Raw genomic sequence first — 71,063 nt, 5'->3', positions numbered from 1 at the left:
GGCCCAGCCGGACACTGTATAGTCTGGTCCCTCTCTGAACAACAAGCAGGAGTCAGGGGAGCCCTAAGACCCAGCTGTGGGGAGAGGCGATTTCAGACTCGCCCTGGAAGCAGAGTTGTGCTCTCCCCCAGACTAGGAGTCAAAATAAAGAGTGAGCAGCATCCCCCAAAAGCATGGGCTTGTCACGGACCTCAGCCATCAGACACTAGAAAGTAAAGCCTCTCCTCAAAGCAGCGCCCGAGCCACTTCATCTCTTTCGGCCCCTTGGCCTCCCGCAAGGTTCCTGGGTCTATTTCTCTTTCTCTCCAGTTACTTCCTCCTCTGTTGAATTGTTTGATTCACAGTAACATGAAAAGAAGAAAACATTTCGCCTCCTTACTTCTCTCCTCCAAAGTGATACCAAAAGCAGTCCGGCGTGGAAATACACAAGAAATAAACAGGATGTACCCTGAATTACAAATGAAGACTGACTGCTCACCAGTTTTGGGGGGCTCTCTCACCCAGGGTCCCAGCAGTGAAACCAGAGAACAGAACCAGTAGACTATATCCAGAGGCGAGAGGGAGAGGAGGGCGAGAGATTTAAAGGAATCGGCCTCTGCAGTTGTGGGGGCTGACAAGTCTGAAATCCTTAGGGCAGGCCAGCAGAAACAGCAAGCTGGAAACTGTCAGGCAAGAGCAAATGCTGCCATCTGGGGTAGAATCTCTTCTTCTTCAGGGAAACTTAAGTTTTGCACTAAAGGTCTTCAACTGATTGGACGAGGCCCACCCACATCATCAACCTCCTTGACTCAACCTCCTTGACTTAACCTGCCAACAATACCTAGGCTTGGCTATGACAGCTTAGCCAAGTTGACCAACAAAACTGACCATCACAAACACGGTAGAATTCACCTTTCCAGTGGAGTGCATGTTATTCTCACCTTCGTGAGCTGCCTGGCCTCAGAAGTGCTGGTGCGTGAGTTGCTCCCAGACTATAGGACACACACAAAGGCCCTCGGCCACCCTCTGAATGTGCATGGTCAAGAGTACAAAACCAGGAGACCTCAGTCCTCCCAACCTCCCACCCAGGGCGAGAGACCACAGGGGGGCACCCAGAGAGGTTTCGGCTCCTCTAGTTCCCTGTGCAGCCCCCACTGTTACAGCTGAGAAGCCGAGGTCCCGAGGGAGCCGAGTGACCATCCAGAGGAGTACAGACCCGGGACCAGACTTCAGGACTACAGAATGAGTCAGGAGTGCGTGACTTTACACGCAACGTGCCGTCAGTTCCTCTTCATTCTGGATGAGTCAGAAGGGACGAGGCTTCTCCCAGTGGCTCCCCATTTCCCCACCTCAAAACCCTTCTACACCCAGATGTAAGAAATGTAAGAAAAAGGACTGACGAAGCATTTGCCCTTTTCTATAGCCAGGATACAGATTTTAGACATGCAGGGATGTGCCATCCTCAGGACGGACGTTTCCACGTGTGGGATGCACAGCTTTGTGGCACATGGGACCCCCACACTTGATCTCTGCATGCCTTTGCTCAGAAGCTGGTGCCACGTGGAACTGCTCTGCATCTGCAGGAGACCTGTGTGTCTCGGGGCCGCCCTGCCATCCCCAGCTCTGTGACTTTGGACAAATGCCTTCTCTGTCCAGAATGTCACTTCCTCATCTGCATATGGGGAGGGAGCGCTAAGTGGGCTCTGAGATCTGTGCCATGGTGGATAATGACAATCTCGTCTGTGATTACAGAAGTTTATAGTTGTCATATTTTTGTTTTTATGCTTCTTTTTGGTTTTAGCTGTGATTTATTTGATGCCAGGTCCTTGGTACGACAGATGACTTCCAATCATTTTATACCATCTATTATTCCCATTGCTGCTTTGGGAAAACGCTGCCAGCCTTCCAAAGCAGTTTCTAGAAACGCACTACAGCAAAACGCCTGCAGTGTTTGCACGTCGTCTCTCCTGGTCCCCTGGGAAAGAGCTTTGCCATGGCCAGGAAGGCCGGTCTGAGAGTTCTCGGCCTTCCGTGACTCCCCACAGCGGTGGTTGCAGGGGTTCCCAAGGCACAGAGGAATGGAGGGACTGGGAGGAGAGAGGCCCGGGTTACACGGCCTTCCGAGTCTCCATGCTGCCTCAGACGCCGTGACGGGGAGGTGAGGGCACTGCGGGGACTTGCTCTGATTAAAGTGTTCTGAAAGTCTGCAGTCCTTATCAAAACCACCACACTTGCCGCCATTGAGATCAACCCTCGTGGGGCGATCACGTGGGTCTGGGAAGCTACTGGAATGTCCGCATGTATTCATCCTTAGAAGACGACAAGATCCTTCCACAAAACAGAGGAGGATCTCCCCAAGCCACAGTGCCCGCCAGTCCTGGCACAAGGTACAGTCCTTGCACAAGAGCTGGTGTCCACTGGCAAAGGGGGGTTAAAGGGCATCACGGATTTAGGCTGAAACAGAGATGATGTGGTGGGTCAGGCAGTGAGGGTGGGACCGCGGCTCAGGGACCCTGCAGTTCTGATGGCTCTTCAATGGCTTCCATCCGTACTTTTTTTGCGTCACTTCGGGCAGTCTCAGTCTGCAGTCTCGGTGGGCAGTGGCCACAGAGGGGCCTGATGCCTGTGGTTATCCAGGCAGCCCGCCCCAGGCCAGGCCCGGGCAGCCAGGATGTTGGTGAGGCACAGGACAGCATGAAACACACACCTGCACAAACTGGCCATGTACGTTCAACGTCCCTCCACAGGCAAAGATCAGCAGGGCACACAGCAACGCCGGTGCTGGGACTCGCGAGCCGGCGCCCAGCATGCACATGGCACTGGAAGCCAGAATGGGCCTCAGGTCCCACGTGGGCATCAAACCACCTGGGAGGTTATTCTAGAGCCTGAGAGGTGTCTTCCTAACCCCAAGCCTCTCCTTCATCTGAGGCTCAACACTGGAAGGAGCAATCTGTTCCCACACGGGGGGTGGGGAGGGTTCTGTCCCTCTCCTCGCTGGCACCTTCCCTCTCATGCGTCATCTTGATCGCGTGACGCGGTTCGTCATAGGAGCTCACTTTCGTCTTAGTCTGCTCGGGCTGCGGTCACAGGATACCCCAGACTGGGCGACCTAAACAGCAGACATTCACTCCTCACAGTTCTGGAGGCTGGAGCAGGTGCCAGAGAGGTCAGGCTCTGGTGAGAGGCCCCTTCTGACTTGCAGACGACCACCTTCTTGCAGTATTCTCACGGGACGGGGAGCCGAGAGGAAGCAAGCTCTCCCGTGTCTCTTTACATAAGGGCACCAATCCCATCACGGGGGCTCCACGCTCATGACCTCCTCACCTCCCCAAAGCCCTACCTCCTAATGCCAACACCTTGGGTATTAGAGCTTCAACCTACGAATTCTGGGAGGTCACAAACATTCAGTCCAAAGCAACATTAACATTTTTAAGTGTTCTATTTATTTTTAGCACAGAACAAAATTTAAAAGTATACAGCTCATTCCCCTCCAATACCGGTCCCCCCAACACTCAGCCTCTGCTCTGGAGACATCCAGAGACGTCCCTGTGGAAAGTGTCGATGCTGGCAGGCTGTGTGGCCAGTCTGCACCCTGCCGTTTTGCCCTTCCCTGTATCTACTGGAGATACACGGCCATCAACACAGAGCTGCCTGTTCCTTTAGCAACTGTGTAGTGTTGGTCCACTATGGACACAGGACAACTGACTTCATCCATTCCCTGTTAGCCAGTGGTGTCCAGCCCCTTGTTCGTACCATGCTGAGATGATTATCCTTGGACACACATCCTTCGCACTCACCAAAATATTTGTTGGACAAGTTCCTGGGGGTATAATTCCCAAGTGAAAGGGTATGAGAGTTTACAGTGGACCAGGGCTGTCCAACCGAATCCAGAAAGCTTTAATCAATGTGCATCCCCACCAGCAATGCGCGAGGGGGCCTTGCCGATGCAGGGTGACAGGGAAGAGACAAATTGTATCTCTTTGCTTAAATTTGCATTTTCTTATGAGATTGAGCAAATTTCACGTTTATTGGCTATTAGCACCTAAATCTTTTGCCTCTTTCTCTGTTTGTTTCTTGTCTTTTTCTTTTCAACTTGGAGGCAATCTATTTATTAGAGAAATTACCCCTTTGGTTTGGCAGGCCTTTCAACTTGTCTTGGCTATTTTAGAGGGTTTGCTTTTCCATACAGGAGATTTTTATGTAGTTGCACTTATGAATCTTGTCTTTTGTGTTTCTGGGTTTGGGGTCATATTTGAGAAATCCTTCCCCACTTCACGATTGTGAAAATCAGCTGCCTTTACATCCTCCCTCCACACAGGCACACACTGCAGGAAACGGAGCTCCCCAGAGTTATACTGCTTCACACCCACCCACAGAACCCGGATCTCTAGGCCGGAAGCGAGATCAAAGATCAGCAGGTCCTGCCCCCTTGTTCGAGCAGCAAGAGAACTGAGACCCCTTGGGGTGACTCTCATCCCCTGAAGCCACATAGCTAGCTAGCTTTGTGGCTGTGTGAGCACAGGACTCAGGGAACCCATCCTCAGTCTCTCCCAAATTCTGCCCAGCCCCACATCACCTCCACACCTGGCCTCTGGGGGGATGCCCTGAGAAGAGTGGAAGAGTGGCTTCCACTTTATAATCTTCACATTCAGTTTCTGGTTGAAATCCAATTGATTCCAAAATGACGCAATGCCTTAGATTATCGGTTTTGGCAAGAATTTCGAGATACAGATAAAATTCCAGGGAGCAAAGAGGAGAAATGCTTTTCCTGCCAATCCTTTTTCAGGGGAATAGAAAAACATATTCTTGAGAAAGCTCATCCTGGCTGTGTGTTCCCTGGGAGAAAGACATATAACAACCCAGGATTAAGAGCTCAGAAAGGAGGGGCCCCCTCCCCTTCGCTACTCCCCCCCCCCCACTCCATGCCCACTCACACGTGGCCCTTGGGGAGAACCCAGCGGAAGATGCCTGGGCACCTGACCAGCCACGGGTGGGGAGTGAGCGGGGCAGAAGGGAGGGACAGAGCTGTTAAATTAATTATAGCTCTCCGCAGCTCAGTGGAGCCCAGCCCACCAGTCACCCAGCTTTAGTCTAAGAGAAGCCCGCTGACTGGGGTTGGAAGGTGGCTGATCTGCTGGCACGCTTTTCTTTGCTCGTCTGTAAAATGGAGTCATCCATTACCCACCCTATATGAGCGTTCCTAATCCTCTAAATCAAAGAGCAGTGCTCTCTAACCTTCTGTCTGGTACAGTCTCAAATAGATCCATGTGACCTTCTGCTCCACACCCTAACTCCTGCTGCCGGGACTCAGAGTGGGGCTCACGCCCCAACTCCAGTAAAGGGATGGCAAAGCCACCTCCCACATGAGGAGCCGTGGTCAGGGGAGTTCTGGCCCGGGAAGGAAGCATCTTCAGGGAGTCTCCCTGGCTCTGCTCCCACGGGGCAAAGATAAAAATGGGTTGGCAGGCTGGAACCCCGGGGGGAGGACAGAGCAGGGTACTGGGGAAGGGGAGGGTAGTTCACAGGGCACCGTCTATCCCCTGTTGGTCTGATCATATTATTCCCGGTATATTAGGGTATCATGTGGTCTGTGGCTGGTCCCCGCAGGAGTTAGCCCGCTGCAAGAACATGTCCGCGGACCTGCGCGGCCCCCTAGATTAAGGCTGAGCCTCTGCCCACCACCCCTGCGGATCCCACCCTCCAGGCGCTGATGGCTCACCCTGGTCATCACCGAAGAAGCCGCGGAATGCATCCGCGCCCCCGTGCCCCTGCCCCATGCAAAGGGAACCAACCGCTCCTGACTCACCCCTCTCTCCCCGAGGGGCAGCCGAGGGACCTGGGCGCACCGGTCCTTCGTCCAGTCCCGCCCACCTAGCCGCGACTCCGAGCTGCCGCCTGCTGCCCCCTGCTGTCCCCTGGCTGATGAGCCTGAGAGCAGCGCGAGCCGACCCGCGGAAAGCCAAGCCCGCCGTTGTGGGACCTGCGGGGACAGATCCGGCGGGCGGGGCGTCCGCGGGCTGGGCTGGTCCACCTGCTTGCTCTGCGCATCCTTCTGCAGCTCCTGCGGTTGGTGCGCCGTTTGTTCCCAGAGATTCAGGTTTGGAAGACGCACCAGTTACAACCGCACATGCGCGCTGCCTGGCGAGGAAAAGACAGCGGGACTTTGCATGTCGATCACAGGTAAAAACCCCAGCAGGCGGAGTCCCCATTTCGCAGAAACTGGGAGGCGTTTACCCTCCATCCCCTGCCCCTCCACAAAGCAAGAGAGGCGGTCATCTGTCCTCGGGCTCGGAGCGGGCTGAGACCCACCTAGCCTGCGTGCTTGCAAAACCCAGCCCAGCCTTCTGGTTCTATGGCTCCGGGTGTTTCTGGACCTTTTAAAACCCTCTCGATGAAACCGAGCATCTGTCCCCCACGCTCCCCTCCTGAGATTTGGTTCACTCTCCACGGGGCGGGTCGGGGGGGGGGGGTGCGTTAGGCCTGGGAGGGGGTTCTTTTATACAGCTCCACCCGCCAAGAGGATTATAATGAACTTAATGTTCTGCAATTACTGGGGGGGTTTTTTAACGTTTTTAGTGTCACCTTCCAAATGTAAAATTCATCGTCATAATGCTGAATAAGTAGACCTTTTAAACTATGTCCCCACAAAACTCCAAAAGGAGGCGCTCTCCCTCCTCGTGCGGTCCTTGCGAGGCAGGGGAGAAACCTCAGCTCTGTCCCTGAACAGCCCTCTGAGAGCTCCTCCTGCTTCCTCATCCTAAAACCTGCCCGCCAGGATGCCCACCTGTGGCAGGTCTCCATGCTGAAGCAGGGTGATGGGCAGCCACAGATGTCTGCTAAGAGGAGTCGGGGAGTGGCCGGCCAGGTAGCTGTTTAACAAGCAACGCCTGAGTCAGATCCAACTGCACAAGGCGGGGACAGAGAACTCAGTGTCCCCCTCGAGAGGCTGTCATCACACGAGATGCCTGGTGCTGGCAATTCCTTCACCAACATTCATTCAACCAACGCTCGCTGAGTGCCCACTGGGCACCAGGTACTGGCATAGGCGCTGGGGACAAAGACAAACCTGCGTGTCCACATGGAGTTTGCCTTCTAAAGGGAGGGGCACAGACAGTCAGCAAAACAAACTTGTTGATACAGAAGATGCTGAAGAAAAGGTACGAATGTTGCCCTCACCAGTTACAATGAGCAGGCGGAGCCCCCAGAACCTCAGCTGGTGGAAGAGCCGGGGAAACGTCTTAGCTCTCAGACCTTTCGGTGACACTTGAGGACACCATGGTGGCTTTTGATTCTTTGTGCATCTCACAGTAGGTGACCTGGATTGTCACCTGTGGAGGTGTCACAGCCGGCGGGGCAGAGACTAAACACCCCCCGCCCCCCCGCAAAGACGCTTGGCCTCTGTTCATCCCCGTGAGAGGACAAGGCTGCTGAGGGGGAAGTTCCTCATCCTCCCGACTCCCGGCTTTTTGCAGCTACTGGGAGCCGAGTCCGAGAGCAACCTGGATGCAGGGAGCCCCCTGGGCTGAACTCAGACCTTCGCTTAACCTGAGCTCACGTCCCTGGTGCCAGCAGCAGCGCCGCTCCTGGAGCCAGCAGAAGCTCGGGGAAAGCCCAGGTTCCAGAAAGACGGCGCTAGCCTGAAAGTACCCCCTGCCCCACACCGTCGTCGCCACTGGATATCATTACTCCTGAGACCTTTGTCACTTTGGATGAGTGAAAAATTGAAATCCGTTGATACTACCACTTTTCCTTTTTTAGTCTAGGTAGGGCTACTGGTCACCTGTGTGTCTTTTTCTGCAAGTTACCTATTTATAGCCTTTGGCTACTTTTCTCTCAAATTGTTCATCTTTTTCTTATTGATTTATAGAAGCTACTGACCTATTATCAATGTGATGTGTCGTCTAACATATATATACATATGTATAGCAAATATTTTCTCCTAAAGTGTCATTTTAAAAATCTATATTTATGATGTCTTTCATCTTTATCAAATTACTAAACTATTATGAGTTTTTATACCTTTCCAGTTTATTCTTTTAGATTTTCATACATAGATACTTATCTGACGTGCAAACAATGGCAGCGTTGGTCTCATCTTTCCCATTGCTACACCTCATTTCTCCTCTTGGTCTTACTGCACTGACGAGGATTTCCATTGTGGACTAATTGAGATGAAAGTGAGCAATATCTTTTTACCCGGTTCCTCTTTCTAATATTTTACCATTAAGTATGATGTTTGATATAGGATTTCTCATAAATATCCATCAAGTTAAATGTTTCCTTCCATTCTTAGCGTATTGTTTTTTTAAAGTAAGGCATGAGTCTTGAATTTTATTAAATCAATATTTTAATTTTTCACCTTTAACCTCTTAATATTCTTATAATTCTTTATGTAGTTATATTAAATATATTCATATTTTTAATAATATAAATCTAATAAATATATAACATATATAAATATGTAATTATATAAGAATATAATTCCTTGTGTTCGATGAACACATGCTGTGTTTCTTTGTTAAGTTCCTGCTTGTTTCACTAATGTTTTACTTGGGTCTTTTTACATCAGCGGGAATGCTGGTGTCAGAGTAGTGTGTCCTTTTTTGTGTCCTTGCCCATTTCTGGCCTTCTAGGTACACCAGTCTCATAGAAAGATTGGGGAAACACTCCAATAACTTTTTCTATAAAATGAATTTAACACAGGAAATAGGCATTTCCTGAAAATTTGACAAAATGTGCCTGAAAACCCCCCTGGGCCTAGTGGCTGTTCTGGGGGGGGTATGGAAGTGGGTGGATCCCCAAGGCCTTTTCCTTTTTTCTGTGGTTATTATTCCTACTGAGGCTTTTCTCCTCTTCTTGGAACAGTGCTGGTAACTCGCACTTTCCTGGATATTCCTATTTCATCCGTGTCTTCGGTCCACTGGTGTGGAAGGAGGTGAATGTGCTCTTGCAAGCTTAGGAGCCTCCCCAGTAGGGTAACAGTCTTTTCTCTTTGTCTTTTTCTTCCTTGAGAGTTACCAAAGATATGTCTATTTTATTGGTCTTTTCAAAAGCTTTTTAGTTATTGATACCCCCTCCTCAGTATGTGTTCTATTTTCTTACTCTGTGTTTACTCAGGCTTGTTAATTGATACTCAAATCCCTATATTCTACTTCACTCGTCAATTTCTGGTAGACGCTGTCATTAAAATTTCTCAATATAACTTTCGATTTGTCCATTTCTTCTATTGGTAATATTTTTCACTTTTTTCAATATTTTGTTGTTAAGGTTAAAGGCTGTTACATGTACTTGGTAGATTATTTCTTTTATAATATGAAATATGTAAAGTGCCCTGTTTTTCCCATTTAATGTGTCTGGCCATGAATGCCACTTCATCTGCTATTAATATTAACACATCTAATATCTACCATAATTTCAAATGCCCATACTCCTTGACCCAGAAGTATTACTTCAAGGAATTTATTCTAATCCATGTGCATGTGCAATATTTGAAATGAAAGGTCCTCCGTTACTCATTGCAGGCTTTTTGGGTCAAACAACCCCAGTGCCTGTTCCCAGGGTCTGGCTGAATGGGATGTCCTCGGCGCCTTAACCAAGTGGAAGGCTATTGAGGTGCCGAATGAAATGATCTCCAGGCTGTAACAAAAACAAATGCTGGGAGCAGAACAGTCTGTGTAGATGTCAACATTGGCGTGACAGGGGAGGATACCCGCCCGTTTCTGTGTCTGCACGGAAGCTCTCCGCAAGGAGGACGGGAAGTGTTAAGGCTGGCGGCCTCCATGGAAGAGCCTGCGGGCAGGCAGGAGGGAGGCAGCCCACTGATCTGAAACCTCTCAAATGTTGAACTCTGCAAAATATAATTAAAATTAAAACCCACGCCTGCTTCTTTCATTAGCATTTGCCTGTGTCAGTCTCATTTCCACTTTTTTGAGCTGTTTTGCATTTTCTGTTTACTGTGTTTCCTCATTTCTATCCTTTTTTCCCTTTCCTCTCTTTCCTTAGACTGATACAATTTTGTTACCTTTTTCCTCTAGTGGGGAGGAAGTCATAGTTCCTGTTTCTGTTTTTCTACCACGTCGACAACTGTGTTTCAGCGGCATGGTGGACGAGCAGCGCTCAGGCAGGAAGCCTTCCTCTCCCAGCAGCCGAGAGCCGGCCGCTGAACTCCTCGTCTTGCTGGACACAGCCCAGCCTGCTTCCTTCCTGCAGCCTCAGGGTTCTGATCCGAACTTCCTGCATGCAAATCTCCAGCCTGGGTCTGTTTTCCAGGGAAGCTGACTAAAACAAACATTGCTTCATCAGCCTTAGAGTTAATCACAACTATTGCCTAGAGGCCGGCCTGGTGGTGCAGTGGTTAAGTTCACATGCTCTGCTTCAGTGCCCCGGGTTCCCTGGTTTGGATCCTGGGCGCAGATCTACACACCGCTTGTCAAGCCATGCTGTGGCATGCGTCCCACGTATAAAGTAAAGAAAGATGGGCACAGATGTTAGCTGAGGGCCAGCCTTCCTCAGCAAAAAGAGGAGAACTAGTGGCAGACATTAGCTCAGGGCTAATCTTCCTCAAAAAAAAAAAAAAAACCACCACTATCGCCTCCCTCCCAAGCAGGACAGTCAACCTTCCCTCTCCTACGCAGAGTCGATTGAAATCACTGAGGAGTAGAGACCTACATGCTATAGATTTATATTTACTTTGTCTTTTCTTGTCCAAAGATTGGTTTGTCTAACAAGTTCTAACACTCTCTAACATGCAGATAGGTCCAATGCTAACAGCGAAAGACGATCTGTTATTCGCAGTCGTAGCTGTACGCTGACGCTGGTTAGACCGTGTTAGTGCATGCTCTGCACCATTCCTTTAGGTCCTTTGTAGTTGTCATTGTTTAAAACTGGTTTCAATATTTAGAAATTTTGCTATTGGGAAATGCTATTTGTTGCAAACAAAACCACCTGGAAAAACAAACCACAGATATTTATTTTTATTTTTAAAAGTGCAGCTGTCCTTCTGACTCCAACAGCCATTTCACAAATAATCTGATTGGAACACGAATTTGCATCATTTCCCAGGTGCTTGATACTTTTGATGTGAGGCCAATGTTTTCCAGTTTTTGTTAGTTTTCCATCATTCACTAGTTTAAAATAATCGTGAACACTAAAGTCGACTTTGAGGACGGGGGTGCAGGTGGTAGAACCTGGCATTTGAAATCAAAGAGTGGGGTCTGTTATGCAATTCCGTATTACCTGCTGCAACAGCTCCCGGGCTGTCCATCCCCTACAGCTTAGGAGAAGCCTCAGGAAATGACCCTCCTGGAACGGAAGAAAAGAAATTTGAACAGGAGCACATGCAGTGCCACCTGGCCCTAAGGGCTGTGCTTCTGTGATGACTGCGCTAGTCACCCCAGAGACCAAGGACTGCCACAGCGGCAGGATGTGTGGGCATACACTTCGCCCACCTGATGACTGTCAATCATCAAATCAAAAGGTTTTATCCAATAGCAAAAAGAAACAAGAGCTTACCAGTGACTGTCTTGTCTTAGCAGCCTGAAAAGATCAGCCTTCATGTGGAAACCATTGCTGCCAGATGCCATTCTCAGTGTGTCCCACTAATTGAGTCTTCACACATCCTAGCAGGTGGGTGCTATCACTATGCCCATTTCACAGATGAGGAAACGGAGGCCCAGAGATGTTAAGAAACATGCCCTGGGTCACACAGCCTGGGTCAAAGTTATGTCTATTTGTCATTCTTTCTTAGAAAATATATCATTCATCTTCTCAACAGGTATTTCAAAGTTCAAAGGGAACAGAGGGCTTTGAGTGAAAATTTGTCTCCCTTATACCCAACCTGCAACAAGGCAACTGTTGGCTCCCATCCGAGCCGCCCCAGGCACACACAGGCACGTCTGCGAACGGGCGAGAAGCCCTTCTTCGGCCAGACCTGTCTCTTCTCCTGCACTCTGCAATGCCCTCTTTCTGAAGCGGAAGCTAATCGCCAAAATGTTAACCAAGATGGGAGAAAAAAGCTTCAGTGTAACCACTGGTGCCCGGGGCGCCCTTTGTTTTTAAACAGTCTCCTCAGGCTTAGCCATACAGCGTCGTCACCCAGCTTATTTTTCAGTAAAAGGGATTTTGTAAAGTCGTTTTCTCCCAGTGTCACCTGTGCTGCTGCCTGTTGCTCTGGTCCTGTTTTCAGGGCCAGAGGCTGCCTTCCGATGTCGCGCAATCCTCGGTGGTCGGCTCCTGATGAAGCGAGCACCACAAGGCACACTGGCAGCCCCGCTGGAGTGGCTCGTCATCACCGCGGCGTGCGCATGGGCCATTTCTTGGAAGCCCAAGGCCACTGTCTTCAGGTCTCTTCTCTGGAGCTGGACAGGTTTCTTCCAATAATCTCCAGCCGGGAGCCCGAGGTCTGGCCGCCCCAGACTCTCTGGGAGCTGAGGGAAGGGCAGCAGCGAAGGTTGCTAAGCCCCCTTAGACAAGTCAACCCCCACAGGCCCCCAGCCCTCCGCCAGACCTGGCCCCCAGTCTGGCAGCACAGACGAGGGACAGCTAGAATCCAGCTGCTCCTCCAACCGCCAGCCCCGAGTTAGCCAGAACTGAGCCTTCTGTGAATCCGGGGAGCACGACAGCCGGCCGGCTTCCCCACTGCTCTCGCCACTCGCTCGGGGTTTCCTCTTGGTTCCGTTATTACCATCCGGCCACTGCTTGCCAGCTTGCAAAATGGTGCTGCTCCAGTAATCCCCTTCTCTCTGCTTTGTTTGCTGTAGGGTCTGGGTCTGGGAGGCAGTGAAATTAGCTGCATGGGTTCAATCCATATCTCAACCCAGACAGACCCTCCTCATCATCACTGGCTCTGAGAAAACTTCCTAAGTTCACATCTGAGAAAAAAGCTCTGAGGTTTCGGATAGCCTTGATTTCAAAAGAAGGAAACGCACACTCAAACATCACATTTGCGCCTCTGGAGGTCCACTGATTTCTGGCAGTTTCGAAGGGCTGCTAAAATCATGAAAATGTGATCACTAAAGAGCAGCTGTTGCAATGCAACGGTCCATTAAAAGGGAGGAACGCCAGGACAGAGACCCCCACTCACAGCCAGACTCCTGGCTCTGCTCCTGTTGGTCAAGACATTTTTTTATTTGGAATTCTGGCTTTGTCACTTATTCGATGTGATGTCTGGTTATTTATTTAATTTTTACTTCAATCTTCTTATCTGTAAGTAGGGACACTGGTAACCTTCCCTCCATTAGGGTGTCAGATTAAACGAGTCACACGTCAGTTACCAACGGACTCTCTCATAGCTCCAAACTCACCCCTCATTGCTCTCTGTCAAAACAGATCTGGGCCCTTGAATTATTTTTGGCACAATGCCATGCTTTGTCACTAGTGGGCACTAGAGACACATGGAAGGAAGAAGGGGTTTTGCTTCTTGGTTCTGGCGCCCTCGACCCCCAGGCTACTCCATGGCACGCAGCTTCCTGGTGCCAGCTCCTGCAGGGCACTGGCCAGCGGCACCCTGGGGCCAGCAGCCTTCCCCAGCTCTGCCTTCATGCTTCTGCAGCAGAGCACCTCTGCTGAGATACCCCTCCATAAAAAGATGTCACCAGCATCCTAGGGGGCAGGTTTCCAGCAAGTTCCGCCAAGGCAGAACCACAGCAACTTCCCCGCCATTCAGTGAGTCGTGGTCACACCCTTTCCAACAAATCTCTGGGTGTGGAGTCGGGGTGGAGGTTCCCCGGAGGTGCTCTATCTCAGCCCTAGGGGTAACAGCTGCCCCTCTGCCTGCCTATATTTTCAGCATTCCTACTTTTTACAAGCCAATCCCTCATTACCCCAACCACATTAGAGTTAGTCATCCTATGAAATTTCCTGTTAAACTACTGTGTGGTTTCTCCTGATCAGACCCTGACTGATACAAGTCAAGTAAATCACTTAAACATCATCTGCCGTGGCCAGGCATTGTCCTGTTCGACGTCTGTGATTATCCAGGCCTTGGTTTCCTTCCATGTCAAATTGGGAAGAGATCCACTTAAATACCTAGGGGTGTTTTGAGGTCCAAATGAGCCCATGGTAACTAGGATGCAGTGGGGACATCCCTGCGCTCGGATCCTGGCTCTGCCACACAATGTTTGGTCTCGACAAGCTGACCGTGCCTACAGTTAGATCCTAACTACACAAGATAATGCTTGTAAAGCACCTCAACAAAACAAGCATTAGCTGTCTTTACTGCAAAAGAACAAACAGCCAGGGTTATAATTTGTCGTTACGGTATGACAATGCTGGATGGGCTAAGGTTATTTAAACCCGTGGTCCCCCAACCTGGCCGCACATCAGCACCACACGCGGTTTAGACTCCCCGCCAGCCATCCGAAATTGCGTCCCCAGGAAGCAGGGCCAGAGACCCCCGTGTTAACGGCGCTCTGGGGGGGAAGCTTGGGAGAACTAAGAGCTGCTTCTTCCTTTCGGTTGGTGCTGAAGTTTGTGCTGGCGGGTCGGCAAGCATGTTCAGGGAAGGAGTGGAAGGAAGGATGGGGAAGTTTGGCCCCGGCACAGCCAGTGGGGTTCCGGAGGGCCAGGGCCTGAGGTTTCACAGCCAGCAAAATGGGGAGGTTAGAATGTGCCAAGGTTCAACAACAAGTAAATATAGTGAGGAAATCAGGGCCATGCTGCTACTGTCAGGGAAGGGAGCGACAAATATGGAAGGGAGAGGGTACACAGAACCCAGAGCGTGGGGCCGAATCAGACGTATTGGTGTGACATGGTTTTAAACAACTATGGTAACACACATACATACGTATGTATGGATGCACGTGTGCACACACACAGACACACTTACTTCCTCATTCTGTCTGCTGAGAGGGTCTCCAAGAAATGACACCCCAGTGCAGGGAGCAAACCTAATACGAGTTCTTGGTTTCTAACAACGATGCTGTACAAAAAGGAGCTGGGGCTCCTGGGGTGGCTCCAGGGCCAGAGCATCTCGTTGCGGCAGAAAGTAGAATGATGGGGACATGTGGCAGGACATTAGAACTAGAAGCAGCTCCCACTGGCCAATTCTGGGACAATGTGGGCAACAAAATAATGACGGTAACATATAACTTACTGAGTAAAATAGGAATCCTTGAATCCATATGATATAAATAAATGAATAAAGAAGTAAGCAGAAGAGAGGGAAGAGCACCTAATATAGAATGCAAACTAATAATGTAGAAGAATGATAAAACTGGAAATTATCGTTTTGCAGTTATCATCGCAAAACTTGGTTGAGGCAAAAATGACCAAGAGATGCTGAAGCTGGTAGTTGGTTTGATCAGGAACAGCCATCCACACGATCTTGAAGCTCTCCCTACAAAATACTTCCTAACTTTTCCGTGGAGAAACGTGGCAGGCAGAGGCCATCTTAATCCAGTAAAACTTTAACATCACTAGGAAGGAGACGCATCCACATCACGAGCCTGCTGATTCGTTCCGGTGAAAGAAACAGAGCACCGCCTTTGTAGGACTCGTCAAAAAGGCGTCAATCACAAGGACGCGTTCGACAAACCGAAACTGAAGAACATTCTGCAGAGTAATTTACCTATCCTCCTCCAAAATGTCACAGCCAAAAAAGACTAAGAACCATTCCAGGCCGGAGTGAACTCAAAAGATACGACAACTGAACACATGTTGCTGACCTGTGAAGAGCACTACGGGGCCACAGACGGAAGCAGGTGTGAGAGGGCGGTGGTTGTCTGGCACCCAGGTTACTGTCTGTGCTGCCATTACACAAGAGGGGCCTTTGTTTTTAGAAAAGAGATGCTGAAGTATTAAGGGGTACTGGAATACGTTTGCAACTTAACTCAAATGGTTCAGAAAATAGTTACACACAGACACACACAGGAATTCAGGTGAAGGGTAAATAGGAGCTCTTTACGTGAGAGTTTGAACGTATTTCAAATAAAGAGACTGAGATAAACCAACCAAACGCAATGTGTGGTATTTGTCCAAACCAATTAAAATAAGTGAGATAAACAAGTGAACATTAACTAAGCTATCTGTGTGGGGCTTTTTTGTTCTTTATTTTTTCCCTATTTCCCCCACCCCGCAGCCCCTGGCAACAACTTTTCTCCTCTGTTTCTGTGAGTTTGACTTTTTTTTAGATTCCACATATAAATGATACCAGGCAGTACTTGTCTTTCTCCGTCTGGCTTATTTCACTTAGCGTGATGCTCTCGAGGTCCATCCATGTTGTCACAAACAGGACTTTCTTCTTTTTTATGGTTGAGTAATATTCCATTGTGTATATATACACCACATTTTCTTCATCCACTCATCTGCTGATGGACACTAAAGGTTGGTTCCAGACCTTGGCTACTGTGAATAATGCTCGGTAAACACGACAGTGCAGACGCCTCTTGGGGATAATGGTTCCGTTTCCTTTGTATATATACCCAGAAGTTCCATTTTCACTTTCTTGAGGAAACCCCATACTGTTTTCCACAGTGGTTGCATCAATTTACATTCCCACCAACAGTGCACAAGGGTTCCCTTTTCTCCACATCCTCCACTTCTCTCTCGTCTTTGTGATAATAGCTGTATTAACAGGCATGAGGTGCTATCTCATTGTGGTTTTGATTTGCATTTCCCCAGTGACTAGTGATGTTGAGCACCTTTCCATGTATCTGTTGGCCATCTGTACGTCGTCTTTGGAAAAATGTCTATTCAGGTCCCTGCCCAATTTTAATTGGGTAAGAGTAGACCCACATTTTTGCTATTCAGTTGTATGAGTTCCTGGTATATTTTGGATATCAGATATATGGTTTGCAAATATTTTCTCCTATCCCATAGGTTGCCTTTTCATTTTGTTGACGGTTTCCTTTCCTGAGCAGATGCTTTTTAGTTTGATGTCATCCCACTTGTTTATTTTTGCTTTTGTCGTTTTTGTTTATACGTCAAATGCAAAACATCATTGCCAAGACTGATGTCAAGAAGCTTACTGCCTGTCTTCTTCTAGTTTTATAACCGGTTTCAAGTCTTACCATCGTCTTTAATTCATATTCAGTTGATTTTTGTGTATGGTCTAAGATAGGGGTCCAGTTTTCCCAACACTATTTATTGAAGAGGCTATCCTTTCCTCATTATATATTCTTGACTCTTTCGTTATAAATTAATTGACCACATATGCATGGGTTTATTTCTGGGCTAATCTGTTCCATTGATCTGTGTTTTCGTGCCAATACCTTACTGTTTGGATTACTACAGCTTTCTAACATAGTTTGAAATCAGGAAATTTGATGCCTCCAGCTTTCTTCTTTTCTCAAGATTGCTTTGGCTATTCAGGGTCTCTTATGGTTCCATACAAACTTTAGGATATTTTTTTTCTCTATGAAAAATGCTATTGGAATTCTTACAGGAATTGCACTGAATCTATAGACTGCTTTGGGTAGTAGGGACAGTTAACAATATTAATTCTTCCAATCCATGAACACAGGGTCTCTCTCCATCTGTGTGTCTTCGATTTCTTTCATCGATGTCTTAGAGTTTTCAGAGTATAGATCAATTGTTCACATAAGCTATTTGATATTAAGGAACTGTAACTGGTTTTGGTAGGAAGTTACTGAGATTATTTTTAAAAAGAAAAAGGGTCCATGTTTTGAAATGTTGTTGGGATGAGATTTGCTTCAAAATAATACAAAGAGGTGGGGTATTGATAAAATGAGACTGTTAATGATTGTGAAGGCTAGGTGACAAGGACACGGAGGTTCACCATAATATACTTTTTTGAAAATTGGAAATTGTCTTGATAAATTGTGTCACCAGCCTGAAGAACCCTGCCTGGCACACAGCAGGAACCTACTAAGTGACTAGCTGAAACAGTCACGCAGCTCCTGCCTGATCAGCATCACCCCCAGGTCCCTTAACAGCAGTGCCCCAGGGCCCCGTTCAGCACTGGAGTCTGTTCTCAAACTGCTCCGAGAACCCTCATCCACCCAAAGCCGTCTCCTTGTAGCTGCAGCATTAACACCGCCCTCTAGAGGGTAAGGGTAAACCCACAGGAAGTCCTCGGATGCCAGCACGGCACACCCCCACTTTACCCTGAGCAGCCTGCACCAGCAGAGGCACGACACTTCAATTCTAACACTTCCATTTCCCCAAAAGTAAGTTTGCTCCCTCTGCCTCATGAAGAGTAAACCAAGAGTCACACACATACACATTATCATTAATAACTCTTTATTTAAATGCTTCAAGGAGCCCAAAACCTGTTTAAAAATGAAAATTGCAAAACACTCCATTCAATAAAAAAGCACATAAAACCCTCACAATTCACAATATGACTCTTGCTCTGAGAAAGTCTATTTTACCCTTTATTACAAAGGCACAGAAGTCATCTGAGACCTCAGATGTTGACCCCACTGCATATTAATGTCACACTGCTAATGTGCAACTTAATTATTTAAGCTTAGAGCACAGTTCTCCAACACTTCATAAGGAGTTATAGACTCTTTCTATAAATAATAATTAAAAGAAATACTGGACCTTTAGACCAATATAGGCATACAAAAAGGACCTGGAATCTTCCACAAGGGCAGCCGCACTTCCTGATAGGAGACTTAAACAGCAACAGTTTACTGCCTGCAGCAGGCACCCTGGACCCAGCTTTGCCGAGGGCACCACAATGGGAGCAACTTCTGCCGAGCACCAGGAGCGCCTTCCGCAGGCCCCTCGTGAGCGCAGCGCGGAGCCCCTTCATCCGGCGCCCCATCGTCCCGCAAGCGTCCAGTCTTTAAAAATCTGTACTTTGCAGTTGAGCAGAAGTTCTGGATTTGGTTTTCGACACCAAGATGTAGGCCCCTGCAGTGCTGCTGACTCAGGGGTCTCCCTGGGTCTCCTCACCGGGGCAGGGCAGCCCCTGCGGGGTCACTGCTGGGGGCGGCATCAGGGCCGGCAGACGGCTCTGCTCGCTGTTCCGCACTCATCTCATCCTCTGGCGGCCCAGAGCTGGCTGTGCTCTCTTCTGTCAGGACGGCCCCTTCTTTCTTCTTTTCTGTCAACACCTCCAGCCCCATCATTCTGAGATAATGAAGCCGTTCATTCTTGGGCACGAAAGTTCGAATTGAGGCCTTTCCCCGCCATCCACATAACACAATGGGACACTGGAGGGTATCTGGTTTCCTATTAACAAAATGGCTTTGTATAAGTATTATAAGTCCTCATAACTGCATCTGAAGAGGGATTAATACACAACCTCTCCAAAAAAATACCCCAAAACCACTGGGAAGGCATTTTAGTCTGTGATCCCATGGCGGGTTTGCTCAAAGGAAGATCAGCTTCCTCCTCCACGTCCTGAGTATTACCAACATCCTCAGCTTGGCAAGTGTTTCCTTCTAAGAGCTCACAGTGCAATAACCCCAAATCTGCTCTACTATGCCAGCCGGCAGGCAGTTCTGCCCCATGGCTTCACTGCTCCTCACAGCTCACTGCCCGTTTTCACAGATGAACAAACTGAGGCTCCTGAGGCTGGATAACGTGGCCCAGGGTAACAAGGCCACCAGGCTGGAGCACCAGGATGGGACCCAGGACTGCCCACTCTTCTGACACTCAGTGCTTCAATAATTTGGTCTGAGTGACCCCAACCTCTTCATCACCCACTCCCATAACAACATGAGCCCCCCCGGGCACACTGCCCACTGGTTTCCAGCATGCAGCACTATCTGGGTCCAGAACACCCCTGCCTCCCCCAGTCTGCACGACTCCACCTTATAGATGCGCCTACCTGCTGGCCAGGCGCATCAACTCCCCTTTCCTCAACGGGGAGGATGGGTACTGTCTGTGTTACTCATGTGCCTTTCCCCTTATCAGGTGCTTCTGCACATCGTTGTTTACTATACACACCACTAATGTCTTTCAAATGGGACTTTGGCCGAGTTTTGGGTCCTTAAAGGCCCCATTTAATTAAATGTCGCAAACCTACTTTTGTAGGCATCAGTGACACAGGCTGAGAAAGGAACAAATGCAGAAGGGTTCAATTATATTTTTAAAAATCAAACAGTAAAAGAGAAGAGAAGGGCCCGAACCAAGAAGAGAGAAACAAACCACTAAAAACAGAGAGGGAAACACATCAGTACCTTTCCATTTTTCCTAGGGTAAAGCATGGACAACAAGTTGATAAGAAATGATGAGAGGAAAACACAAGAAAGCCCCAGATTCCCACTATCTTTCTCGTTTCTTTTTCTCAATCTAGTAATTCCTGAAACTGTCCTTCCACCTGTGTACTTCAACCAGCAGAAACTAGTGTTTGTATGGGGGAAAGCAGATCCACGTCTTAAATCATCCTGAACTTTGTTACCTGAGCCACAGAGCAGTCATTTTAGAAAGCTGTTTCGAGGTCTTCGTCCAAACATTCTGCGCCACCACCCACACGCCCAACACACGGCAGGCCCTCGTTTTCCAGGTTCTCCCAAAAGTGGAGAAGCATCGGCAACACCTCCCAGCTCAGACCTTCTCTCCACCTGACCACCCACCCTAGAAAGGCCTGTTCGCTGTTTTCCACGGCAAACGTCTGGAAAGCGGCATCTGTGCCAGCTCTCCACCGCTCTGCCCCACCCAAATGCTGTGTCCAGTTACACGTCCACCACGCCCACTGCGACCTCGGCCGCCGGGCTACTGCCCAGGTCCTCCCCAACTCTGCAGGGGACGTCATCTCTTCTCTCAACTGGGTCCCCAGCTTCTGCAGCACTCTCCCTTCCGCTCTGTCTCCCCAGTCCCATTGCTCCCGTTTCCCTGACTTCTCCTCCTCTAAAGCTGGCACATCCCAGAGCAAAACCCTTCTCTTCACCATTGGCAGCATCTTCCTCAGTTTTCTCATCCAGCCCCACGGTTTTAAACAGGATTGATGTGCTCATGAGTCCCCAGGGTCTCTATCTGGACCTTCCTCTTCCCTCAATTCCCAAAACTTCTATCTAGCTGTCTACCCAGGTCCACTGGAGGTCTCTCCCAGCAGTTCACATTTATATGTTAGTTCTTCCCTCTTGTTTCCCATTTTAGGGGAGAGTTGCATAACACAAAAGCCCAGAAGCCATCACTGAGTGCCCCTGTCCCTTCACTGCCCACCATCCATCTCGTCAGCTCTGCCTCCAAAACACATCCCAAAGTGGCCCACGGGCACCACTCCCATCGGGGCCTCGGGCACCTGCACCTGGCTCCCAGCCCCCTGCTGTCTTACCCCGCGTGCCCCCAGGGGAGCACTGCGCACACGCCGCTCTCCCACCGCCCCGCAGACCTTCAGGGTGCTCGGGCCTGCCCTCCTCGGCGGTGCCCCCCAGACTGCTCCGCGGCTTGTTCCCACCCCAGGGCATGAGCTTCTCAGCTTCCTTCTCACCCCTCAAATTCGGGCAAATTCTACCTTCCCAGAGAAACCGCCACAGCTCTACCTAAGCTCTGCCCCAGGCCCCGCTCGAGCCCTGCACGCTGCTTCATGTCCTCCTGTGGGGAACGGTATTTTATGTTTCACTAGCTGAGGCACCCTGGGCCCACCACTGAGCTCTCTGTCCCATTTCTGGCAAGTGCTGACCATCCAGGACCACTCCTCTGAGGTTCCTGAGGGGCTGGAGACACACGGCTAAGCACCACAGGGCAGGGGTCACGTGGTGGCCGCCAGTGTGAGCTACAGGGGGCTGGACCTGTGCGTCTTCTCCAGCGAATCCCCACACCCTGCCCTAGAGCAACCCTGCCTGAAGCTAACAGGGAGTGCACAAACACTGCCCGAACCAGGAGAGATGGAGCAACCCAGCCTCTCTTGACTGTTCCATCTTTACGTTACTTCTGTTTAAGACAGAAATGAGAATTAGATTTCTAAGGCATAGAGAACAAATACTATGTATTTTATTCTCTAAACAAAAATACATTTGGCCTGAGCTAATGTTCTACGAAACATCACCCTCGATATGATGCACAAGAACAGCACTTCTGTTCTACACTCCTCAAATCCTACCTTTAGGGGAACATTCATAAAAGGCATCTCAGACCACCCGCGCCCCCACTGATGAGACGGCCAAGGCCCGATCGCAGAGCATCCTCACTTACGTGGGGTCCGGCTCGTACTTCAGGACGACGCTCCCCTTGGCTGGAAGAGAAACACACGTGCATTGGCCAGGCACTCCAGTAGGTGGACACCTCTGTTGAGCATAGTCACGTGCCCAGCATTGTAGAAAGAGCAACAAACCATCTCTACTCTTGGTCTCAAGGCTCTCAGTGGAGGAGGGAGGCCTTTCTTTCTAAAAACATGAAGCCATCAGCAAGCCACGTGCCAAGTGGGGCAGTAAAGACCATGTGGCAGAGGATCAGGCAAAGGCCTTTGGGGATGGAGTGGGGCTCCACAGCAAGCCTCTCAGAAGCAGCGAGGTGGGGACTCAACACTGGTTAATTCTCAAAATTCAAGATTAAATAAATAATTGCTCCAAAGCCCGGAAACAGCAAGAAACAACACTCAAAAACTGCCAAAAATTTGGGGCCAGCCCAGTGGCACAGCACTTAAGTTCGCAGGTTCCGCTTTGGCGGCCCAGGGTTCACCACTTCAGATCCCGGGTGTGGACCTGTGCACCGCCTGTCAATCCATGCTGTGGCAGGCGTCCCATATATAGAAAAATGGAGGAAGATGGGCACAGATGTTAGCTCAGGGCCAGTCTTCCTCAGCAAAACGAGGAGGATTGGCAGCAGATGTTCGCTGATAATCTTCCCCCCAAAAAAAGGAAATAAAATTGTCAAAAATTATATGGCAATCATGTAAATGTAGGATCAAAAGGAAAACAAACAGTTCCTTTATCCTGTACAAGAATCTCCACTGTAACGGTGGTTCTCATCTGACATGGAACGTTTCATCCTCTTCAGGCCATCACTTTAAACATGAGTAAGAAAGACCCTCACGTAACTGCAATAATTGATTTGTGCAGTTCTCAGCAAATTGAGCCAGAAACACTGACCAGTAAGTCATAAAAAATAAACAAGAATAAAAAGAAAAACAAACTCAGAATCCTCAGTGGAATTAATAGTGATTTGAAGTGGAAGTTAATGAATTCTAAGAGCAACAATGTGACGATAATCTACTTTGGCTGCCAGCAAAGCAGTGGGAATGCTGACAGGACTGCATGCTCCCTTAGGACGGGGTTGGCCAAATGCCAAACGGGCTCGATGGCCTATGTGACTTGGCCTCGTGCACCTCGTGATGCTGACACACCCACGCACCAGACACACCCTGGGCTTCCACACGGGGCCCCTCCCTGGGGCCTGCTCAACGGTGTAACTCGGAGTTCTGCCTGGTGGGCCGGCCAGGCCCCAGTACCTGCACAGATGCCCCGCTGGTGGCTGGCAGCCCACGGCTCCACTAGGGCCTGAGGAAGTAGATGAACCCCAGGGTGACCCTTGACCTTCAAGACACCAAGATGTCAATTATGTTTCCAGAAAGCACTCTGGAATTTGACACAGTCAATAAAAAGAAAGCCTCTGGGAAAGACCCAACGAGCGGGAACAGCTGCATCTTTGCAGCCTTTATAAGAACAAGGTATGCCTCAGTGCAAGTCAAATAGCTTACCCAGGTCCTTAGCTTGGCTGTATGTCTCACTGCTAAGTTTCCTAAAAAATGGATTTTCCTGGGTTAATAGAATTTTAACATCTTCCATCGACACCGTGATGATTCTTGAATTAATAAATGGATACAATGTATATATTCCCTGTGGGAACAAAGAGAAAGAGGGATCACCATTACAAATGGTACAACCACTTGCCGTCCAGTGTAAAGTGAGCGTCAGGCGTCTTCAGGGGTTTTCTGGGGTCCCTGTCCAGCCTTCACGCCACCAACAGCTCCAGGCAGGTGTGGCCCCCTGCCTAGAATCTGTCCTATGTGAGCAGCATGCCCCTGGGGCAGGAGCAGGAGCAGGAAACCTGCCCTTGCAGAGCTCAGTGCCCGCAGGGCGGTGAAGAGCCGCCACGCGCCAGCCAAGCTGTAGGCATCCGGGCCCATCGGGCTGGGCTTGGAAACACCTTCCTACGCCCGACAGCTTCACATTTACGAGGAGCTACTGCTATCCAGGCCTATTTCCCAAATTACCTCCTGGGCTAACCGGAAAGCACAGTCAAACTCTTCACCGCTGTTATTTCGACACCAGACTTTTATCCCGGTGTTAATAACCTGCACGTGAGAAAATGAGATGAAACACACAAATCAAAGTCACAGGATAATCAATTAAAATAATCCCTTCAAACACGAGGAGGCAGAGCAGTAAGCAGCTGCTGACGTGGAGAAGCGAGAAGAAACCCTGAGAGGCGTCTGACTAAGCGTTCTCAGGGCCCGCCTCACACTCTCAGACGGCAAGGGCTTATGTGGCTTATAGGGACTGAGAGTTACCACGACAGAGGAAACCGGGAAACTCTGAAAAGACAAGAATATGTAAGCACACATTCCATAGGCCATAGGGAGCAAGGATGCTGTCACCCTGAAAGCCACAGAGGACCCCACGAAAGGAGATACAAAAAGGCACCTAATACCCGAGCGCTGTTACGCAAACACTCCTGAACCCACGGACTCCAGACCACACTTGGAGAGGTGTTGCATGACACAGGCAAAGGGAAAAAGGAGTCGGGAAAACAGTAAAGGCAATGAAAATGGGGGCCTAAAAATGAAAATGTCTAAGAAAATGAGGAGAACAAACACTCCCAGAGGCCCACGGGGCAGCAGTAGTCTGACCCTCCCAACCCTCTGTCCCTGCCCTGTGAAACACATGGTGGGAACACCACTGACACTCGGCCCTGGTGAATACAGTGGGGCAGGAAGCACATGGCTGTGCCTCCCGTGCTTGCTAAGGGCTCTGAAACCAGGCAGCAGGCTCGGGTGCCCGCAGCCCACAACGGAGAGCAGATACCAGGACTCGCTCCCCCCAAGTGAAAGCCAAGCAGATGGGGAGCAACACCCACGTCCCTGGCGGTGCACCGTCACCTGTCCCTGAGAGGCGTACCTTCATCCTCTCACTGTTATTCAGCAGCACATTTCTCAGCTCCTTAGAAACCATGTAGAGCTGCCTTTTCTTCCCTTCTGTAGTCCGAGTTAACAAGTTCATCTTTGGGAATGAAGGATCCAAAGCATAAAATTTCCTATAAACAAGATCGTGCTGTTTACAAGAGTTTAGTTCAAAACTTAACAGACTGTCTCTAGGAATCTCCCTCTCCCCGACAGAAGCCCACCTCTAAAACTCAATGTGATTCAAGGGTGCTCGAGCTGTGCCATGGACTCCCATCCTCTAAACTTAATCTATTTCGCCTGGAACCTCCAAGCAATTTTTATTTGAGGCACAACTACATCAAGGACCTACGTTAACCTCTCTCCCTCAATTGCTAGCCCAAGGACAATGAGCTAAGAACACCTATACTACTTTTGAGGGATTTTTACAAACATATGCAAAGAATCATTACCCAGAGGACAACATAAGTGATCAAGTGATCACTCTGGTAAATATATACTAAAAGTTAATGAATAAAGAAGAGATAAACCCAAGAGTGTTTATCCTACGCACCTTACGTCTCTGTTCTGCCTGGGAAATTCCTAATCAGGGTCCCCCACCTCCCACCTGGACCCTCTAGTCTTCATTTCCCAGGCAAGAGACAAGGCGGGCAGCCTTGGCCACTGAGCTCTAAACTCAACCAGCTGATTACATCCGCGATGACAGTCCAGGGCTCTCCATCTCTGTATCAGCTCCCCTCTGGGCAGTTTACTTTCTCTGATTACTGCTCACTTCAAATTGAAAGGTTCAGTCAACCTCTCAAGTTTCATCCAGCTCTAACATGCAGTTAAAGGAAAAACAAATGCTATACACAGCTAAATAAAAGACTACAATTAAACGTGACCAGTTGTGATTTTAAAACTCTACAGTAAACTTCTTTAAATGAAGAATTAAAAAGGTTGAATTAACCCTTACTGGATAGGTGGAAACAATGGGTCATCTTCAGGGATAAATACAAACGGATCTTCTTTAAATCCAAATAACTTCATCTTCTTAGATGGAGGAGGACTAAGAAAGGAATGGGGATGAGAGAATCCATCTGTAACGTGAGTAACAACGTCAAATGCCAGAAGCACACCCTTCCTTTCCTCCCAAGCCCCCTCGCCGGCTCCACGAGGGGGGTGTCTCACACCCGCAGGCTCTGCGGAGGCGGGTGTTCCTCCGCGCCTCCAGATGGCAGACCACAGCACTCACGCCACAAGTTCATCAGCACTCACGCCACAAGTTCATCAGCACTGAGCCCCGACCCACGCCAGTGAGGACGCCCCACACCCACCCTCTGCAAAACCACCACAGAACAGCTCTGGGATCCCATTTAATCTACGAGGGCTGGGAAGACACTGGAACGTCAGGATCAAGACATAACCCTTTTTCTTACCCACACACGCCATCTTTCCTATTTCCATTATTCTCTACATTCTCAGTTCTTTCAATTATTTCTGTGTCGCCAATTCCTGCTACGGGTTTGCTTTCCAGCTCGGAGGGGTCTGCAGCTCCTCCTGCTGTGGGGTCTGCAGGGTTTGCCTGCATAGGCTGCCTTGACTGCGCAGAGTTGCCCTGCAGCTGTAACAGGCAACAAGTTTGTCCACACTCAGAGAGCAACCCACTTTACACTGCCACAAGAAAATTAAGAACACCAAGCTCACGATATCAATCTTAACTATTTTTCTATAGTATTTTATATACAAAAGACAACAACCCTTTAAAAAGTATTTTAAACCTATTTGCGATCATAAACAGAATTCATGGGCACTGCTTCTTCGAAGTTAAATTCGATTCTACCTTCACCCCATGAGGAGCAGAGCTGGCCCGTTTCCTAGCAGAGGCCGACAACGCAGCCAGCTTGTCTTCGCTTACAGAGCTCCTGTCCATCTGCTCTGTGTAAGGCTCGCTGAGGGACACAAAGGAGCCGAACACCGCCCCTAAACAGCAGGCAGGGCCGAAAAGACAAGTACGTGAATGACTGATGTGAGAAGGACGGTGAAAGCCATCCAAGGCACCAGGATAAACTGCTGTGGAAATGAGGAGGAGGACACAGTGTACCTCCCGGGACCAAGGAAACACCTGTTGAATAATGAATGATCTTCTGAACTGTGCAACAGTACAAACTGGCTTTGAGAACAGCAAAATGTTCTACTTAAAATTTTTATATGTATTTTATATAAAATCTCATATAAAAATTATTTAAAACTATGTCCTTTCTACAAGTCACAAGATTGGTAAAAGTAATAATTCCCAATTCTAATGAAGGAAGCTTACAAATTAGGATACTCACGCACAGAAAAGTTAAACATGTTCCCCAAGGTCACAAAGCCACAAGGCAGACGGGCTGGGGAGACTGTAAAGCGACTAATGCTATGCAACACTGCCTCCCAGAAAACTCTTTTATTTAAATGTTAAAAAAAAAGGCAAAAAACAAAACCACCACCCCAAACCTCTTGACAAGGCGAGTGACAGTACATTCCCTTTCTAGCCCCATCTCTGCTTCTGGAAATGCTGCCTTCTTTTTCAGGGCCCATCAATGCCCGATTCTCCAGGAAGCTTTTCCTGCTCCACGTCAGGGATCTAACCTTGCCTCTGTCAATACACCAACAGCATTTCATCAGTATGGCTTTCCCTGGCTTGAACTCTAGCTCTGTCTACATGCCTCATCACTTCAACTAGACCAGGGCATCCTGAAGGCGAAGAGTCCATCTGAGTTACCCGTGTGGCCCCAGCAGCGCCAAGCTGTGCTAGCTCGCAGAGCAGGCCACCAAAATATATTTACTCAGCAAAATGAATGAAGAACTGACATAACAACAGAAAAGGGGAGAAGTAATAATATTTAAACCAGCAAATAACACCAAGTTGTTTTAAAAAGTACGACACCACATCAGAGGAGACAGACTGAAGGAAAAGTTCAAAGCCCACTTACATAGGAGGTTACCTGACAAAAAAGTCTATGCAGCCCCAAATGCAAGTAAATCTAAAGTACACGTATGTATAACAGGCTCTACACCGGTGCTGTGCAGGACAGAGGCCGCCAGACACATGCGCACCCTAACCACTTCAAAGGTGAGGGTGCTAAGTCAGATGCATCTTAGCGTGTAAAACCCACACCTTGTTAAAAACTTAGCATGAAAGCATGTAAAATGCCTCATTAATAACTTCTTAGTTTGATCACATGGAAATAACATTTTAAATATACTTGGATAAGTAAAACATTATTACAAGTAATTTCACTTTTTTTCCTGTTTACTTTTTTAAATGTGACTGCAAGAAAATGTGAACTGCATCTGTGGCTGGGTTCCACTTTTATCAGAGAGCACTGCTCTCAGCTCCCCAGTGCTACTCCTGACCAGGAAGTCCAGGACTCAGCAGAGCCAAGAATACCACGCAAGTAGACGTCCAGTCTCCAAGGGAAATGCTCTCTAGCCCAACACGAATAGCAGGGGGGCTGCCCGAGAAGTGCCCATTTCACTCCTGCGCCAGCCTGAGGCTGTACCTTCCATGTGAATCTGGATTAGCCATATCCCAGAGAACTGTTTCCTTTCTGTCTCTCTAAAGGCGAAGCACCATTTGTCCTAATTTTAAAGCACAGACATGGAAGAAACAGACCTCCAGACTGATGCCGGGCCATGTTCTATGACTATGGAAGGCTGACATATGAACTAACACCACCAGTGGCGTTGATAAAGAGGACGCACATACTGATAAAGACAGCACATGGTAAACGGCCACTTCGTTTCAAGGCTGGGAAGGCTGCCCTCTTTCTCAATCACTTGCCTTCACCGCCTCCCTTACATCCACCCAGGAGGCAGCTGAGATTCACGGCAATAGTCAGGCTCTCTCTACTCCTTTTCAACCAGGGTGGCCAAAGCCTGTCACTGTCCCTCACAGACGGTGAGGACGGCGGGCCTGAGGTTAGCAGAGCTGCTGACCTGCAGCAGGTTCAAGTGAACCAACCCACGAGCACAGACACCAGCCCGGGGGGCTCTGATTCAGAGCCACAGAGCAGTCTTTACATCTTTTCAATTTTTACTAAAGAATTAGACTTAAGATTTAGAAGGAACATATTCCACAAACACCACCTTTCCCACTTCGCTCTCCATTATAAGAAATTGCCTCTTTTTGGAAAACTTAAAATTTAAATGCATTTTCCCCCACCACACATTCAGGGTCAGCCCCAGTCTATCCTCCAAAACTCTTTCCACTGGCCTCTGTCAGTTTCTGCCTGAAATGTACAAAAAGATCACATGGTATGCTACGTTATTTTGAAGTCATTTACCTTTGGTGGACGTTTATTCCATGGCATTGAACATTTTTTCACTAATACTGCCACAAAGAACCCTCCAGTATTTTGATGATGTGGTAATATTCTAAGGCTAAAAAAAAAAACACAATTCATACTTTTTAATTGATCCAAAATACATTCGTTTAGTATCTTACCACAACGATGATTTGTGATAGGAAAGTCACATCTTACTATAATATACACACAACCGTCGCTCACAGAATGGCCACTGTGTATTGTGTCTAAAGTTAATGAAGGATCCAGTCTTATCAATTCAGTCCTAACCACCTTCATTATTCACAAATGCCCGATGCCAGCAGCTAGCAGGTAGTGGAAAGTTCTTACTTGCTGGAAAGTTCACACACCTGAGGTCGGCCGCAGGAGCAGCCCAGGCCTCACAGGAATGCCACAGGGCCCGACCTCTCCACCTTCCCTCAACGCTGAGCACCCCACCAACTCACCACCGCTCTAGATGCATCGCCTGCAGCTTTTCCGGATCCTTTGGCGGGAACATGGTAGGACGAATCTGGGTATGTCTGTTGTGAGGAACATCGTCCCACTCTGCAAACCACTGTCCATCTTTCGTCATCACCTGCAAAATGAAAGGGTAGGATTCTCAATCACCAGCACCATATAATAGAAAGAAAGTCACAGGGGGTAGTGTAAATGCTCTCAAAGGTGGTGATCGGTGATTCTCATTTCTCTCCAAAACCAGGACTATTTGCAAAGATAAAAATGAGATCATCTTTTATTCCATAAAACAGAGCAATCATTGTACAAAAGGCATTTTCTACGTAGTTTTTTTTTTAAACAAGCCTCAGATTCTTTCAGGCTTAAAACTGAAAAGTGAACTGTTTCATACTGGAAAGGAAGCTTGAATCCTCAGACAATAAAAAATAAAGCAAAGCTATACTTGTGGGGATGAGAACAAACAAAGCTGATTTCTAACTACAGAACAAAGGCAGAAAAATTCCTCTATGGCCAGAGAAAAACATATAATCATACCACTTGTCATTAAATACCATTTAGAAATTGATTCTAAAATGTATAATCAAATGTAGCATTTATTCAAGTTATCCAAATGTGGATGCTTCAAAATTGTCAAGACGCTAACAAGCCTGTTAAGCCATCCTGCTCTTCTGAGCCGGAATCCTCAGACATTACCTTCCACTGTGTGAGTCCAGGCATCCACTTCAGTCCTGGCAACTCCGAAGACACATCAGCAAGCTCCAAAGCACCTACGGACCCAAAAGACTTCCTAAAGATCACTCACTCACACACTTAGAACAAGTGAACGTTACGGCATGTACATTACAGCTCAATAAAGCTGGTGAATTAAGGAGTCGCAGAGTCCCCCACTGCATCCTAGACTAAGGGCCAATGCAAAGGCAACCTCATGTGCAACACGGGGCTAGGACTTGAGTGCACAGTCAACTCGTGGTTTCCAGATGTGCACCAGTTAGATGACAGGGGTCTTCACGCCTTTATGTCTAACAAACATTCGAGAACCAAAAAGCAAGATTTAAAGTGACCTGTGAATTTTTAAACATTCAGATTTAGGCCCCAGTTAGTTTTCTAAAATTGCCCATCAGGACAATCAGTCCAGTTTTAAAACACTGTGTCTACAATAGCAATCCTATGACCAGCTGTAAGGTGGGGCCATTATAGCAAACTTTAAATGAACTACCACCCACAGATCACGGACAAAGACGTGACAGCCTCACAGGAGAGGAAAATCCAACAAAGCTCCAGAGAGAAGCCATGAAAAACACAGACAGTTATAAAAACAAATCAAAAGAAGCCCCACAGGGACACATGATGGTAAGAAACCTCTGACAAAAGTGTCACCCTGACTCCCGCTATCACATCTGAATATTCCTCCCCTAACAGCGAACGCTCAACAGCAGTGAGGGCACACAGAAACCAGCTTTCTTGATCAAACACCGCCCAGGGCTCGGTAGAGACTTCCTGCCGCCATCTGGTCAGAAGCTGCCAGGGCTGCCCCTGCATTGTAAACTCAATGTTCATCGGCCGCCCTTCCTCCAGCTAAGTCCCCAGGGACTTTCGGGTGGGGACCACCCCGCCTCCAGTCAACATCCCAGCAAGTATGAAGTGCAAGGCTCAGCAAAGGTCTAACCCTCCCAGGAAGCCACGAGTACACATGATGCCCAACCCGGTGGAAATGAGGAGTCTACAGTGCGGTCTGAAACAACCACGTGCAGAAAGATGGCTGCAGCAGCAACTGGAAACCTGCCTGCCCGGTAAGATGATAATTAGAGTACCACACCCATTGTTAAACTTACTATTAAGTTACATCACCCACAGTCCTTCCCTTCACATGCCTTTTGAAAAGACGTAGCCCCGAAAATGTGGAGATGATGATCATGCAAAAACACCATTCAGAAATCATGTCTTTATATATGCCTACATTAGTATAGCAAAACAAAATAAACTCAATATACTAAATTCGGGTCTAAAGGACTCCGAAGGTGCGAACAGTTAGAGGGCTGACTACAAGCACTGCGCAGAGCAGACCTGAAGCCTGGCCGGCTGTGGACAGACCCCAGGACATATACACTTGTTCCAGTATTTATGTTTCAACTCACTCCTTACGCACATGTACAGAAATCTGGTAGCACTCTATTCTGGAAACATAGATAGTTTGAAACTTTTCATTATTTACTTCAAGGAGAATGAGAGGAAAGGTTAACATTTCAGTGAAAACCTAAAAGGAGAAATAATATTTTATACCAAAATATTATGGAAGTTACTGTTTCAGAACATTTCATACGTTCTGTCCAGTCCCTCAGCATCAACAGTGTTCTAAGACCTCATACCCATTAGGATGGCTACTATCAAAAAACCAGAAAATAACAAGCGCTGGTTGTTAAGTGAGGACGTGGAGAAAGTGGAAGCCCGTGCATGTTGGTGGGAATGTAAGATGGTGCAGCTGCTGGGAGAACAGCATGGCGGCTCCTCGGTCACACAATTATCACATTATCCTGCGATTCCACTTCTGGGGATACACCCAAAGAACCGAAAGCAGGACGTCAAAGAGTTGTTTCACGCAGCCATGCTCATAGAAGCATTATTCACAACAGCCAAAAACAAGGAAGCAACTCAAACATCCATCAACGGACGAATGGATCAGGAAAATGTGGTCCGCACACACAATGGGATATTAGTCAGTCTTAAAAAAGAAGGAAATTGTAATACATGCTACAACCTGGGTAAACTTTGAAAACATCATGCCAAGGGATAAGCCAGTCACAAGAAGACAAATACTGTAAGAGTCCACTCATAAGAGATATCTAAAGTGGTCAAACAGAGAGACAGAAAATACAATGGTGGAAAAACAAAAATGGGGAGTGGTTTACTAGGTCCAGAATTTCAGTTTTGCAAGGTGAAGAGCTCTGGAGATGGCTGCACAACAATGTGAATGCACTTAATGTTACTAACTGGTATATTTAAAAATAGTTAAGGTGGTAAATTTTACATTATTTGCGTTCTACCACAATTAAAATTGTTTTTAAAACCCAGTGTGATAAGCATCATACGTAATCTTTCAAACTTATTAAAACAAAATGGGCAAACTTCTTAATTCATGAAATACAACAAATCCATTATACAAGCATGTTTTCAATTAGGGAATCTCATTTTAGATTTATAGTTACAGACTAACCACATAAGCAAATGCTCAGAATAAGATCTACAGGACTACATACTATAACAATAAACAAAATTTTTTGAAAAGTATTTACTTTTATTAAAAATTCGTCAAGCATGCTTACCTTCACTCTTTTCCAATAAAGATGCTATGACTGCCTCGTCTTCAATGGGGTTTAGAGAACACGTAGAATACACCATTCTACCACCTTCCACCAGCTGTTCTGCACCTCGCGTTGCAATCCGCAGCTGTAAGCTAAGGGTTAAATACTAGGTTACCCTAAGACCAAACACAGCCACACAGCACACACATCATAGGCCCCTATTATATCATACATTCATTACAAGCTTTTATGACAGACATAATAAAGCACAAAATACTCTAGGTAAAATGAACAATTCCCATAAAGAAAAAAACTTTTTAAGGTTCTAAATGGAATTAGAGTAAACCTATACGAGATGGTTCGTATTAATAAAAAAAGCATCTATTTAAATAAACAATGGTTTTGCTGTTCTGTGTACCTTTCTCAACATGTCAACGAGCAAAGCATAAAGCTGATTAATGCCAATTCAGTATATTAGATGAACTTCACTATTAAAAAGCCTCTAAACTTGTACAAATACTTGATTTTTCTTTCTATGAACAATTTGTACCTCTTTGTGCATTCTAATCCTAATGCCTGTTTCACAAAAACAGTGCTAAATATTTATACAGCAACAAAATCAGCTGCTGGAGTTACTTACAGTGAATACTCATTAGCACGCTTTAGATCACCCACAGTCCCACCTTTAAGAATGTATAACTTCTAATGTTAAATGAAAAATAAATACAAAGCTCTGTGGATAGTACAGTCAAAGGTACTATCTACACTTGTACCTGAAAAGTATACTCTTCTGTTTACGACTCTTCGAAGGTTTTAAAAACAACTACTTCTGACAGACAAGCAGACTCTCACGCAGGCGGCCACTAACACCGATGCTTACAGTCGGTCCCTGAGAGATCTGCATGCTCGATTAGGTAATTCCATAACAAGCCTTTACTCGCCGATTTGTCAAACACTCCCAGTCAGAGAGCTGTATTTACCCATGCAGCTGCAAGCTATTCAAGGTTGTCCATTTTTTCCAAACATCAATGTTTTTTCTCATAGTGCCATCTCCACTGGAAAGAAAGATAGTGAAGAACTTAACACTCTGTACAGGTAGATGATTAGAGTTTAACAAACTTATTACGTTCAAGCTAAGTTACAAAACAGGTATTATTATTAATACCCATTAGAAGACAATCCAAATTCTCACAAACTACAAGTGACTTTCTATTTCTGTCTTGGGGACACTCTGATACATTAAACTTTTAATTATACTTTTAAATTCAATAGGGAAACAATAGATTTGAAAAAGAAACCTCATTCAACACTTAGAGAGTAACTTGCTTCCATTTGAGAGAAATACTAGCAAAATTAATTTTCGGGCATAGACCACAAATATCCTGCTACTTAGAAACCTGGTTAGTCAACAGTGGCATTTTAATCAGAATTACATGAATGATAAACTCAGACTCACAGAGGACCTTCCACAGCAAACTCAATTAAGCCAATTTAAGTTCTTTACCAAGAATTTTCTATATATCACAGTTAAACATTTTTGACTTTGTACTTTTATTACTGGAAATTATTTCCACGTAAATTTTATAACCCAGACTTGATTCCTTAATCTTTCTGTCCACATCTAATTTTATCTGCCCAGTTTTTCTGGGGGAATTCCTACATCTGTTGGCTTTCTCTGTAAAGTCTATTTTCCTTGGCAGTCTAGTCACATGTCCTTGAGGTAAAGGGTCTACAGGATGGAAATGTCCTATGAGATATAATGGCTTTCAAATGACTCCCTTCACTTGTATGCTGGTGGTTTAAAATTCTACCACAATCTTAGGAATTTCCTCAGCTTACCGCTTAGTGCTCACAAGGTCGCTTCATTCTCACAAAACATAAAAGTGAGTTATATTTCTGATCAAAGGAACACAGGAGTGAGAAAGTAACTGACTCAAAGGAAAACTAGAAAACTGCAACCTAGAGACAAAGGAATGCAGTCCACGACCTATTTTAAATTTTAAAGGGGAACTCTTCCACGTATTTTAAAACGCAGCTATATTCCGTGCTACCAGCTGCAATTTTCAAACTGAGTTCTACCACTAGCAATACGCCCCTTGTTTAAACAAGGTGACATTTAACAGTGATGTCTCATAGTAAACACCGTGTTCAGTGCTAATAGAGTTTTGTGGCCATTTTGCACTTGATAAACTCATGTGTTCAGAAGGCATTAAACTGTGATCACCACCTATGTCACCGCCCCTGAGAACTCAACAGACATCTTTGGTTTTATTCTCGTTTTTGGTGGAAAAACTCAGTTACGCCATGAAATTCTTTTAGGGTAAATTCTAAAACTCTAAAACTTGTATGTAAAATTTGAAGAAAGAGATGTGTATAAATACAGGTAAAACGAGTTTCTCAAAGGTTTGAACTCCTAACTTTCACGATGCTAAGTAACATCCTTACCATAAAGCCCCCATGTGATGAGGTATCACTCTACGATTGAGCGTCTTACGCGCATGTGGGAAGGACGGAGGGAAATACCTGGGATGAGCACACCATTCCCAGCAATAGCCTGAAATGCACCACAGCGAGCGGCTACGGTGCTATTTTCCTCTCAGATATTTTCTTTATCTCTTACCAAAATTACTTATGAAAACCATCCCTTTCTGTAGCTCGTCGTTCTGTATCCTACGTCTGCCGTGCTATTCGTCACTAAGATGGTGAGTGTCTGTCTTCTGCCTAAGGCTCAGTGTCTCTCTCACACCAGCTGCCACAAGAATCACATGTAAACTTGTGCATGTGTTCATGTGCAGCTTCATTTCAGTCTATATTTGATTTGATTTCCTTAGTGGATTTTGGGCTTTCTGGGCTCTTAACAATATAAATACCTGCAAGGGACATCACACAAAATGCGATCATAGAAGAGAACCTCTTTCCTTCCGTTCACGTCTATCGTGAGTCTCGGTATGCTGGATGCATCGTGGTTGACCACCATGATGCAGGGGCTGCTCAACCTTTTGGCCTGATGAACGAGCAGGTAGCAGCGCTTGTTGTCCACATCATTAGCGATGACAAATCCCTCTGGGAACATAAAACGTAGGGTCAGGTGAAACATGGCATAAGGAGAATCATTTCCTGAAATACATAAACTCCAGGCTGGCAGATGAGAAATGGCAATCCACTGAACTTAAGACCACAGCTTAAGATCTGCAGGAACTACGTAGGTGGTCCAAAAAGGAACCAGGTGGCTTGGCACAGATTTTATGGTCACTTCAAAATTTCCAAACTTCAAGATTCATTTGTTTAACAATTATTCACTTCGTACAAACTATTGTGCCAAAAATGCCTTTTCTATTATTAATAACTATTTGTTAAAAAGGAGGAGGTGAGGGGATTAAAAAAGGTGTAGAAAACAAAAGAATCACTGGACGAGTGTTTAAAAGCCTGCACGTGTGCTGGGGCCCCCTGTAGACTCTGAGGATCAGACTCCTGGGGCGGGGTCCAGTCTCCTGAACGTCTGTGCTGTTCCCCAGGAGGTTCTAAGCTACACTCCCAGCTAAGAGCCGCTTCTGAAGGTTTCTGGGTGCTGCCTCTTCTCAGTTTGACTTCCTTCAGTTTGACTTCTGTGATAAAGACGTTTACCACAGAAAAGAGGGCTTTTAAAAAACAGTGCTAACAAGCACGACCCTTGAAACAGAATTAGAGCAGCTGGCTTAAATAAAAGCAAGTAGAATGAGACAAAGGCAGACAAAATTATTACAAGACTAACAAACACTATGAACAGTATTTTTCACTTCTTAATGGAATCTCCATAAAGGAGCAGCATTGATATTGTAATAACTGCCATTTTCTAAGCAATTTGCAATTTTATATAACATCTCCCAAGTTCAGAACTGACATCCATTTCATAAGTGTTGTCGAGTAATGTCACATAACTTGCCTATTAAATGGTGGTGGGATTTGAACCTGGGAAGTCTGACAGCATCTCTTAACAACTATACTCTACTGCCTCTCACATAGGCAGTAAATAACCAAAAAAGAAAAGAAAACCAACATGAAACTGTTACTATTGAAAATTCAAACTGAAATCTCTCTAGTATGGCTTAATAAATAAACACCATTTGCTTTTATAGAAAACACACATAATTCTAAACTAAAGGCTCCCTTCCCACAATGTGTGAACGTGGTTTGAGAACTAGGGAAGGCTGTGTGCCAAATGTCCAGTTCCACTTTCAGAGACAGAAAACCCACCTGCTTGTCACAGGCGGCTTCAGGCAATGTTGTGATCTTTTCCTCATCTACAACCCACCAAGGCAGCATTCCTACCCTCCGAAGAGCCAGCCCCACACATACCTGGGAAAGGGACATTCATGTCGGCATGCAGCATCTCAATCAACTGTGCAGTCTTTGATCCAGGTGCCGCACACATATCTAAGATCTATTAACAAAGCAAGAAAATGACGTTTTTATCTTAAGAATTATCAAACATTCTACATTTAAGACAGTTTTATGAGTCATTCTAGTATTTTGATTTCTATTCCAAGACCTAAATACATTTCTCTATAGAATGAACCTATAGCAGGATGTATTTAACTTACATAGATCTCAATATACACTGCCCCCACATCACAGAAGGATACAGATACTTGCTCCACAGGGGATGGGAACAGAATGGCATCAGAACCCAGTGAAAGCAATAAATTTAGGGAAGAACGAGCAAAGATACTAAGTATAAGACGCAGTGTAACATACTGCTACAGGGCAGAGCTGCCCAGGTTCAAATCTCGGCTCAGCCACTGACCAGCCCGGTGACCTCGGGTCAGTGACTTCAACTTTTCTTTGCCTCCTTTTCCTCATCCAGAAAAATGGGGATAGTGATAGCATCTACTCTCACAGGGATGTGTGGATAACAAATGAATTAATTCATGAAAAGAATGCAGAACAATGCTCGGCATAGAACAAGCTCTAGACACACACTCACTAGGATTTCAATCTGACTTAGTCAAGACCATTGACGACAGTCTGTGTAGTAAATAAATTAATAAACAAACTTGAAAAGGGAAGAAAACAGTTATCCAAGTTGTAAAAATTAAACAGGACAAAAATGCAAAAAAGAACCTAAAACAAAATATATATCATTCCCTACTTTATCCAAAGTGAAAAAACAAAAACAAAACCAAGGATTAATTATATTAAGAAAAAAGGTCTCGTGGATCGGCCCAGTGGTGCAGCGGTTAAGTTCGCACATTCTGCTTCTCGGCGGCCCGGGGTTCGCCGGTTCGGATCCCAGGTGTGGACATGGCACCACTTGGCATGCCATACTGTGGTAGGCGTCCCACATATAAAGTAGAGGAAGATGCGCACAGATGTTAGCTCAGGGCCAGGCTTTCTCAGCAAAAAAGAGGAGGACTGGCAATAGTTAGCTCAGGGCTAATCTTCCTCAAAAAAAAAAGAAGAAAGGTCTCAACAAAACAGAGGCAGCCCACCCACCGCAATTTCCCACGTGACACACACCTTATGGTGAGGGTGGGCGTTCAGCAACAGTGGTGGAATCATGCTAACGGCTTCTTGACGGCTGATATTTCCCTTAGAAAACAAAATTTTAAAGAAATCAGCAATGACATTAGAAAAGGGAAAAGATCCCAATATTGGGCATTATTTCAAATGCAACAGAAAAAGACCATACATTCATACACGAAAAAAAGTCATATAACACGCACATTAAATAAGTAGGACAGATTTTTATACTAAGAGATAAATGGTTTTATACTAGGAGATAAAAAATGCCAGGTAAAGCCTAGGTAGGGATGACCATTAATACTAAAACTTACTGTTAAAGTACCAGAAATGCAGGTATAATACTGAATTTTATTTAAAAAGGGGACTTGAAGCTTACATAGTCCCAATTTGCCATCTTAGGAAAGTAGGAAGTTAGACGAGCATCTCTCAAAGGTAGACAATGCCTCTGAAAGACTTTCAGGAACAGCAACAACCGAAGCACGCACAAGACAGAAAGCCACTGTTGGGAAGCTTTTCCCCCTAGATTCTATCACTTAGTCCTCCTGTTCTCAGGAACAGGCCACATCTGCTTTCTATTCCTGAGAACTGCCTCTCAAAAAGACGAAGACACGGGGCCTAGTCCCATGGCCTAGTGATTAAATCAGTGATTAATCAGCTTTGGTGGCCCGCGTTCAGTTCCTGGGCATGGTCCTACACCACTTGGCAGCAGCCATGCTGTGGGGCAACACACATGCAAAGGAGAGGAAAACTGGCATAGATGTGCCACAGCTCAGGGCAAATCTTCCTCAAGCAAAAAAAGCAAGATTGGCAACAGACGTTAGCTCACGGACAATCTTCCTCAGCAAAAAAAAAACCAAAAAACAAAAAAGATGAAGACATCAACCACTGCTCCTCTCTTCCCTTCTCAACGATAAATATCGAAAATTCTTCACTAAATCATCCCTCCTTAAGGTCTTCACTAGTGGGCCAGGACAACTGTTAAAATGTGTAACTGTTCAGATGCAGACAAAATTTTCTTGATGAAGTTCAGCACATGCCTCAACCACAACTCTATTTTAGCAGCCATAAGAATGAATGCCTTAAAAAAAAAAAGCCGTAACATACAGCTACCAGGAAGGTTCTGCCCCTTTACAACACAGGTCTTTCGTACGTCAACGGACATCATCTGATACTTCAGGATCTGACTAATTCGTACATTCATACCTGCTCATTTTCACCTCGTGGGCTTCTGGCCAGCAAGGAGTCTGTGAAGACTAAATCCTGATCAGCTCACTACGCACACTGATTCCAAGTTCTGAGTTATACCTGCAATTCTGATAAGCCTGCCCTGTTTTCACCCAAAGCATTAAAGTAGGATGGAGATGTCAGGCCCTCTACTACAGACACGCCAGCAGTGAGTCACCTGGTGCACAGCCAGTCTGAAGAACCCAGAGAGCATCCGGCCCTGCTGACTCCTGATGAAAACCTAGACTGGCTCCTTACGATGTATGCGACCAACACTGAACTCCCACCTCCTGCACCTTGTGGAGTCACCAAAATCTGGCTTTTCACAACCTACCCAACCATGCATCACTCCATCCCCACGAAGCCTCTGCTCTGCCGAAGCTCAAACCTAAACCATTCTCCAGCAATCTCTTCATCCTCACCTGACCTTCCCTCCAGATTAAAAGCTAAGCCAGAAAATCCTTTCTTGTAGTCACCCAAGCACAGAAATCAGGTATGTGGCAGTACTTAGTTCTGTTTCTTCCTCACTAATGGGGGGGCGGGGAGGAAGGGGGAGGTGGGACGGACACAACACACAAGAGCTCAGTTTACCAGGTTACCTAAATGGACAGAAAGCCAGCACAGTAGGAAACAGCTGTGGGTTGAGCAGAGGTCAGAACTGGGCAAGGTGAAGGGTTTCTAGATTGGTTATGGCTTCAGGGAAGAAACAAGAGAAACACAATAATTCTGTGAAGTGGACAGAGAAGCTCAGAACGAAAATGAAATAAGCATCATCTGGGACACACAGAGGTATCCTTGGCTAGAAAAAGGAGACCAGAAACTAGGAAGAGGCAATTTCTGAATTTAAATCATGAGATGATTAAGAATTCCAAAAGAATGAAAAGGAAACAGAAAAGCTTAAAATCTCCAGGCTTTGTGGGTATTCATTTAATCACGTATCGCCTGAGGGAACAATTATTCCGTTGGGGACAGTTTGATGTTAAAGGTAAGCAGCCTAGTGACGGAACTGTAATCGAGGAATTTGAGACGGCAAAGAAACAGAGAGGTCATTTTACGAGAACCAAAGTTGTCATATTTAGGTGTTTTCTGTATGTTTGTTTTAGCAAAGGTGGAGTATAGATAGAAGCAAGAAAAAACAAAAGCGATAAAAAGTGAGTTTAAAAATCTCACTTTTAATAAAATAAATAACATGGCCATGAGAACATATTACTTTTCCTGTTCGACAGGCCCCTGCAGGTGCACCTCAGGAAGTGAGAGTGGATGGGCAGTGGTCTCCTGAAGGACGCCCCACCCAGGGCGCGAGTGCTGTGCTCACCCCAGCCCTGCAGCCACCCAAACCCAAGAGGGCGAGAAACGAGAAACCAAGGCGACAACTGTCACAACGTCCTCACTAAATTTCAGGATTAGATGAGCCAAACAAGGTAACAGCTATATAGTCAGAAATTACAGCTGGCACAGACACTTACAGGTGTCTTTTCTGCATGCCTTACCTGCCTAATTGCTCCCAGTACAAGCATGGTTAAAGGATAGCTATAATACTAGTGAGTAGTAAAGCTTTAAGGAAACCAAGAAATCAAAACAAATCTACTCACAGATTCAGTTTCGCTAACCAGAAACTGGTGAAACTTTTCCAGTTGGGGAGACTTTCTCAAGATTTTTCGACTTAAATTTGTGTGCCAGGCAAGTTCTTCAGGATACCTGACCAAAAAGAAAGTAAAACATTTAGGGATTAGATATATTAAAGTGCTCTCCTGACAACTTCTTACCTATACAGGTCACATACCAAATGAGACACCCATTTTGTTCTACTTGCTCACATGCACCATCCTCTCAAGTACAGTCAGCCGACACTGCATGATGTCCCCGGGACAGAAGGAGCACAGTTCTACCTGCACCAGGGCCCAGCAGAAACAGGAGAGCCGGGGCTTACAAGAAACACTCGCATGTGGTATCATTATAAAAGTTTAATGATGAATGTTCAAGAACAGATAAAGTGGAGACTCCTCTGCTCTTCGCTACATATGGTAAGTTAACAACGGTATAGAGGTCACCAGAAAAGAAGACATAAGATAAATTACTTAAATTTAAAGAAGTACAGATCATACAGAATAAAATAATGGGGTAAGGCAGGTCATCAGAACATTTGACAAAAATGTCATTACAATCCTTTTTACTGTATTTTTCACTATTTCTAAAACAAACCAGTCCTATAATGCACTAAAATATTTTAAATATTAAAAAACCTTGGCAAGCACCAGTGCGTCAACTTGATCTCCTAGGCTGTTGTTTACACAGGCCTAAGAACGAAGCACCCCTGCCATTTCTGTAAATGTGTCTGACCTTTCTGTTAATGATAAGGTCACTGATTAGCAAATGTGTTCTTAAACCTGGCTCGCGCCCGTCCATTGATGTCCACTTGCACAAGTCAGTACACTGACGCAACACACGCCCACAACTCACCCACTGCCAAGGTAAACACAACCTGTCCCTCGGTGATAAATGTTACTGCAATTTCACCCCTTATTATTAAGTCCTAGGTGTAATAATGAGCTTAATTTAACAATGCAAGGTTACAACATTTCCACTGTCAAACTACAGCTAAGGTGACAGCCATGAAAATGAAACCAGAATGTCTGGAAAACAACACATTTGACTACTCTGAAACTGAGAGCCCATTTGACAGAAACAAACCCAGGCCTTAGATTGTGAGACACTACTCAAATGTCACGATATTATGAGATACATTTGAAAAATTCTTTCTACCAAAAAATGAGGCTTAAACTGGCTGATCTGTTCACGGGCACCCTCCAAATGTCCCCAGTGCTTTCATTCTATTTCCTATGCCAGGTACCCTCTTCAATATTTAACCTGTTTCAAAAATATAAAAGGAAAATACAATCATACTTATCAGGCAATCAAAAAACTAAGAGTTTAGTTTTAAATATTCCTCATTAGAGGTGAAATGGTACAGATACACTCACCTTTGGCTTTAGCTGTAGTATCCTGCAAAGTCTGCCATCCCATTGCAACCTTTGCAAGGCTGAACAGAGAAATGCCTACTTTTATTTAATTTCTGGCAACCCTGAACCGGCTGTGATCAATGACAGTATAATCATGCCAAGTTACCATCTTACCAATTCACCAAAACATCATTAGTCTGAATGCTGCATGCCATCAGTTATTGTAAATACCTGAGTTTTCATTTTCAAACATAGATAAGCAGTCTAGATATAAGCTGAGTGAATGTTTCCTTATGTGCCTTATAGTTTCTAAGAGTTCAAACGTAAATTTACTGTAACAAGATTAAAATTCTACTCCAAGTAATTACGATTGTGAAAGCTGTTAATCTTATGAAAAAACTATTTAACAACTTTCAAAGAGTTAAATACAAAAACAAACTGACAGTTAAAATGAATAAAAAGAATGTTTCATATATAACTTTAGGAACAACTTTGTTGAGCCAACAAATGTTTATTAAAATCTTTGCAGATTTTAACATCAAACAAAATAATCACAAAGAAATGTACTTAATGCTTAGCGATGTAATTCAAATTTAGCTCGAGTCTGTTAAGCCCTATTTGGAAACTTGTCAAGTCTCTAAAGGATAACTTAAAAGCACCACTGTCACCTTTACAACTTGAAAATTCTTAAGGAAAAATAAAATCTCTGTAAATACACACAACATCTATGATAAACCAGCTCCAATCCAGACATTAAAAAAAACATAAAAAAGAATGATAAGGTGTGTTAACAACATATTGTCAAAACAAGGCTTTTAGAAGAACATTTTAGGACAATTCCTTACAGTTCTGCGTCTGTGAAGAGTAAGGGGAAAAATGAAATCTGCCTAAGGTCTAAGTCCCATACTTAAAACTCCTTCTGGAAAACATGGTCCCCAAAAACACTTCTCTAAATCTTATTCTAAAATGTACCAAAAAGTTAAGAAACACATTATATGATCTTTTTTTTTTGAACAACACAGAAAACCACCAGACATCTTGGTAAGTTTCTGCTTTACTTGCTTGCTGAGAGATTTAGGGGTATCCCACATCTGCCAAGTGAATTTGATTGAATAAATGTTTATACAGTAAAACTGTCATGCAACTGTCACTGATAATGAAAAAAGCTAAGTATCAGGAAGCCAAATCATACAATATGTTGTTCACACCCTTCAGCTCGGTGTACAGAAAAGTAAAGCAAACAATCACACAAACAGAATGACTGGTTGTTATCAGACAGTGATTCACTTTCATTCTTCGACCACAGACAACCTTGGCTGGATACAATTTTAGCATCTGGCCCTTCAGTATTCACGCAAAATGTGTATGCTGTACACATCTATGATATGGACACTGGAAACCCAAATGGCCAACGAAAAAGAAAAGTAAGCAAATCTAAAGCCCATGATTAATGAAAACCTGACCCTGGTTTGTGATCACTAAAAGGGTATCTAGAGAGGAAAGATAACATCACCCACTTGAACAGTCAAAACCTCTACAAGCTGCCAGACAATGCTGGTAAAATTCACCTTTTTACAGCAATCATTTAAAATAAGTTTTTCTGTTTTGTGAGAACTCTCAGTGTCTCAAAGCTGATAATCTGAAATGTGGAACTATAACAATTTACTTTAACGATTCTTTTTTTTTGATGAAGATCAGCCCTGAGCTAACATCTAGCGCCAATCCTCCTCTTTTTGCTGAGGAAGACCAGCCCTGAGCTAACATAGGTGCCCATCTTCCTCTACTTTATATGTGGGACGCCTGCCACAGCATGGCTTGGTAAGTGGTGGGTAAGTCCACACCCGGGATGCGAACTAGCAAACCCCAAGCCGCTGAAGTGGAAGTGGAGCATGGGAACTTAACCACTGTGCCACCATGCTGGCCCCTAATGACTTTCATATCTACAAATTAACCCAGGGCTTGTCGTCCCAACAGTTTGTGCTTGAATATTTCAGGTATTTCACAGGACAGCCTTACACTGTCAACACAAGGGATTGTCTTCAGACACCTGAGACTTGAACTGGGCCATGGGAACAAAGGACCTCCAGCCCAGGTAAAGAAAGAGTTGGCACGGGGGTGCAGAGTATGCTTGGGCGCTGGAGGCAGTGGGAAGACAATCAGCTGGGCAGCCTTGGCGAACCTTGTGAGCTTAAGTCTGTCCTTTTTCTGAAGGTAGAGAAGCCACTCTGCAACAGTTTTGACATGAGAAAACAAGGGGTTTAAATGGAAATGATAGAAGTGGCAACATCACAGAAGGAAAGAGGCTGGATAGACCTGGAAAAATCGACTGAACTCCATGATTCAAATATAGAGAGCCACAATTCATACATGAAAACTTGCACACCAGCATAAAGTAATATCAATAGGGGCTGGCCCCGTGGCTGAGTGGTTAAGTTCGCATGCTCTGCTGCAGTGGCCCAGGGTTTCACCAGTTCGGTTCCTGGGCGCGGACATGGCACCACTTGTCAGGCCACGTTGAGGTAGTGTCCCACATGCCGCAACAAAGGTATACAACTATGTGGGGGCGGGGGGGGGGTGGTTTGGGGAGATAAAGCAGGGGAAAAATAAAAAAGAAGATTGGCAACAGTTGTTAGCTCAGGGCCAATCTTTAAAAAAAAAAAAGTAAAAATAAAAATTAACATCAATAAAAAGCACCGGGTAAAAGAACAAGAGGATGTCTGGGAAGTATATTCACGTTCTTTCGCGCTGACAGCAAACGCATTACCAAGAAATACATTCAAGTGACAAAGATTAAAATCCCAGGGAAACATCCAACAGCATGAAGCTTTGTTGTACCTACCAACTGAGGGGCTGTGGAACTTCAACCTTCTGACCATCCACCTCCAGGTCCTCCAATTCCTTGAAATACTTGTTCTTTAAGCAATGGAGAATCTCTTTTGCATGGCTATTAAAAAATAAGCACATTTCAAACTGATCTGACAGGCTAATTTAATACGTTTTATCTTTTTGTAAATTTAAGATTACAAAGGTTTTAAAACTAAAATTATCTTTACATGAGAGAAGACATTCCCTAACCACTGCCTTTTTATTCTATTCCTTTACAATTTAATCAGTCTTCATTGTTTAATCACTAAAGGGCGATAAACTATATACAATACCACCATATTCCTTCCCTCCTAAATGTGCCTACAGTTCCATTTTTACTTGCAGCTGATCTTGGAAAGACATAACGACAAAGATTTAAGAAGAGAGTGCCAGAAGTTGTACGCAACTCTGTAATGTCACAAATTCTCCTGCGTTTCAAGGGGCAGGCATCCTCAGCTCACGAATCCCCAGGAGTCAACCCTTTCCCCGACTTCATTTTTGTTTCTTATTCTAGCTTCCCAACTTGCAATACCTCCTTAACCCATTGTCGACGAAAATAATCCACAACCAATCTATAAATGAAAATTTGGGTGAGTTTATTCTGAGCTTAAATCTGAGGATTATAACCCAGGAGAGTCTTTCCACAAAGGAACAGAGCACTCCAAAGAAGTGGGCGTATACAGGGTGGTTATATACCCTCAAAGAGTATGTTTCACATATGATTGAACTGTCCCTTTTACAACAGTCACGAGGCTGCTCTGTCGGCACAGCGATTGATGGCAACGGCAGACAGGTCTGCTGTCTCAGTGAACACCGCGGGGTGGCAGGTGTGTTGCCAGAGATGAGCACTGCAATGGGTTCCCAGCCTAAAGAAAGATGCTTAATGTTTAAGGAGATGCCAACGTTGGGAGGGGGGAGAGAAGTTGCACCTTTATCTCAAGGGCCTTTGCTCTTGCCATAACGAATCTCTAAAGCAGATATACAATGCATGCTCAACGGCGCAAGACAAGGTCAGGCCGAATTAGTTTTACACAAAGTGGCTTCCTCATATACTCCAATATATCCTACTACTTGCCATTTTTATTTGTCACCATGCCGTTGGACCCCTGCGCTCCCTCCTCAATGCTTCCAGACTCCAGAATCCACACCGCTGACATGCAGCGGCTCTTCAATACTGTTAACACTTCCGGGTGAAAACATCCTCGTTTTTAACTTTGGGGCCCCTCGTACCAATTCATGAGGAAACAAGCAAGGTCCCCCTACCTTTTGTAACCAGTAATTCTCAACGTGGCGGGGAGGGGCTCCCGGAGCGCTCCCATGAACTGGTCCCACTCGCCCTCGGGCACAATCTTGAGCTCCTGGTAGTAGTGCTCGAAGAGCTTGTTCTCCTTGACGATCTCGGGATACCCGCCTTCCCAGCCCTGCGGAACAAGAAGGACGTCCACCCAGGCCCGTGCAGCCGCCTCCCCCCCGCGCCCCGCAGGCCTCGGGGTCGGACAGGCCTACGCGGGGCCCCGGCCCGCCTTCGCCTGGCTCCTACCGCCTCACTGCGCTTCCCGCCGCCCTGGGCACCGTCCTCCGCGCCGTCCGGCCGCTGCCTCTGCTGCAGTCGCCGCCCCCGCGCCCGCCGCCCCATGGCCCCCGCAGCCGCGCACGCCACCCGTGTCCACCGGCCAGCCACCGCCGCCGCCGCCGCCGCCGCCGGACTTCCGGGCCGAGCTGAGGCCCCCGCGCGCCGCGCCGGGCCTGCTCCTCTTAGGGTCTGTAGGGACCTTCAAGTGCGCCAAAAGCTCCGCGACCCGCGCCCCGGAAAACAACGAGCGGGAAGAACCGCCGCCAGCCCCGCGTGGGACAGCTGAGCCAAAGAGGAGTCCACAGGTGCCTGCGCGCCAGCGTCCAGGTTTCCCGCGCGGCCTCAGGCAGCTCCGCGGACAGCCCGGGGTCGCGCGTGCGCAGAACGGCGGGGGTGGGGCGGGCCAGGGAGGGGGCGGGGACTCCGGCGTGTGGGCGGTGCTGGGCCTGAGGTGGGGCGGGGCTCCTGCCGAGTGGGCGAGGCGGGCCGCTCTGCAGCACGCCCGCGGCCCGCCCTCCGCTGCGCCCCGCGCACCTCCTGACCGCCCCCTCCAGCGTGCGGATCCGGACCCGGGGAGCTCGCAGCCCGCGTGGGTCTCGAGTAACCGCGCCTCCCGCCCCCTCGCCGCCGCCCTATATGTTGCCTGCCGCAGTCGCCGGGCCATGGACCGCGCCCGCCGTGCCCCACGATGAAGCTGGCTGAGCGCTTCCTGCTGGACGCGCTCGCCTACCTGTTGTGCGCCGCGGCCTGCCTGTGCTTCGTGGTGTTGAAGCTGGTGAGCTCTCCTTATGGGCGCCACTTGTCCCCGCGCTCCGGCTTTCGTCTGCCGGCGCGGGCCGCCTGGGCTGTGCAAGAGCTGCCCTCGCTGGCCGTGCCGCTCTTCGTGTGCGCCGGGGCGGCAGCCGATCGCCTCCAACGCTGGCCCAACAGCATTCTCCTGGCCATGTTCCTCGTCCACTACGTGCAACGGTAACGGCCGGCTGCCCCGCGTCTCTCCCTGTGCCCCTGGCCCGGCTCCTTCTGCCTGCACCCCGGCCCCGCGCCTCTCCCTGCACCCGGCCCGGCGCCCTCCCCCTACACCCCGGCCCCGCGCCTCTCCCTGCACCCGGCCCGGCGCCCTCTCCCTGCACCCCTGTCCCGGCTCCCTCTGCCTACAATCTCCGGCCTGGTTCCTTCTTTCTGCACCCCAGGCCTGGCCCCCTCTGCCTGCACCCCCTGCCCGGCGCCTCTCCTGTGCCCACCGGCCCAGCTCCCTCTGCCTACGCTCATGGCTTCCGCTCCCAGGGTCTTCTCCTTATTCCCCCCCCCTCCCCCAGCGCCTTCTTGTAGCCTTCTCCCCCCGGCCATCCCCGGTGCCACCACCCTGCGCCCCCCAGGCACCCTCGTCTTGTCGACCCCTCCCTGGGTCCTCTCTCTTCACCCCGACTTCCTGGAGTCCTCCCAACACCCCAGCGCTGTCTCCCTGTGTCTGCTGGCCGGGGAGTTAGCTTGGAAACAAACATGTCTGAAAAGTGGGGGAGACAGGGAGACGGTTAGTGAGGAATTAAAAGGCAGTAATAGAAAAGAGTTTCCTGTAAACCTTAATCTAGAAGGTAACTACCTCATAATCCTGAACTTGGATCCCTTTTATCGGGTGGTGTCTTAGGTAAATGCAGGTGATCTCAAGTCACCCTAAGCAACTTTTTTCTGCTCCTTTTCTGCGTTTCCCCTTTTGTTTGGTGTGGGTAGAGGTGTTTTCTCCCAGCCAAGTGATAACCTGCAGCTTAGAAACCTGGCTTCCCAAAAGGACTTCTTTCCCCCTTACAGTAGGGGCTGTCTCAGCTTGAACCCACCGCTCTCAGGGACTCTCACCTGGACTTTGTGCAGGGGCCCCAGGACCCTGGCAGTGGTTTTCGGAGAAGTGACCTTACACACAGATAAAGTCCTAAAGGTGACTTCCAAATCTTTGGTTTTCAGGTCTTCTAATAAGTTGGGGGCTCTCTCCAGCCTTAGGCTTTAACTTTTATACACCTAAACCAAATGGCTGAAGAAAAGTTTAAAATAAAATTTTAAGATTTTTCATTCAGACTTGACAAGGCTGCACAGGTGAAAAGAATGTTCTCTGCATCCAAGAGAGTGGGGCTCACTTCCTCTGTGACTGTGGGCCAGTTACTTGACCTCTCTTGTTTTGGGTCCCCCCCCTTATAACAGCCACTTCGTAGAGACATAGGAAGAAGTGTGTGTGTATGTGTAAACCTCTCTTCATCTGGTTCTCAGGACTAGCATTCCTGGCTCAGCATGTGTCCCCATCTGTTCTTATGCAGGCACGTTGAATGGGCAGTGTCAGTGTTCAAAAAGGCTTTCTGAGTCCTGTGTCCCTGACATTCCAAGAGTATTCCATTAAACAAGGTTATTGTCACCCTGCCAGATTTTTTTGTAATGTGATTGAGCATTACTGCAATTTGGATATTAATAATATGTGCATGTCTGTATATGCTTCGCTGTAAATGTGCCAGAACCTGTGTCTGTCCCTGTCCATTTCTCTAATGGCCAGAAACCAGCTCTGGAGTCAGCCTGCCAGGTGTTATCCCACCCCCAACACTCAGGACTAAGATAAGTAACCGAGCTGCCCTGCAGCAGGGCTTCCCCATCTGTGAAATGGGCACAGTGATGCGACCATCCTGTGGGATTGGCATGCGTATGAAATAAAGGCAACTCCATAAAATGCTTGCATGGTGCTGGCAAATCTGAATGGTCAATATTGGTAAATAATACCGTTTTATATTGCCATGCAAATGGGCACATCCACGTACATTCTCTTCATGTCACTCATGCACATTGCTGCCAGCTTTGAGTTCCAATAAAGAACTTGTAAAGACATGGCATCGGAAAGGGGTAAAGGCAGCACTTTACAGGGCCTTGTCTGAAAGCCTGGAGTCGAAACTTTTTAATTTAAGACACTGTGTTTAATTGTATCTAGGCTCGCTCTGGTGGGAGACTCAATGCAGCCTCCCGAAAGACCAGAGTCACTTCTAGAGTGATAGAACTTGAATTGCTCGTTTCATCCAGATGTGGCCACTGAGACAGAGAATTCACTTTTCCCCAAGGCTGTTCGACGCGAGACCGCTGGGACTAAAACCCCTAGTTCCAAGATGAGTGGCTTTAAATACTCTGCTCCCGAGGATTTGCTGTGTCAGGTCTAGTTTTTTAAACAGCTGGGCTACTTTTTTCAAGTTGTACATGTTACTGTACTCATAGCCTGTGTGTTTTGGGGACATTTAAGTTTTCCAAATAGGAAGATAAACATTTTCCATTCTACCCAAGCAACTAATTTATTAAACGGTCATTTGACCTAAGTCAGTGAGCGCTTGGGGAGGACCGAAACGCATACAACACTGAGCACTTATTTCAACCCATCCACTGAGCCAGTCAACGTGTACAGAGCCCCCCGTTTGTACAGGGTGCCACAGATGACACCAGGCTGAGTGAGAAAGGAGACTGTATGAATGCCAGCCTGAATCGGGCTGGTGGAAGAGAAACCAACTAGGGACAAGCTCCAACAAGCCCGAAGCAGGTATTGACTTCGGGAATTTGGCAGATGTCTTCAGAGGCCCCGTGCTAAGCTTTGACGAGTGAGGCAAGGCTCTGTCCTAGTGGAGTTTGAGCCTCATGAGGGAGTGGTGAGGACCAAAGCCAGCTAGAGGGGCCTCCCAGGGTGAGGCGGAAAGGTGTGTTTGCTTATAGGAGACGGAGGCCTGGGCGTTTTCCTGTGTTTATTCGGCACACATTTACTGAGGAGAGGTTTGTGTACCTGGAACTGTACTCGTTATTGGGGGCATAGAGACAAGATATTCCCATAGGGAGTCAAGGAGCGCCAGACAGATTGTGGAACAGCTTCTGGATCTTTTTGGCAGAAGAGCCATGGAGGGAAGGGAAGGCCAGCCAGGAAGGGGACAGGGGACAGCTGTAGGAAAAACTGCACGAGGTCCTGTCCAATCCCCCAAGGATGGCGAAGGACCTTTGTAGGAATGTTTTTAATCCACAACGCAACAACTTGGTTGTCCAGAGGCCCTCAGTAGTTGTAGTGTTCACCTGCGTCCTGTCTGCCCCCAGGTCGCCTCCTGCTGATCATAGGCTTCTGAGTTCTTGAGGGCACAGGCAGCGTCTTCTCATGCCGCCCTTGGTTTTGCTGTGTGTGGAGCGGCATCTGAGCCCTTACCTGCTCACCTGGGACACATGCATGCTAGAAGTGGGCAGTGGTTTCCCCTTGTCACCAACATCAGCTCAGAGCTGCTCTGCCTTTGTCAGAGTCCCTGGCTATTGCCCTGGAAGCTGCTGCCTCACCTCAGATTCTGCTGCATTCTATCCAGCCAAGCAAGTTTTTTCAGTATTACCTGAAGCCAGGCTGCCTTTTTCTTTTTTTTATTTATTTGTTTTTTTTTTTTTTTTTTTGAGAAAGATTAGCCCTGAGCTACCTGGTGCCAATCCTCCTCTTTTTGGCTGAGGAGGACTGGCCCTGAGCTAACATCCCTGCCCATCTTCCTCTACTTTATATGTGGGACGCCTGCCTTTGCTCACGTGGCAAAGAGTCCCTGGCTTACTTCTTCATCCACTGCACCTCCACTTAACAGAGGTTAGGCATCCCACTTGGGCATGTGGAGCCTGTTTTCCCGGCCAGGTGACTGCAGACCTTGACTGGTTGGGGGCCACACTGAGAGGTGTTGATTGGCCCCCCGAGTGCATACTTCTTTATGTATGGACACTGAAACTTGAATTTCGTGTAATTTGCACGTATCATGAAATATTCTTTTGATTCACCCCCCCCCCATTTAAAAATGTAAAAAATGTTTTTGGCTCACAGGTGGTACTAAAACAGGTGGTCGACTGGATTGGGCCCTGGGGCCGCAGCTTGCTGACACCTGATCTAGACTCATGTTGCCATCACAGGCAAAGATCACGAGTGGCAGATGAGGGAGGGGATGTGAAGATCAAACGACAGAGGTTTGGGCTTCACCTCTACAAGGTGCCAGCCAGTGTTTGCCAGTTCTTCAGAAGTCAGTCTTGAACTTGAAACCAAATTGGGAGAAATCTATCAAAAGTTTGCTGTACATGATTCTCATCTCCCAGAGGGAACATCTCCCATGTTTTCATTTCCTGGAGGGGAATGACTACCACAGTTGCAGAATGTCTTCCCCAAGTTGCTTCTTTAACACCTCATTCACTTATAATTTAGAAATTTGTGAGAGCTAGCCCAGAGCTCTTCCCTAGATCATTTTCTTTCAGTATCTATTCTGTATATTTCCAGCATCAGAAAGTTTTTCCTTTCCCCTTTTGGCCCTGCATTCCTATTATCCTGTGTTGAGTTTAGCGTGGATTTTGTTCAGGTCAACAGTCCCAGTCTCTTATGAACTGAGTACTCTGGATTTTTAACAGGGATCTTTCAAAACCAAGGCCAGCACTTGCCTCTCCCATGATGCTTATTTCCTACTCTTTCTTCTATATTTCTTCAAACTGGGAGTTCTCACACTCAGTTCTATACTGCAGTTTGCCTCCTGGGTAATTCCTTGAGAACTTAGCTCCCAGGAGAGTTTTCTCTCCACTTTCTCATCCTCTTCTCCTTTGTCCATTCCCCATGGTTCAAGAATGCCCTCCTCTCACTTTGGAAATGAGGCTGTTCACCCTGGGCGCTTCTCAGGTCTGTGCACTCAGTCATAGAGTGAGAACCGCTTTGTCTTCCACCATTGAGTGTCTCCGCTGGGTCTGACGAGGCCCTCTGCCCTGGCTGAGGAACAGGGCCCGGAAAAGCACCATTACAACAATGCCTGATCCCAAGGCAAAATCTCTGCCTGTTTTTAAGGGAGCCCACGCTGGTCCAAGACACACACACTTTCCCACTCGAGACCCAATCCTCTCCATCCACAGGCAATGTTGGCCTCTCACAGTGCAAGCGTTCACAGTGAGCCTGCATCCCAAATGCCAGCCCACTGTACCAACTATCTGCCCAGGTAAGGATCATGTTTCCACAAAGCAGAGGGAAGAGGCCGGGATTCCCTGTTCTTTTTAGGTGCTTGCCAACACTCTAGCTTCCAGATAAATAACTGCCTCACTCATGACATCATAGCCAAATGGATGCTTCATACCCAACTACTGCTTTGCCCTAACCCTGTATGAAGTCTTCTTTGGGGAGTTGGTCTGAACAAGGCGAGAACCTTGAAGACTGCTTTTGGTTCTTGTGAATGTTCTCTCAAGGGGTTGAGTGAGACTGTGGGGGAGAGAACGCCTTGGAGATGCACAGCCAACATTATATTATGATTATCATGCTACTACTATTACTGTTAATAATTAAGTATGTTTCCACCCTGGGGTAGATGACCAGAATGGAAACAAATAGTAAGCTTTTACATTTTTTCCTTGTTTTAAGGTATAATTTACATACAATGAAATTCACTCATTTTAAGTCTATAGTTTGATCAATTTCGATGATTGTGTACAGGTGTGTAATCATCGCCATGATCAAAATATAGAACAGTTGTGTTCCCCTTAAATATCTCTTTGTGCTTCATCACCTCTCCTGACTCTAGTTTTGCCTTTTCTCTAATTTCATAGGTCTAAATTCAATTTCTTTCATTGTTAGAGAACTATTTAAGTTGTTGATTTCTTCTTGGGTCAGTTTTGGTCATCTGTGTCTTTTAGGAATTTTGCCTATTTTCGTCCAGGTTGTCAAATTTACTGGCATAAAGTCATTCGTAATAGCTCCTTATTGTCCACTAAAGGTCTATAGAATATGTAGTGATGTCCCCTCTTTCAGTATATTACACATTTATTTTAAAGAGAAAATCAAACACAAAATAAAATCTTGCATCCTTTCCATAAGTTCCTAATTTCTTGTCCTTATATTTTGTCTTTAAGCTTTTGGTAGTGTCACCTAAGTAGTGTGGTATAAAAGAAGACATGATCTTTGAATTACCAAGGTTTACGCTTAAACTCAGCCACTCACTGGCCCTGTGACCTTGAGCAGATTACTTATCTACTCTGAGTTTTAATCTTGTCCTCTGTCAAATGTGGGGAGCAGTGGCTCCTGCCCGGAAGCTAGGAGGCCTTGCAGGTGGCGCTCAGTGACTGACAGCCTCTGTGATGGTGATGGATGAGATGGTGTCCTCCAAATTGTATTGCTCAGACTAGAATGAGTGACTGGTTTTAGGGTAGTGGAAATTTTGGGAGACTCTTGAAGCCTGTTTTCTCTAACTCCATGTGTCTGTTTCACATTCTGTATAATTAGAATCCTGAGTTTGTGCACTATGGCGTAGATTATTGAAATGTGGGAAATTCTGCTTTCGACAGATATAGTAAACCAATACAAGTATTAGTGGGAATGACTTTTGTACAAGGAAGCAAGATTAAAAGTCCAAGACATTTAAAATAGAATTGCAACAATCATATTCCTTATTGTTGGTTGTTTGTGCTTTTTAAAATTTGCTTCTGTTTCCTGTTTCCGAAGGTGCTTGATTTTCCCATTTCTGATCCGAGGAGGAAAGCCGATGCCGTTGCACTTGTGTGTGTTGGCATTCATGTTTTGTACCTATAACGGCTACTTGCAAAGCAGATACTTGAGCCAGTATGCGGTGTACACTGATGACTGGGTCACTGACCCCCGATTCCTGACAGGTGGGTGTCTTAGTGAGGCACTCTGTCATTCGAGTCATAACTTTAATTTTCATATTCCAGTAGTTTTCAGTTACAAAGTCTGCTCTTCTCGAGAGAACAAAGAGTCCGTGATGGTCCCTGACCTAGCAGCAGGGGGCCAGAGCACCGGAGGTAGTCAGGCTGTCCCAGCACACCATCAGCAGTGGACGATGACGCAGGTGCCTGGTGTCTGCCCACTCAGGCACTGAATGTGCAAATACCTGTTTGAAAGGCAAGCCTAAAAATAGCAACAAGCTCCAGCAGAGTGGGAGGCGTGCCAGGTTTGAGGAGACGTGGCCACCAGTTGACCATGTAATCTAAGACAGGCATTAAACCTCCTGCGGTTTCTTCCGGAACATGAGAAAAAATCAGACTGGATTATCTCCCAAGAAGGCAATTAGACTTTTATGATTACACTAACTTGAATAAACGTTTGGTTTTTCTTTTTATCAATTAATGTAAATTAATGTATATTTCCGAGTTCTAATGATAACCTTAAAATTCTGAGCAAGAATGAAAATAAAGCATTAGCAATCAAAAATATTTGCAAGAGCATTAAAAATATGTGATCTTGGGGCTCTTGTTTATAAGGAAGGTTCTCCTGTATATTTATGTAGTTTGTCCTAGAGTTTAGAAATTCTAGTGCATTCAGGTGTAGCTTGCCCCCTGGTAGCAAACTGTGTCTGAAATTAGTCCATCAAATTTTCAAACTTCCCCACAGGACTTTACCTTAAGCTACATGAAGCAACCTTATATTCCACTTGGCTTTTTCTCTATGTGTATGAATTTGTAATAATAGAGAAAACTAATATTTGCATAGTCCTTTGTTGTTGACAGAGCATTTCACGTTTCTCAGCCGTATTTTTTTCTGTGGATTAAAATCTTCCAAGGGCTATGCCCTCGTCAGACCTGGGAAATTTTGCACTGAGAGCTCTGTTTCCTCATCTCTCACGGGAAGGATGGAGGGGAATGTTTTTAAGATCCTTTTCTGGCTCCACATCTGTGTCTCCAGGAAATGCTAGGCTAATTTTGTTTGTGCACTGCCACATCTGTCTTCTCATTGACCTGCCCTTTGACGACCCAATTTTCTTCTGCCCCGACCCCGAAGAAGCAGGAAGAACAGGCTTTGGAGCTCCTTGAAGAAGGCTTGGCTTCTGCCCACACACACATTCTGCTTCCCACGGTCCTGAAAAGGGCAGAAATTAGGCCCTTCTCAGGTGAGAAGGGAAAGGTCAGAGGCATGAGCCGTCGGTCCGAGGTCTAAATCAAGGCAGGAGCAGAGCCTGAGTTGAAACCAGCTGACCTCGCTGGTTCTCCCCAAGGAAGGCTACGAGGTCGAGGAGGAAGGGGATTTTGTTTTTTAACTAAAAAGATAAAGGTTTTAAATATTTATTTGAGATTCTAACAGGACTGTGATGAATTGTTTGGATACTTTTGATAAACAACAACAAAGCAAAGAATCCTTTTGGTCTGTGAATTTAAATGTCATTTAAAGGAGCTTGGCAGACAGACCACATCACCTGCAGATGCCTTGAAGCTGGTCTAAAAGTCAAGACACCAATAAATTGTATACAAACCTCTAGAATTTTCTACAATTAAACAGAAAGATTTGAAAATGAAAAAATATGCCAATTGGGAAACAAACTAGGTTACCTTTTGTGTATTATATTTATTTTGTAGAGTTTATAGTTTTTGTAAGGAGACTACATGAAATTATGTGAATAATTAATTACACTTACATAGTTACTATGAGAGCTAAGTAAGTAATAATAATAATATCCTAACAGAAAGTCTTTCAGAGCAAATAAAAGTGGTTGATCTAGAAGGTTTTAAGACCCCTAAAAATGGAATTAAATATTTGGCTTAGATGAGCACAAATACTAGTTTTTTTTTTTACCAATCTAGGCAATTAAGGGAGCTTGTCTCTTAGAAGAGAAATAAAGTAAGCATGGAATTTGGGGAAAGTGCTTCTTTCTGGAACCTCAAATTGGGGGTCAAATTACCCAGAGGTGACAGACTGAAATGCGAAAAGGTAGCAAATCAACCATAAATTTATGGATCCAATAAGTGACTTATTAAACATTTTACAAAATTTGGTGCAAACTGTTTATAATTTCTGTCTAAAGAAATTCTGCCTACAGTGGTGAAATCAGAAGGAAGAAATCTTGAGACCCTTTCTGTAGACCACAAGGTCCTACATGTCCCCATTGTAACTGAAAAATTATTTTAGGTCACTGGGAAAAGTGATGATAATTAATAATAATGTTACTCCAAGTGTACGTTTCTTTGATACTGAATTGAATGCTACCGTTAAGCACAATTTGCCATTGACATTCTTTTAATATTTGAGAACAATCGAATTAAATTTTTATCAAATGAAGTGGTTCTTTTTATGAAACATTATTTTTGCATTTTATCTTTTCTTATTGGAATTAATTGATGTGATACTAGTAAGAATGTGACTTAGTAAGTTATTAAGATGCTAGTAACTTAAAGGTACTCCTTTAAGTGATAGAAAACCTCTGCAGACGTTTAAGAATGGGAGATAAGACATCGGGGATGCTCTGGGATGTCTCGGATGAGCCGGACAGCTGGCGGTTGACAGTTTTGTCGGGAGCAGCAGTGGATGAACAGATCCAGGAATGCTGATCGCTGAGCGAGCAGGAAATTAGTAGTGGGGGAAGTGGTGGGTGTGCATTAAATTGCTCAAAGAGGTGACCAAGGAAGAAGAGAACCAGGGATTGTCTTTTAGGAACCACCACCTCTCCAGGGGCCTGAACACATCTCGTTATGAGACCGCGTGCTGGGACTCCCTCTCCTCTGCACATGGAGAGGGCGGTCCTGCCTCCCACAGTTGTCGTGAGGATGAGTAATCCCGTGGGCTGGCTCCCTGATGACAGTAACCCCTTTTTCTAGGAAGAAGCCTTGTGCCAAAGTCAGAAGTCCTGTTTCTAATCATACCAGTCATCCTAAAACCATGGATTGTGGCCAACAGGTCAAAGTATTTTGAATGGATTAGATAATTTATTAGTGTTATTAGAAAAACTAAGCCCTATTTAGCATACTTGAGAGCAGTGCTTATAAATTATCTTTTAAATAAAAGGCAATGTTTATTATAATGATTTTTTCCTATCAATTATGGCTAAGATGTTGTACTAATAATGATCATATGAAAGATTACTGTGATAGTATTCATTCAGGCTTGGACTCTCAAATTTTGTAGTTCGTTACTCATAATAGTCTTGTGTATTTTTTTCTTTAGGTTTTGTCCTGTGGTTAATAGGCATGCTGATAAACATCCATTCAGATCATATCCTAAGAAATCTCAGGAAACCAGGGGAGACCGAGTACAAAATACCCAGGGGTAGGTACTGAGAGTGGAGAAGTCATTGTCAAGTGGCATTGCCTGGTGCCTTGCTGTGTTAGTTTTGCCAGATCTAACAAGTAAAGTCCAGTATTTGTTAGTTGCAAGTTTTCAATGTGAGTTGCCATTATTAATAGCAGTAATTACGATTATTGTTTCATTAGAATGATAAAAGAACCAACTCTGGGTAACCAAATGGTTATTAGCAAAAAGGACACTCCAGTTATATCTGTGTTTGGAAAGAGAGTATAAGGAAGAATTCCTGGTTTACAAGAGCGTCCGATACTTTGTTTCTGGTAATAGACGTGATATGTGACTGATCCTCCTTCTGAAAACAATTAAAAATGTTGGATGAAACTTTTAAAAAATCTGTTTAAATGTGTCAGTATCAAGAAAGGAAGTAATCCTCAGAGGGCAACATCTAAGCAAGTGCCGGAGTCCAGAGTGCGCCTGGTGAGAGTCCGTAACCACGGCTGCCCTCCCGCTGGCTTGTAGCCCAAATTCACCCCGCTTGAATGGTACAAAAAACCTCCAGCCGTGCACGAGGATCTGTGTGGTCCTAGCGGGTGGCGGCCTCGCGCGTCGGCCAGCACGAGCCCAGATCCCTGGGAGCATCTGCCTTTAACTCGGGCCATAGAGAGCCTGACGGACCACGGACCACGGAATAAGAGCCATCCTGGAAGGTTGCAGAGCCCACGAGGAAAGATGTCAGCACAAAGGATGATGAATGAGTGTCGATGAACTTGAAAGACTTCAGGTCTTAGAATTCACAGAAGCAGATTACAAAGTGAATACTAGATATTTAAAAAATAACAAAGGGTTGGGGCCGGCCCGGTGGCTCAGCAGTTAAGTGTGCACATTCTGCCTCAGCAGCCCGGGGTTCACTGGTTCGGATCCCGGGTGCAGACATGGCACCACTTGGCAAGCCACACTGTGGCAGACATCCCACATATAAAGTAGAGGATGATGGGCAGGGATGTTAGCTCAGGGCCAGTCTTCCTCAGAAAAAAGAGGAGGATTGGCAGATGTTAGCTCAGGGCTAGTCTTCCTCAGGAAAATAAAAAATAAAATAAATAAAAATAAAACAGGATTGAAATTATGAATAAAGAAGTAATACGCTATAAAACAAAGACCAACCAGACATAAGATAGGAAGCAATAGAGCTTCTAAAAATGAAGAAACAAAACCCTCAGTAGGGCTGTACCCATGACCAAGTGGGTAAGTTCGTGCACTCCACTTCGGCGACCCAGGGTTTCACCGGTTCGGATCCTGGGCACGGACATGGTGCCGCTCATCAGGCCATGCTGAGGAGGTGTCCCACATGGCACAACTAGAAGGACCTGCAACTGGAATGTACAACTATGTACTGGGGGCACTTTGGGGAGAAGAAGAAGGAAAAAAAAGAAAAGATTGGCAACAGATGTTAGCCCAGGTGGCAGTCTTTTAAAAAAAAAAAAGGCCCTCTGTAGGTAAAGTCAAACTGCAGCGGAGCTAGAAAGCGCGTGGCAGTGCTTAGCTTGAAATTCCTCCACTTATCTTCCTGGAAGCCATACAGGGAGGACAACACAACACTCAAATGACCGCAAACTCCTGCAAACCCCACATCCCTTCACCTGTGCCCTGAGGTGGTCCAGGGAGTGTGCTCTGCTGTCTGGCCTCGGGGCCTTTGCTTCTCCTGCCTGGGGCGCTCCCACCCCAACAGCTGCAGCCCAGCTGTCCCTGAAAGTCTTGGATGGAGCCTCCCCTGCACAGCCAGGTGGGTCCCAACCACCGTCTGTGACCACAACCTCCCTCCGCCCCCAGCCCCACTCCCAGGCCTCTCCCCTGCTCTGTTCCTCACAGCACCCGAGGCCTCTGCCGTGCTCTGTACTTCCCTGGTTTGTACACTGGATTTACTGTTCCAGATGGGGGGGTCTTGTCCACGCAGTACCCCAAGTGCCTACAGCAGGGTCTGGCCGATAATGTCGACCTGATGAATCTGTGAAGATTTGATGAGTGAAGGAATGAATGAATGAATCTATCCTTGAAAATTTCTATTGTCTTCAATTTTTGGTCTAAGGTTCTATATAGGTCCCTTTTGTGAAGGCAGTTTGTTCATTGTTATTCTGTATTCTCTGTCCTTGAGCCATGAACTAGCGAAGTGATATATAAGTATATCAAAACAGTGGCATTTTACGTTCGGATAAATCGTAGGTGTTGTTATAGGTATTTAGTTACTACCAGAAATTGTGATGAGAATTAGTAAAGCTAGTATCGTTGAGTATATTTCATCGGTTAAAATTCTGTAAAGCTTCTATTTTCCCAGAGTGGAATTTATGTTCTCTGAATAAGGATCTCTTAAGGCGGAATTTCCTGAGGCATCATTTGGTGAACGCACTGCCTGGTCTGCTTTCTTCCAGGAGGCTTATTTGAGTACATAAGTGCAGCCAACTACTTTGGAGAAGTGGTGGAATGGTGTGGCTACGCCCTGGCCAGCTGGTCCATCCAGGGTGGGGCCTTCGCTCTGTTCTCATTCTGCTTTTTATTCACCAGAGCACAGCATCATCACCAGTAAGTTTTAAAACACTTAATAACGTTTAGCATTTTTAATGTGTTTTCTACCTTATTGTAGCAATTTTCCAGTTATATTTTTTTTCAGTTTTTACAAACCTCTTGTTTCTGTTAATGAAGCTGGTACGGACAATGTCCATTTAAAACCCATGTCCCAGGCCAAAAAGTATGAATAAAATCACAAAGAGCAGTGTTCTGTTGTATACACGTCTGCATGAATAACTTTTTTATCTGCTGATGAAATTAGAACCTTTCTGGGATCTTCTGACAAGATTTTTCTTTAATCTTAAAATGCTTTCTCTTCAGTGAAGCCATCTTTGGAGTCAGTCATTACTCTCACCATCTCTATCATCTTGACTCTAAGCTGGTCTTTTGGTCCAGACTCTCAGCTTTTAAAAGTAGCTTCAAGTTAAGGAAAGGTTGTTTTTTCAGAGTTCAGCTCTGAAAAGCTTCCATCTCCCGTGGAAAGGCACAGCCCAGGAGTGAAGCAGTCACACGCTAGAACTTCAGGGCCAACTGGAAAGTCATTATCGACACTCTCATTGGTCGCTCTTATTTATCACGAGCCTGAAAATGCACAGTCCTGGGAGAGGTGCCCTCTCTGTGCACACGTGTAATTTTTAGAAAGAAGAGGGCAGTATGAAGGGGGCTGAGGTTTCATCACCAAAAATCAGCACACTGAAAACAAGCGATAATGAATAATGGGCACTAGAATTCAAATCACCAGATGTTTTAAAGAGGCGGGGTGCCAGTTTTCAGTTCCATTTTGAACACCACATTACAAAAGAACTATTTTTTTAAAAAAGGATTAAAGGAAAAGAAAAGAAATGAAAAGAATATCTAAACGGTTGAATGACCCGCTGTTTGTTCTAATCAACTTCAATCACTTCTTCTTCCATCCCCAGTTCTTTTGGAGTGTGATTATCAACAATTCTCCAGCCTTCAAAGAGAAACCTGAGGGAATTCATTGGAACTCCCTGTCTTTGACAGTAGGATTCTTTGAGTTTCTTGAGATGTGTCGTCATTGTCACTTTGAAGTGAATCTCACCGCTCTCCTGTCCAGTGACTTTTAGTTTCATGGATTCTCCTTCCTTCTTATCCCCCAAATCGTTAGCTGAAGGTTTTGCCTCCTGGTCAGACATGGGGACAGAGGATTCTCCCGAGGTCCCCTCAGTGCAGCACCCTTGGTTAGGCAGGACCTCGCTCCAGGGTTTACAAATCCGTCTCTCTTCCCCTCAGGTTACATTTTTGAAATGTTAATATTAATTTGAGTTGCCAGTCCGTTTATACCATTCTTAGCTAAACAAGTTACAAAGCCGTGCAAATACCTGAAGAATAACCACCCTGTAAGGAATCATCAGATACACGCCAGCACATCGTTGGCTCCACCCCGTTCTGAGCCTCTTTGAATTTACGCTGCTGGACTCAATGGTGAAGTTAACTGTCAAGCGGGGCATTTGGGATCTGTCCTGGAACGCGCTGTCTACAGCAGGGAATGCTGGCTGCGCAGTGACAGACCACAGAAAGCAGCAGTTGGAGGAAACCCCGAAGCTGGAGGGACGTCCCAGCCTCAGGCCCTCACAGTGTTCATTCACACAGAGGCTCTCCACTGTGTGGACCTGGGTCCCTGATGGGCTCCAGGGCTCTGCGCACCCCCCAATCACATCATTTTCCAAAGCGTGGGGCCTCAGCCTTTATCAGAGCCCCAAAGGGCCTGTGATCCATTTGACCAATAAAATAAAAAATAGAGGATGTTGAAGCTGAAGTGAACTTAGAGAGCATCTTTCCAGTCCAACAGATGAAGACACTGAGGCTCAGGGAACAAAGTCTCAGACAGGTTGGAAGGCAGGTCTCGTTGAGAAAGGAGAGACCTCAGCCCCGTCTCAGCATCGCAGTGGTCCACTGATGCTGCAGCGATGATGGGAATTTGGCCTGGGCGGGTTGCCCTGGTGCCCACCTTGATCCTGCATGTCCTCTGAGCTAGGGAGAGCACTGCACCGCTTCACTGGCTTCGTTCACTCCAGAACATTACATCAAAATCTCGGATGCCGCCAATGCTGTGAGGCATACAAAAATCTGTAATGTTGTCCTACTTCACGGAATGTGTCCTCTCTTTTGGGAAGAGGACACAGGTAAAAAGCCAACAGAAGAAGAGAGAGATATCATGGCGTAGTGGAAAATATGCAGACTTTTCAGAGTGAAAATTCCTAAGTTTGTTGCCCAGGCTCACCACGTATTGAAAGATGCTAAGGATTATTCGAGATAATGACGGAGCGGTCAGAGCCGTAGCACCTAGGTAGCTAATATTCGAAGACATTATCTTGAAAGCGTGAGAGTTACTGAGATCCTAAGAGAACAACCCCCATGTTTTGAGGTGCTCGGCTGTGCTAGTGAGTGTGGCATCTTTACAGACAGACATTGAGGGGCGAGCAAGCTCCAAGAGCCAGGACCTGTGTGCCTCGCCGACCTGCTGAGACGACAGAGGTGTGAAGAACATTCATACCAAAAAGGGCTCTGGAAAAGGGTGCAGTGTCACAAGTAACAGAAAACGCTGCAGTTCAGGAATGCTTTGCTGCTGTGGCTAATGAATTGCGTCCTCCCAGAAGCACGCTGAAGTCGTAACCCTGGCTAACCTGTGAAGGTGGCCTTATTTGGGAAAGGATCATCACAGGTGTAATCAGTAAGATGAGGTCACACTGCAGTAGGGTGGGCCCCACATCCGCCATGGCTGGTGTCCTTACAAAAAGGAAAACTTGGACACAGACCCGCACACGAAGAAGAGAAGGTCGTGTGAAGACACAGACACCGGAAGGATGGCCATGTGATGGCAGAGACAGAGAACCAAGAGAACCAAGCCTGCCCTACAGCTTTGGGGGGGGCAGCCCTGCCCACACCTGGATTTCGGACTCCTGGCCTCCTGAGCAGTGGGACAATAGATTTCTCTTCTTTAAGCCCCCAGTTGGTGGCACTTCGTTATAGCCGCCCTAGGAAATAACCCACAAGCTTTTCGGCCATTTAAAATCGATTGGGCCATAGTAAGGGCAACCAGTATGAGTTTCGAAGCCCTCAGTTTTCTCCTCTGTTACATGACGTCACACTGGAGTTTTCCCTAAATCTTCTGCTGTTTTTCTATGGAATGCTTTTTTCAGAACCAGAAAGAGTCATATTCTAAACAGTCTTCACTGAAATAATGTTACCACTTTAGGCGAAATATGTGTAACAAAATCCTCAAAATGCATAACACCAAGGTAGATTTCATGCAACAACAATGACAACCACCAGTGAATCTCTGCCCAGCCTGATGTCCTGTGCATGTGGGGATCCCTTCTCCTCCCAGCAACAGAGCAGAGGCCCGAGACCACCACCTCATCGCTGCCGTCGCCTGTGGGAGAAAATGTAGTCCTGTACGTCGGTTATATTAGATAATTAAAAAGTGAATATTGGCTGGTTTCTAATAATAAAAACAAACCAGAGAATACTGATATTTTAAGAAATTGGATCAGAGGAAGATTAAGCAAGAGCATGCCAAGTCAGTTGCAAAGATGTTTTCTCAAATGAAAAGGGAAGGGGCAGATCCCTGTCAGCATTTGAGTATGAAACTTAGAGAAATAGAAAATAAATAACTCCACTTTGCAAATTGAAGTCTCTGTTAATGAAAGCCCAAAGGTATTCTTTGCAGAAAGATTCATGAGTTGAAAGGGCTCTTTGTCATTCATTTGCTGTTTAAATTGACGTCAGTGCGAAGCCAATTCTAATGGATCAACAATGAATCAGTTCACTTTGGTGAAAGTATGTTCAGAAATGTTGGATTTATAAACCAAGGACAAAAGCAAAGCTGTCCTTTTTTGTTAATAATCCAACGAACCCGACTAATTAAACCATCAGATAAATTGATTCTAAAAGAAGACAATCCGTGGGGCTATTCCTTGCACTGTATTTGATTTCTCAGAATGTTCTCAAAGCAATATTTTATTACAGTGAATTTCTTTCTATAACAGCTAGAAGTGAAGTATTTAAATTCATAAATGATTATGTTGATCATTAGACTCTACATCGGAAATATTGGTTCCACTGTGCTGAGTTGCTAACAGATATTATGGTTGGAGGGCAAAGGGTCTAGGAATTATAGGGAGGCATGTTTTCACACCGTTTTCTTCCCCGCCAGCCTCTAGCAGCCACGCTTATTCAGTGGGGCAATGCACTGGCTGCACACGCTTTTGCAGCTCTCCGTGAAATGACAGCCGAGGACAGACATGTACTTTTTTTTTAATTTTTTTTAATTATTTATTTATTTATTTATTTTTTATTTTTAAAGATTAGCACCGGAGCTAACAACTGTTGCCAATCTTCTTTTTTTCTTTTTCTGCTTTGTCTCCCCAACCCCCGCCCCGTACGTAGTTGTATATCTTAGTTGCAGGTCCTTCTAGTTGTGGGATGTGGGACGCTGCCTCAACCTGGCCTGACAAGCGGTGCCATGTTCTTGCCCAGAATCCGAACCCTGGGCCGCTGCAGCGGAGCACACGAACTTAACCACTCAGACACGGAGCCGCCCCCAGACAGGTACTTGTTCACGCCTAAATCCTGGAAGCTGGGGGCCGGCCATTGAGGACAACCTTTGAGGAGGGACTCTATTAAAATAAAAAAATCACTGCACATTTACCTATTTGTTAAGTTTAATGTCACTTAAAAAAATGAATTCAGGGGCTGGCCCGGTGGCGTAGCAGTTAAGTTCGTGTGTTCTGCTTTGGCGGCCTGGGGTTCACTGGTTCAGATCCTGGGCATGAATCTATACACCGCTTATCAAGCCATGCTGTGGCAGGCATCCTACATATAAAGTAGAGGAAGATGGGCACAGATGTTAGCTCAGGACCAGTGTTCCTCAGCAAAAAGAGGAGGATTGCCAATGGATGTTAGCTCAAGGCCAGTTTTCTTCAAAAAAAAAAAGAATTCAGTGTGTCTTCAAGACACTATGATTGATAGTGTAATGATTTTTTAAAAATAAGGCCTAACCAGAATATGTTTATGAAATCCTTCATCTCACAGCCCCATTCATCAGACTTGAATCCAAAAAGCAGGATTTGTGGCTGCTCAGAAAGTGTTTACTCAATTGTCAGTGACCTGTCTCCGCCAGAAAATTGGCAACACTGAGCTGTTTGTGAGCCAGAAAAACAGTAACTGCCTTGAAGAATTATCTCAGATTGAGCAGAATCTCAATGTGATGAAATGGGCATCCCCCAGCAGGGGATTACTTCACTTGCAACAAAAAGGCAGTGGACTGTTAGTTCAGGTTCGACAACAGTAAAATCAAGACAAAAAATTGGTGTCCAGCCCTGGTCAGTGTCACATGTCAGGTTTGATTCCAGGGTGAGTGAGAAAAATAGTAGAAATCATGCTGCTTTCCCTTTAAAAAATATTTATACATACGCATATGTCTATAAATCTTAAAATATAATTTCTTGAGGTGGATTTGTGACCTCAGTGATTAAATGAATGAGAAAATTTCAATCTACTTAATCATTTAACAGAGTATATTTTGTTCCCATGTAATGATTTCTGTGAAATAAATTTGACATATTTGAAGAACATCCCTTTATTGGGAGAGAAATTCTTGATCTGACAAACGTTCTTTCCGACTTGTGAGGAGTCAGCCAGCGCACAGCACTTCAGACCATCATGCAGGTGTGTGTGGACATGGCTGTCCTGTCTCTGTGGATTTTAAGCTGTCATCAGCTTCTGCTCTCGCCCTTTTGGGACCAGTATGTCCCTCTTCAGTGGGCAGTTTCGAGGAGTTGGCCTCCCTGCCTCTCAGTGCACAGTGCTCAGTGCTGCTGACCCACGTGGAAGCTCTTAGAAACTTGTTCGTGGTCCATGACCTAGATCCCTAGCAGGCTGTCTTTGTCCATTCAGGTTCTAATTACAAAAAATACCATCAACTAGGTGGCTCTTAAATGACAAACGTCTATTGCTTACGGTTCTAGAGTCTGGACATTCAAGATCAGGGTGCCAGCACGGTCGGGTCTCATGAAGGTCCTCTTCCGGGTTGCAGACGACACTTCTCAGTGCCCTCACGTGACAGAAGGAGCGAGGAGTTCTTTGGGGCCTGTTTTATCAGGGGGCTAACCCCATTCCTGAGGGCTCCTTCCTCATGACCTAAGCACCTTCCAAAGGCCTCGCCTCCTAATACCACCACCGCGGGTGTTAGGTTTTTAACATATTAATTTGGGGGGTACACCTTCAGCCTAGCACAGGTGTGCTGAAAACTTTCAATCACTAATGAGTAAGCACATGTGTTATGCACCTGCACAAGCTTTGCGCTGCCATTATTTGTAGCCACATTCTGAGCTGGGCACTCTGGTCTCCAGCCGCATCACTGACCTGGAAAAAGCTCTTGTTACTCTACCCTCTTGTCAGGGGAGGGGTGCTTGGTCCAGAGGTCCACTGAGCAGCTTCTCAGGATTTTTCTCATCATGTGCCTTTTTGAGTACACAGAACAGCATCTGAAATTACCCATGGCGGTCTAACATGTTATCCTTCTGCATTTGTGGATTACAGTGTTAACTTGTGTAAAGTCGACAGGATTCAGCTGGCTCACCTTGCATTTGTTGTTGTCATACATTTCTGCCTTTTCTACAAATAGCTAATCGTTTTCCATCAGGATTTTTAGTCTGTTTCGCATTCTTCGGTGCTTATGGAAAGTCCTTTTTTTCTGCCTATTTCTCCATCTTATGAAATTACTTTTAATTTTTACTCCATCCACCTAGTTGCCACTCTTTTCAAGGAGCTGTTACCCCCAAACGAATGCATGTGCCTTTGTTGATGCAATTTATATAGAAACTTAAAATGCCTGTTTGTTCTGAGTGCTGGGCCACATTATGAGCAACCCCATGTTGCATTTTCCCAGGTCTGTTTGAGGGTCACCCAGCACATAGTTGGGTGCCTTTGCAATAGACCAGAGGTCTGGAGCCGTGGTTCTCTCCTAGGCCTGAGAAAGCTATCCGAGTCACCAGAAGATATTCAAGATATGCCTGGTCAGCTCCTCTCCTCCACGCCGTCTGCCTGCTTCCCAGGGCTGGCACATGCTATCAGCATCTGTATCACATGTCAGTCATTTTCCTTGCCAATAGAAAGGTGAACTATATAGGTTCCTTCTTGTGAGTCACACTTTATAATCAGATATATTTAATTATTCATGATATGGACAAAATCAAACTATGTATCTGAAATGCCAAAGCTCTTATTCCTACTTTGAAGAAGCTCAGTATTCCTGTATAATGAAAAATAATGTCCCTTTTGTTAGCATCTGTTAAATGTTTGCGACAGAATTATTTCTTTTGTTTAATGTTATTTTTTCTTATTTTAGGTGGTACCTTGAGAAATTTGAAGATTATCCGAAGTTCAGGAAAAGTATAATTCCATTTTTGGTCTGAGTCCATTGTCAATGGAGTTATCTTCAACTTGAAGCTTTTTGACAATGTTTCCTTGGGGATCATATAAATGAATTGTTTCTCTCTCATTTTCTTTCTACTTCGTCTTTGCTAAGATGAAGATTTCTAAGATTTGCTCTAGGAATTTTTTTCTAGAAAATTTGTAAGCTACCTGATAAGAAACTACTGAAGCAGAAATGCAGGTTGAAGTAAGACACTGCACATCAGGTCAGGAAGCTGGGACTCTGGGTAATGACTGCTGACTGTTTCTCTGATTTTGGATTTACCTCTTGGGGCTATGCACAGTTAAATGTGCACAAGTCCAGAATTTACAAGCCATCTTTGATGGCCTGTATGGACCAAACATTTCTCTCCTCCTACAACTCCCTGCAACACTTGGCTCAGGGTCAAAGGCGATGTTACCCCTCCCCTCCTCTGTCTTCAGAGGTTCTCTCTTCCCTCTCGTCCTGCTGAGTCAGAAAGGCTGTGGTACCCACAGGGTGGTCATGGCCTCAGGGAAACTCATGAGCTCTCACTGTTGGGTGCTGTGCAAATGGAAAACTTGGGGATAGAGAAGGGAGATGTACGAGGCCCCGGTGAGGCCTAGACAGGGGCATCCAGAACTTGCTCCAGCCTGGCTCACCAGGTGACTTCACTGGCAGGGCCCAGCGCTGGGAGTGTTCATAAGGAGCAGCCTTCTTTGTCTCCCATGAAAGGGACTTCTTGGAGACCCGCGGGTCGGAGCACGATAGTGCAGCAGGGCAGCCCCCCCCATCTCTGGTCCTTTGCCATGATCTATCACTAGTCTCTTCTATAAGATGATTTTTCTTGTTCCTTCCAGGTAGAACTAGAATTTTTTAAGGCTTTTTTTAAAGTACCCCTCAATATTGCAAAACGATATCTTGACCAAGAATTTCTTACTTTAGATGCACTCAAAAGGTCCATGCAGATAAATGATAGTGATACAGTTTACTACTTATTGCCAGATATTTAAAAGAAATCTCTAGTGAGAAGGCTGTGGAATCTCTTGGCCCCTCTGAGAAAATCTAATGAGCACATGGTAAAGATGCCCTCCTCTACTAGGACAGCACTGCCTTGTTGCTGTCACCTTTCCAGAGGTGGAAACGAAAGAGAACTGGAGATAAGAGAATTTGCGTTCACTCATGATCCACTAATGGTGCTAGGGGGCCTGAGGTCATGTCCTGTCGTTTTGCTGCCTGCTGACTTTGGGGAGGGAGCAGGCCCTCCTGCACCCCAGCTCCCGAGGCCCCTGGGCACCCCATACTCCATTGACTCCCTCCACTCTTCTTCTGGCTCGCCTTCCCAAGCAGGGGCTCCCTTCCTCACGAGAAACTGTATTGTGGAGGTTCGTAGTTTTTAGAATCTCTTAGGTTTAGATTACTCAGAAAATTTTTCCTGATGTGGCTATGCTTCAATTTAACTAAAAACAATGTTTTTGCAGGAAATTTTCTCCTTTTCTGACCAACTAATTACTTGAAAAACGTAAAGCAATAAATATTTCGGATCTCCTCAAAAAAGCTCAAACTTCTGAGTCTGTCCTGATTGAGTTGGGTCCACATGTTCTGGAAGGTGTCCCTGGCCAGAAGGATGTCCATCTGAGAGCTAGAGGAGCTCACTGTGAATTTTCCCTCTGTTACTGCTTCCTTGTTATTTTAATGACCCGTATGTACAGACGTTTGCCTTAACTCAAGAGCTGCTGCATAGTTTCTACTTTCCTGGCACGCACTGGATGAACGATTAACATAGGAATAAATCTTGATCTGTCTCGTCTCACTGCCCTCCATTTCCTAAAGACTGTAATTTAGTAAATTATGTCATTGTATTAATTGTAATTAAGGAGATTAATAAAATTACTGTTAAAAGTCCAGTCGTTTTGTCAGTCGTCCGTTTTGCTCTTCTCTGTCAATAGTTCTTCACTCTAGAAGTTCAGACAGTAACATTGTTTTCAACCCTGACATCTGCTTCCCACTCATGTTAACGTTTCGTCTGGCCAGCTCCATGGCTGACTGGTTAAGTTCGCATGCTTGGCTTCAGAGACCGAGGGTCTCACCAGTTCCGATCCTGGGCGTGGACATGGCACCGCTCATCAGGCCACGCTGAGGCAGTGTCCCACACAGCACAACCAGAGGCACTCACAACTAGAATATGCAACTATGTACTGGAGGGCTTTGGGGGGGAGGAGGAGGAGGAGGAAGAAGATTGGCAACAGATGTTAGCTCAGATGCCAATCTTTCAAAAAAAAATTTCATAGCATCAAATGTTCTTTTCTATCTTGGTAGAGCTGTGTAACATTCTTCATTCTTCATGTAAATCTAGTGTGTTTCTGTTAAGGTTATTTTTACATAATTGATATTTTGTTTATTGTGAATAAGAATGCGTCCCCAAGTACGTTTCATAACTAGGATAAATCAAACCTATTGATGTTTGTATATTTGGCATATCCAGCCATGCTACTGAAATTATTTCTGAATTCCAGCTTTTTTCTTTTGTTATTCTTAGGCTCTCCAGCTTTGCCATCATATCATTTGCAAATAAGTTCTTTTTTGAAATATTCAAAGCTGGTGCTTTAGTTGTTTGATTCTTATGACAGCAAGAAATTCAAGAACAATATTGAATCATAGAGGTGATTGTCAGGATTCTTGTGTGATTTTTAACAGGAATGCCCTTTTTTTGAGATTACTATTTTGAGCATTTTTTAATTTTCTTACATGGTTATTGGTCTGTTTTCTACCTTAGCCATTGGGATCATTTCTTTGCTTTTTAAAAAAAATCATCTATTTCTTTTGAGATTTTCAAATGTGCTCCATATGGATCGGCAATGAGAAAGAAGGTGTGCCGACAGGTGTAGAGGAGAACATGGCCACTTGGACATTCCAACCT

At 45.9% G+C, this 71,063-nt stretch overlaps 2 protein-coding genes across 3 annotated transcripts; one reads left to right on the top strand and one right to left on the bottom strand.

The window, feature by feature from the left end:
* Positions 1–18,160: 18,160 nt before the first annotated feature.
* Positions 18,161–47,301, bottom strand: NSUN2 (NOP2/Sun RNA methyltransferase 2). Its single transcript, XM_001501223.6, has 19 exons — positions 47,130–47,301; positions 46,853–47,010; positions 45,564–45,668; positions 41,357–41,462; positions 38,535–38,606; positions 37,374–37,458; positions 35,909–36,101; positions 34,019–34,093; positions 33,060–33,190; positions 30,433–30,506; positions 29,730–29,860; positions 29,263–29,359; positions 26,374–26,558; positions 25,911–26,003; positions 24,954–25,089; positions 24,050–24,130; positions 23,534–23,672; positions 22,030–22,069; positions 18,161–19,119 (listed from the first exon to the last, which is right to left on the bottom strand). Exons 1-19 carry the CDS (start codon positions 47,223–47,225, stop codon positions 18,837–18,839), a joined length of 2,280 nt encoding a protein of 759 aa, XP_001501273.3. The 5' UTR covers positions 47,226–47,301; the 3' UTR covers positions 18,161–18,836.
* A 266-nt stretch (positions 47,302–47,567) lies between these two features.
* SRD5A1 (steroid 5 alpha-reductase 1) lies at positions 47,568–70,050 on the top strand. 2 transcript variants are annotated; one of them, XM_023625866.2, is made up of 5 exons: positions 47,568–48,131; positions 54,640–54,806; positions 58,087–58,188; positions 60,588–60,738; positions 68,099–70,050. In XM_023625866.2, the coding sequence occupies exons 1-5, from the start codon at positions 47,851–47,853 to the stop codon at positions 68,163–68,165; spliced, it is 768 nt and encodes a 255-aa protein (XP_023481634.1). In that variant the 5' UTR covers positions 47,568–47,850; the 3' UTR covers positions 68,166–70,050. The 2 variants fall into 2 exon arrangements, with proteins under 2 accessions (XP_023481634.1, XP_023481635.1); XM_023625867.2 differs by lacking the exon at positions 68,099–70,050 and adding an exon at positions 61,644–65,298 and having other exon boundaries at positions 47,606–48,131.
* The last annotated feature ends 1,013 nt before the right edge of the window (positions 70,051–71,063 follow it).

The sequence above is a fragment of the Equus caballus genome, chromosome 21, assembly GCF_041296265.1.
Source record: "Equus caballus isolate H_3958 breed thoroughbred chromosome 21, TB-T2T, whole genome shotgun sequence".
In the NCBI taxonomy this organism is placed as follows: Eukaryota; Metazoa; Chordata; class Mammalia; order Perissodactyla; family Equidae; genus Equus; species Equus caballus.
Note: the sequence above shows the minus strand (reverse complement) of the source record. Positions and strands in the feature narration are given on the sequence as shown.

What these genes read in the sequence shown, in the direction of transcription:
- NSUN2 (XM_001501223.6), bottom strand. Translation starts at nt 47,225, where the DNA reads ATGGGGCGGCGGGCGCGGGGGCGGCGACTGCAGCAGAGGCAGCGGCCG. An exon ending in GTTCCACAGCCCCTCAGTTG is followed by an intron (nt 41,463 to 45,563) that starts GTAGGTACAACA and finishes CTTTTTGGTCAG; the next exon opens with GTATCCTGAAGAACTTGCCT. An exon ending in CTGGACTCACACAGTGGAAG is followed by an intron (nt 29,861 to 30,432) that starts GTAATGTCTGAG and finishes TTCATTTTGCAG; the next exon opens with GTGATGACGAAAGATGGACA.
- SRD5A1 (XM_023625866.2), top strand. Translation starts at nt 47,851, where the DNA reads ATGAAGCTGGCTGAGCGCTTCCTGCTGGACGCGCTCGCCTACCTGTTG. An exon ending in TGACCCCCGATTCCTGACAG is followed by an intron (nt 54,807 to 58,086) that starts GTGGGTGTCTTA and finishes TTTTTTCTTTAG; the next exon opens with GTTTTGTCCTGTGGTTAATA. An exon ending in CGAGTACAAAATACCCAGGG is followed by an intron (nt 58,189 to 60,587) that starts GTAGGTACTGAG and finishes GCTTTCTTCCAG; the next exon opens with GAGGCTTATTTGAGTACATA.